A 70,570-nucleotide genomic window follows, 5' to 3' on the forward strand; every position below is an offset into this window, starting at 1 on the left:
AGTGAGTGTGGCTTCCATATTTAAGCTAGCTCTACTCCACTAGAGCTAGCAATATGGTGCTAATGATTCCACCTATCCTCTAGCCATCCTCTTGTATGGGCTTTTGAGATTTTTTGGGATTTATTTGAATTTCTTAATTGGGTCAAGCCCATAAATCCTAACAGTATTTGAGAACAAGTGATCAACATAGCTTAATTGGCTATTTTTGACAAATTAACTAAATTTAAATGATAACGTATCTGGTGCAACTAAGTTAAAGTATGTTTAGGATGACCTTGGCTCTGTCTTTTATTTGGAAAAAAAAGCCAAAGTTCTGCCAAACACTTTTTTTAAAAAAATGTCTTACCGCAAAAAGCGTGTAGCTAGCCAATTAAAACTAGATACTAAAACTACATTGTAGTGCCTTCAAGGTCGTGGTTTATAAACCTACGGTCATTATACGTAGCAGATGTTTCCTTTGTCATCAATGAATTGGCCATGGTAAAGCATCGAAAGTCGAAATAATAGAGACAAAGGTTTATTAAAAATAAGATTCTTCAGCACACACCACGCGACTTGCGATGGCCACAAAAGGCCATTTCTTTATTTGATTCGACCTAACTCTACGGCTCTACCTGTATCCATTCAAGATTCTCAGGAACCAGGGGTAGGGACTGCTTGTGCTGTTTTTTTTGTTTAAGCCAGAACAGTCGTTGCCGCTGCCAATCGGCTTCATCCGAATATAAAAGGCGGGTAGGGTTGTTGCCATAGTGCTGCAACATTGCAGTACGGCAGCAACAGTTCTGCAGTGCAGTGCAGTGCACACATCTCTAGTAGTAGCCACCATGACGTAGAAGAAACAGGGCAGCTCAAAACGGATCGGGATCCCCTGCAGTACTGCATGGGCCACTGCCGCGTGGGCTCCGCGTGCGACAGGGCCCACGCGCAGTGACCCAACTGCACGGTGCAGTACGTCAGAGGATCTGTGTCCGCTCAAAACTCCATTTGGCGTGTTCACTGGTAAAAGCTTGCCAGCCGGCATTGCAAACCCGGCCTGACCAGGCTAGATATATAAATCGTGTCATTGAAGATTGGTAAATAAAATTCGTTTTAAAGAATTAGTCGATTCATACAAAACTTAATATATATATATATATATATATATATATATATATATATATAGATATAGATATAGTATTTAGAGCCCTGGGCTCTATTTAACTACAGAAAGCCCTGACCAGGTACGCAGACCGCACCAGACCCTTTTTGGTTTATTGTACCTAACTGTGCTTACGCTAAATTATAATACGAGTTATGCTGATGTGTGTATCAGTTTATGCAAATATAGTCTGCGCATATTACGTGCATCAGGCCCACGATCCGGCCCACGCGTTCACAATTATTCAGTCCCACGCCGACACTATAAAAACACCCCCACGCCGCGAGGGATTAGGTTTTAGTGGCGGCGGCGGTTCCCTCGGACGTGCGAGCGGCGGTGATCCTGGGGGCCAGCAGCGGTGTCGCCTCGAGGCAGGCGACCGACGGTGGCGCTCCACCAGGAACGAGCGATGGTGGCGCTCCACAGGGAGCTCGCCCGCCTCGCCGCCAGGTCCGTCGCGCGCCTGCCTGCTGGGGCTGGGCTCGGCGGGAGCGGAACCGCCGAGGAGGCCGAGATGGCCGCCGCGCTCATGGACGTCGCGGCCGCCAGCGCCGCCGCCTCCGCCGCCGTTTTCTCGACCGTCGCGTCCGTGTCTGCCGCCGCGTCGTCGTGCTCGAACAAGAAGGCCCCGACGGCCTTCATGGCTGCTGCCTTCGCCAAGAAGCCGGAGACGCCGATGACGGCCGATGTCGCGCAGGAGAAGCACGAGGAGCTTGAGCGATGCATCGACGAGTGCGAGAGCGGCAGCGAGGTGGTGTTCAGGAGCATTGTTCGGAATAGGGTTTCGTTGCTCAACATCCATAGTCCGGCGATCTAGAGAATCGATCTCTCATATCAGTCGCCATCACAATTTAGTTAACGACTGTTGTATACTATGCTACATACGTATATATACAATGTAAATACACGTTGAAACAATAGAGAATAAAAATATATATGTGCAGTTGGAAATAACACAGAAATTCAGTCAGCATGTATAGCCCTAGGGTAAATTATTAAAACTGTACTATTGTAATCATCAGGAGGGCATTATTTTAAATGTTGTATGATTTACGCTAAAATTCACACTCATTTACGCTGTTTTAGCTCACGTTTTACGCTGGAATCTGCCCGAGCAGAACCCGCGAACTGCGGCTATAAATTAAAATTTATTTCCTTCTACTAATGCTCCTCAAACCGTAACTGTCCCTTTATTTACGCGATTATGCAGCACGTCTTTCCTTATATCAAACCGATCAAGATTTATATAATGCATGGTTTATGCTATCATGTTACACATCGTTATGCAGTCGTAAACGGTTTATTTACGCATCGTTATGCAGTTGTTAACCGCCGCCAATATCACAGATACGAACGTGGACGAGCGGCTGTAAATGAGAATTTGTTTCCTCCCGTAACTGTGCCTTTATTTACGCGAACGTGGGGCACGTCTTTCCTTATCTCAAACCGGTGGATATTTAAATGTTGCATGGTTTACGCTATCATGTTACACAATGTTATGCAGTCGTAAGCGGTGTACACATGGTAATATTCGTTCCCGTGATTCGTGGCCAAAAAGATTCCTTCTATGCATGATTTATGCACATTTCTACATATATTTATGCATGCGTATATTGCCTGTCATATGCATGGCTGACGCATGCTGGCGTACAGTGGGCCGACCGCGACCTGGTTGGCGTCCTGGCTGGGGCTTCCCCCACTAACGGAAGCCCAGGGCTTCCATTACCTCTTCCCTATATATATATATATATATATATATATATATATATATATATATATATATATATATATATATATATATATATATATATATATATATATATATATATATATATATACTAATACTAGGTACGTGCCCGTGCGTTGCGACGGGATTAACAAAAATTAGTATAAATCATACTTGTAGAGTAAAAAATTACGCATAGCAACAAAAATCCCATCTTAGAAATATTGATGACATCCTTGTGTAGATCAGAATAGCATATATTACCATGGTTGAATCATTGAGCATGTACAATAAAAGGCACTAAATATGGGCATAACCTTAAACAATGAGTAGCTAAATGTTGATACTAATAACAATGACTAAAAATGATAGCCACTATTAGATTAAAAATATTACCTCCGTCCATGGATTAAATGCCAAAGCATTAATTCTCCAAAATGTCCTTTAACATCGCCAATTTCCGCTTGCATGTTTTCATACATTATCATCGAAACTAAAATAGAAAGGCTCTTGATATAGTGGATAGCAATGTAAGGCAACATATCTTTACTTTCTTACAGGGCTAATTGAAATTTGAAAGTGGTTTAAAAAATTATCATCCCTGTCACATTTGAGCTCAATAAATAGCATATACTTATGGTGCCAGAGTCTGGTGCTTAAACTTTTCTTCTCAAGATTGCACTGGACTAAAGAGGCGTGCATCATTTTTCTTGCTTACTGCTCAGTGTTCATGCTCTAGAAAGTTGCAGAAAGAACTTTATGAAAGGTGTGGCTAGGGAACGTCGTGACGCAGATCGCGGTAGGACTGGGCTCTGGGATCTCCGATAGGGTAGGCAGCCTGGTCTGTCGACGAGGTAAACGGCCGGCCTGAAGCGTCCCGAATCCTCTGGGACTCAAATGTGATACAATTACTAGTCTCAGGAGGCTAGTAAACACATTTATACATCAGATGATACCAAATCTGCTTAAACGAGACAAACCTACAAAGGTGGCGAACAACTTTAAGAGTTGGTCCACAACTCGGGACATATCATCAGAGTGGGGCTGAAGCAGCCCGATATACGCAGCGAAGCAATTCAGCGGTCCAACAGCCACAGGCAAGGTTGGGAACAGTCGTAACTCTTACCCGATCTCCTTTTTCTGAAAAAAACAACAAATAAGCAAGGGTGAGTACAAACGTACTCAGCAGCCCACCTTCACCCGCGGAATGGGGAAATCAGATATAATGCATGGAATATGTAGAGCTCAGGATATTTGCAGAAACAGCAATATTTTATGCAGGGTTGTTTTGAAAAACATTTTGTATTTTGCAAAGTGCATCCTCTCCAAAAGGAGCAGGAAGTTTTTCAGTATTATAACAAAATCCCCTGGACTAAACCATCCAGGTATCTCAGCAGTTTCCCACTGGTTTTCATTTTCAAAAACAGCTATTGGACTTCCCGTCCACCATAGCTCACGGCTCAACCGCCGGTCCTTTTAAAAACCACTTTTCTCAAACACACCCTTTTTTTGGAAAAACCAAACACTAATTGCCATACCACACCAGACTCGTCCATTCCTGTGGACACAGACTATTCGAATAGGTTCTCAAACTCTGTGCAGAGGTGTACACTTTACCCACTAGTCCGGCTCTGCGATCTCATGGCCGATGAGATCCGAATCCGAATCTCTTTCTTTCCTCGCACGTCCTAACCTTAACAGTTATACCGGAAGGAGTCAGGCCACCGCCATGTCCAAACCGGACAAAACTTTCCCCCTCCTTATCCTCCCGGTGCTCCCCAGCCTTCATAACCCTGGGGTTGGACCGTACGAGTTCAGATTGAGTGACTGCCCACACAGTCTCGAGTGGTTGTACTTATCATGAGTACAGGTAGTGAAAGATGACAAACCGGTCCTTATAAGAGGGGACAATCCTTCTGCTCACGCCTAAACCAGCTGAGCCATCACCTTAGGCCCTCCCCTAAACCAGGGAGTCCTTGATCATCCCTACTCAAAGGTGATAAGGGTGAAAACCCTTCATCAAACACATTTTGAAAAGCATTTTCTTTTGAAAACTCACACCTTTCCTCAAATCATTTGTAACAATTATATCAGGGATTGATTGCGGCAAGCGGCTGGGTGGCCATAATAACTTGTCTCAAAATCATATTATGCATAAAATAACAGGCTGAGGGTTGTGGTTGTAAAACATAGGTAATTTATGCATCAAAGGGATCCAGTGAGCTTGCCGTGCTTATTCGGCGAAGGGGGAAGGGGAGCTCGCGGAACTGGCTTCTGGCTCCACCGCCTAGCGTAGACTTGCAGATCTGGCCTCCACGAGACGGCACGAACGCTCCGATAACTATGCAACATGAACAAGAAAACATACAAACCAGCAAGTATACCAACAAATATTTAGTATAGTGGTCAGAATAGCGATATATGGATGGGTAGAGTCTTGAGTAGAATCTGTGTCATGTGGTGTTGAGATACTAATAGTGGTGGAGCGGAGGTGCTTACCAGGAGGGTGGACTGGAGGCGAAGCGACACTATGCGTGTAGCCGGCAGAGCAGAGTAACTGAGTGGGTGGGGTGTTTGCCTTGGCTGAGGGTGTTGAGTGTGTGGAGAGGGAGAGGGTAGCTGGGTGTATTTATAGCTGAGTGTATGTGGTGTAGCACAGTGAAGTTCACTTTTGTTGAGAATAGTGACGAATGAATCGTCTGACTTAGTATGAACAGGAGAGTTATAGGCAGAATATGGGACAAGAGTACTTTGGGAGTTTTCTGGAATATGAACCATGCTTAAGGGATGACATGGTTGGATAGGGAATAATTTGATAAGAATTTAGAAACAAGAATTATTGGAATCTGAGTTTGGAAGCCTGGTTCGAAGGAATCTCAAAGTTAAGCGTGCTCAACTCAGAGAAATCTGGGATGGGTGACCAGATGGGAAGTTCCCTACTGGAAGGAAAATCACAGTCACCGGAGTTCGTATGACTGGAATATGGGTCTGGCTGGTCTTAGGTGGACTGGACAGCATGATGTATGAGTAGTTGAAATTTGGGGTGATCGGCTAATCGATGAATAGTAACGATGAATAGTGACGATGGAAAAGTAATTATAGATATCATCGATGAATAGTAACGATGATGAATAGTAATGATAAATAGTAACGATGATGAATAGTGTATGTGAATAGTAACGATGAATAGTAACGGTGAATAGTGACAGTGAATAGTCGTATGAACGAACGATAAACGATGAATAGGAACTATGAACGAACGGACGAACGATCGAATGATCGGACGAACGAACGATCGGAATTTCGGCAGCATAACGGCAGGAAAAGATTATTTGGACGAACGATCGAATGATCGTACGAACGAACGATCGGAATTTCGGCAGCATAACGACAGGACAAAGATTATCTAGAAGAACGATGAATAGGGACTATGAATGAACGATGAACGATGAATAGGGACTATGAACGAACGATGAACGATCGAAGGATCGAACGAACAAACGATCGGAATTTCGGCAGCATAACGGCAGGACAAAGATTATCTGGAAGAACAATGAATAGGGACTATGAACGAACGATGAACGATGAATAGGAACTATGAACGAACGATGAACGATCGAATGATCGAACGAACGAACGATCGGAATTTCGGCAGCATAACGGTAGGAAAAAGATTATTTGGACGAACGAACGGACGAACGATCGAACGATCGAACGAACGGACGAACGAACCATGAACGATCGGACGAACGATCGAACGATCGGACGAACGAACGAACAAACTAAGAACAGGGGGACGAACGATCGAAGAACGATCGAACGATCCTTGTGCTAGTGTGTGCTTGTGTGGAACATGGAGTGGGTGTGTGGGGGGGAGAGAGTTGCCATGAAATGGCTTGGGGTGGGATGAGAGGAGGCCCTTGCCCCTCTATTTATAGCCATGGTGGGGGGATTAGGGGGAGGGATGAGAGGATTAGTGGGAGGATGAGAGGATTAGTGGGAGATTAGCATGTATTTGTCTTGTATAAGTGAGATTTGCTTGTAGAGCTCACCGTATGACACTGGAGGCATACGTATACGTATGAGCATGAGGAAAGTTATGAAGAAAATATTTATAGGGACTTGAAAAATGATTCTGAAGGTATTTCTCAGGAGGAAAATATCTGGAGATATATCGGTGGAATATTTGGGCAGTATTTCTGGAAAGAACTTGAAGAGGATCACTAGGGAAATATCTGGGCAGTATTTCTGTAAACAATTTGAGGGGGATCACTGAGGAAATATTTGTAGGGTATTTTGAGGAGGATTTTAGAGAGAATATAGACCACTATACTTTATTTGTTGATATCAACTCGCAAACAAACATTTTGAAATGAAATTTGAAATTCATTTTGAATTTAGGGCGAGTTTGAGAAAATTTCAGAATTTGAATTTTTGGGATGCTACAAATCTACCCCACTTAAAAGGAATCTCGTCCTCGAGATTCGGTTTAGAAGGGTTATGGGTATAGCTTTACTTCAGCTACATATCTTCACTTTGCAACTCTTCGAGGAGATGAAACTTCAACAAAGTCTGGCCTTTGAGGAACATCTGGTTGCTGATTGAAAACACTGATTCTGGCTACTCAAAGATCATCTTCAGGCTTCTAGCTTTCGCTTGGCAGCTTGCTTATTGAAGGAGCATAGATGCCAACACACAAACCTTTCTCTTGCGAACTCCCACATGGATTCCTTCCTTGATTGTTCTTCTGGTGCTTCATCAACGGAACTTGGGTGACCACTTCTCATATAGAAACTTATAAGCTTTGGTGATCTGGTCCTCCACAAGCTTGCTACATGCCTTCTTATTTTTCTCCATGACAGGAACCTTATTGGAACACTACCCCACTTAAAATGAATGAGGGTAGATCTCTTGAATCTTGGGGATTTGAACTCCTTGAAGTACCTCATAACAAAGGTGTTACGGGGCCTTCTTCTCCTGTTGCTGCTTGAGCAGGCTGCGGAGAAATGACTGACACAGGGTTGATTCTGGGACAACCTTCTTCTCATCTTCTCTTCACTATCTTCTTTTCTCTTCTCACTTTTCACTTTTCACTGCCTCTTTCTTTCTCTTTGCTCTTCCCACTCGAGGATTCTATCAAAGAGTATTACCATCATACAGAGGAGGAAACCGAAGATGTTGAACCATATACAACAGTCTTCAACCCAAGAATCACCAAGCATTGTGATCTTAGGGGCGAGGGAGTGGAAAAATGGAGTTGCTTGCGATTTGGCAGAGGGGATTTATCTGGAGTGTGCTTTTGCTTTGAGCGAGATGGGAGTTGAGGGAGATGGTGGGGGGGTTTTATAGGCGAGCGGGGGTGTTCGGTTGCGGAGCAGTGGTGATGGAGTAGGTGCTACGCGGCAGCGGGTGCGATAAGGGGAGGGGGGCCTGGTGTTGCCGGCGATGATGGTGGCGGTGGGTGCGCTGCAAAGGTGGCGTGGGCGGCGGTAGTGCGCTGCAAAGGGGGCGTGGGGCGGTGGTAGTGCGCATGGAGGCGGGCACGCGTGGGGGGGCACGGGTGAGTGGTGGGGTCGATGACCCTGATGTTTGTGGTCTCTGGTTCCAAGAATCTTTGCCTCTGTGTATGGTAATAACTCCTTCTGTCCTCTTTTCCTGTTTACTTTGACTCAGGGGCAGTGCTTTGATTCTCACGGTCGGTCCTTTTGACTGAGCGGCTGGACTGACTTCTTCTGTAGCTTGTTCCAGGCTTCAAGGGTAAGCTTCCCGGTATCTTCTTGGGTAAGGCACTTTTCTCTTGAGATGGGTTAAGATGAGAATGGAAGCATAAGGTGAGGATTAGATCTAATTTGTGATCTATGTTTTTTTAGAGAAAACCTTTCTTAAAAAAAACACACAAGCTCAGCAATGATAAGCACAAACAAATCGAATGTTTTGAATAAGGGAAGAATAGAGTTTTTCCAAAGCACGGACTACTCAGATTCGGGGGCTAAGCATAACTACTATTGCTTGGCTCCTGAATTGAGAACTATGCTAAATGCAACTTATGAGCACTAACGTTAAAGCATCACATATGCACTCAAAAGGGAGGAAAACATCAAGCGAAATTCATTTTGAAATGCCCTAGGGGGCAACACAAATAGAGTTTTTCAAAGCACGGGACTACACGATTAACTCTCATACATGCAGGGCTCTAGCCAAAGTGAAGAAAAACTTCACTACCCAATGCATGCAGAGGACTGGGCATACTAACTTCAGACCAGACAACTTCTCTTCTGGCAGGGCTGGCACACAACTTCAATCTGAGACATCTCCTGGATGGGTCAAGAGGGAGCTGACGTTGATGACTTCTTCTGGCGGCGACTGAGATGGCAGGACAGGGTCGAACTCTTCTTCAAGCGGGACTGGCTCTTGTAGCTCCTCTGAGGGCGGCGGTGCTGGCGGGGTGCTTGCAGCTTCTTCCTTGACCTCAAGGGATGGTGCTGGAATCTTCTTCATGGTGAGGGGCTCAAACAACTCTGGCGGGGGATCTTGGGAGGATTCAGGGTGCTCTTGCTTATCCATAGCCTGAGGGGAGACTGGAATTCCTTCCAAGACTATGGCTCCTTCCGGGAGTTCCCAAGCCTTCTTTTCTCCTCTGATAGAGACCGGGTGACCTTCAAGAATTTGGGGGTCTTCAGCTCTCCTGGGTTGAACTGGGTTGGATGGAGCAGGCTCTTGGATCCGCAGGGCTCTACGTTGGTTATGGGTTACCAAGTAGGCCTCCATCAACTTCTGGATGTGCTCATCCTTGGCTTGCTTCAGGGCTTCAACAGCAATGACTTCACGACTTTCCAAGGCAGCTACACGGGCTTGAGCTGTGGTGAGATCCACATGGAGCTTACGGTTGAGCTTCTCTGCATCTTCTGCTCGAGCAATCATCTGACGGTGGTGCCGAGCCAAGAAATCATATTGTGCATCCAGGGTGAGCAGGTATGCAGTGAGGTACACGACTGTGGGGTCATCCTCAAGCAGCTGCTGCCCTTCCAATGCACGCATCCTGGCCATCCAAGCGGGACGGTTTCTCTGAAAGGGCGGAAAGAATCTGAGCGGAGTGTCAGCCACTTCTTCTTCATAGATCTGACACAGGGCCCTCAATGCCTTGCGAGCGACGACTTGGCAGGTGTCTTTGAATCTGTGCCCAGCAGCAGTGACACTCCATTCCACATGGTGTGGACTGGATCTAATGTATACAGTCACGACACACTTCTCTGTGCCATGCTCGACGAACTCACGACCATCATACTCTGGCTGGCTCCTGATTCCGAGGCGGACTGTGCATGCTCTCAGCAACTTGGGGAAACCATCTTCATTCTGGCAGAAGCTGGTTTGGCACTGAACCTCCATCTGACTTCTGAGAGAAGGAAAGGGGGAAAACATTTTTGAAATGAAGGGATGCGAGCAAGAATTTTTTTAAGAAAATAGTTTGGACTCAAAAACTTTTGGATCAGGCTAAGGGTTACGTCCTGCGGCCAACCTAACAGCTCTGATACCACCTGAAGCGTCCCGAATCCTCTGGGACTCAAATGTGATACAATTACTAGTCCCAGGAGGCTAGTAAACACATTTATACATCAGATGATACCAAATCTGCTTAAACGAGACAAACCTACAAAGGTGGCGAACAACTTTAAGAGTTGGTCCACAACTCGGGACATATCATCAGAGTGGGGCTGAAGCAGCCCGATATACGCAGCGAAGCAATTCAGCGGTCCAACAGCCACAGACAAGGTTGGGAACAGTCGTAACTCTTACCCGATCTCCTTTTTCTAAAAAAACAACAAATAAGCAAGGGTGAGTACAAACGTACTAAGCAGCCCACCTTCACCCGCGGAATGGGGAAATCAGATATAATGCATAGAATATGTAGAGCTCAGGATATTTGCAGAAACAGCAATATTTTATGGAGGGTTGTTTTGAAAAACATTTTGTATTTTGCAAAGTGCATCCTCTCCAAAAGGAGCAGGAAGTTTTTCAGTATTATAACAAAATCCCCTGGACTAAACCATCCAGGTATCTCAGCAGTTTCCCACTGGTTTTCATTTTCAAAAACAGCTATTGGACTTCCTGTCCACCATAGCTCACGGCTCAACCGCCGGTCCTTTTAAAAACCACTTTTCTCAAACACACCCTTTTTTGGAAAAACCAAACACTAATTGCCATACCACACCAGACTCGTCCATTCCTGTGGACAGACTATTCGAATAGGTTCTCAAACTCTGCGCAGAGGTGTACACTTTACCCACTAGTCCGGCTCTGCGATCTCATGGCCGATGAGATCCGAATCCGAATCTCTTTCTTTCCTCGCACGTCCTAACCTTAACAGTTATACCGGAAGGAGTCAGGCCACCGCCATGTCCAAACCGGACAAAACTTTCCCCCTCCTTATCCTCCCGGTGCTCCCCAGCCTTCATAACCCTGGGGTTGGACTGTACAAGTTCAGATTGAGTGACTGCCCACACAGTCTCGAGTGGTTGTACTTATCATGAGTACAGGTAGTGAAAGATGACAAACCGGTCCTTATAAGAGGGGACAATCCTTCTGCTCACGCCTAAACCAGCTGAGCCATCACCTTAGGCCCTCCCCTAAACCAGGGAGTCCTTGATCATCCCTACTCAAAGGTGATAAGGGTGAAAACCCTTCATCAAACACATTTTGAAAAGCATTTTCTTTTGAAAACTCACGCCTTTCCTTAAATCATTTGTAACAATTATATCAGGGATTGATTGCGGCAAGCGGCTGGGTGGCCATAATAACTTGTCTCAAAATCATATTATGCATAAAATAACAGGCTGAGGGTTGTGGTTGTAAAACATAGGTAATTTATGCATCAAAGGGATCCAGTGAGCTTGCCGTGCTTATTCGGCGAAGGGGGAAGGGGAGCTCGCGGAACTGGCTTCTGGCTCCACCGCCTAGCGTAGACTTGCAGATCTGGCCTCCACGAGACGGCACGAACGCTCCGATAACTATGCAACATGAACAAGCAAACATACAAACCAGCAAGTATACCAACAAATATTTAGTATAGTGGTCAGAATAGCGATATATGGATGGGTAGAGTCTTGAGTAGAATCTGTGTCATGTGGTGTTGAGATACTAATAGTGGTGGAGCGGAGGTGCTTACCAGGAGGGTGGACTGGAGGCGAAGCGACACTATGCGTGTAGCCGGCAGAGCAGAGTAACTGAGTGGGTGGGGTGTTTGCCTTGGCTGAGGGTGTTGAGTGTGTGGAGAGGGAGAGGGTAGCTGGGTGTATTTATAGCTGAGTGTATGTGGTGTAGCACAGTGAAGTTCACTGTTGTTGAGAATAGTGACGAATGAATCGTCTGACTTAGTATGAACAGGAGAGTTATAGGCAGAATATGGGACAAGAGTACTTTGGGAGTTTTCTGGAATATGAACCATGCTTAAGGGATGACATGGTTGGATAGGGAATAATTTGATAAGAATTTAGAAACAATAATTATTGGAATCTGAGTTTGGAAGCCTGGTTCGAAGGAATCTCAAAGTTAAGCGTGCTCAACTCGGAGAAATCTGGGATGGGTGACCAGATGGGAAGTTCCCTACTGGAAGGAAAATCACAGTCACCGGAGTTCGTATGACTGGAATATGGGTCTGGCTGGTCTTAGGTGGACTGGACAGCATGATGTATGAGTAGTTGAAATTTGGGGTGATCGGCTAATCGATGAATAGTAACGATGAATAGTGGCGATGGAAAAGTAATTATAGATATCATCGATGAATAGTAACGATGATGAATAGTAATGATAAATAGTAACGATAATGCATAGTGTATGTGAATAGTAACAATGAATAGTAACGGTGAATAGTAATGGTGAATAGTGACAGTGAATAGTCGTATGAACGAACGATAAACGATGAATAGGAACTATGAACGAACGGACGAACGATCGAATGATCGGACGAACGAACGATCGGAATTTCGGCAGCATAACGGCAGGAAAAGATTATTTGGACGAACGATCGAATGATCGTACGAACGAACGATCGGAATTTCGGCAGCATAACGACAGGACAAAGATTATCTAGAAGAACGATGAATAGGGACTATGAACGAACGATGAACGATGAATAGGGACTATGAACGAACGATGAACGATCGAATGATCGAACGAACGAACGATCGGAATTTCGGCAGCATAACGGCAGGACAAAGATTATCTGGAAGAACAATGAATAGGGACTATGAACGAACGATGAACGATGAATAGGAACTATGAACGAACGATGAACGATCGAATGATCGAACGAATGAACGATCGGAATTTCGGCAGCATAACGGTAGGAAAAAGATTATTTGGACGAACGAACGGACGAACGATCGAACGATCGAACGAACGGACGAACGAACCATGAACGATCGGACGAACGATCGAACGATCGGACGAACGAACGAACAAACTAAGAACAGGGGGACGAACGATCGAAGAACGATCGAACGATCCTTGTGCTAGTGTGTGCTTGTGTGGAACATGGAGTGGGTGTGTGGGGGGGAGAGAGTTGCCATGAAATGGCTTGGGGTGGGATGAGAGGAGGCCCTTGCCCCTCTATTTATAGCCATGGTGGGGGGATTAGGGGGAGGGATGAGAGGATTAGTGGGAGGATGAGAGGATTAGTGGGAGATTAGCATGTATTTGTCTTGTATAAGTGAGATTTGCTTGTAGAGCTCACCGTATGACACTGGAGGCATACGTATACGTATGAGCATGAGGAAAGTTATGAAGAAAATATTTATAGGGACTTGAAAAATGATTCTGAAGGTATTTCTCAGGAGGAAAATATCTGGAGATATATCGGTGGAATATTTGGGCAGTATTTCTGGAAAGAACTTGAAGAGGATCACTAGGGAAATATCTGGGCAGTATTTTCTGTAAACAATTTGAGGGGGATCACTGAGGAAATATTTGTAGGGTATTTTGAGGAGGATTTTAGAGAGAATATAGACCACTATACTTTATTTGTTGATATCAACTCGCAAACAAACATTTTGAAATGAAATTTGAAATTCATTTTGAATTTAGGGTGAGTTTGAGAAAATTTCAGAATTTGAATTTTTGGGATGCTACACGGCCCTAGTCGAAAGGTCCTTTCGACAGTCGTTTCCTAATCACCAGCTCCCTCCAATTATTATCGCTCCCTCTGAAATGTAAATCGCTAGTAGAAAGCAACGTGCAGGCCAGGCAGGTAGGGTGAGATTGGAGCCGGCGCCAGTTCGATTCCTGCGACCAAACACTCAACTCACCAGCGGTTGGGTCTGGCAGAAGTGACCTCAAATGAATGATTGGCGAGATTCAGACAAGACCCACACTCCGACAGGCGACAATAACGCGAGCGCTCCCAACACAGCACAGCACAACAGGCGGATGGAGCACGGTTGCAGAGAGGAGCATGATTTTAATTTTATTTCCGAAGATCTCTGTACACGTTCAGTTAACAATCGTACATAACACTTGTGTCAGCGTTTCGAGACCGGGGGGTCCCTAAGCCGACGAGTGAATGTCGCTGCGTGCCCCAGCCCAGATGGGTCGAGCGCGTGGGCGAGCTCAAAGGGGGGAAGTGAGGTGGCCGGAGATGGGCGTGAGAGAGGTGGAAATCCCGCGGCCTTCGTGTTCGTTCCGCGCCCAGGTCGGGTGCGCTTGCAGTAGGGGGTTACAAGCGTCCACGCGAGAGAGGGAAGCGAGCGGCCCCAAGAGAGCGCCTGTCCCGTCCTCGTCCCCGCGCGTCCAACCCCCTCTAAGAGGGCCCTGGTCCTTCCTTTTTAGGCGTAAGGAGAGGATCCAGGTGTACAATGGGGGTGTAGCAGAGTGCTACGTGTCTAGCGGGGGAGAGCTAGCGCCTTAAGTACATGCTGATGTGGCAGCCGGAGAGATCTTGGCACCCAGCTGGTGTGATGTCGTGGCCGTCGGAGGAGCAACGGAGCCTGGCGGAGGGACAGCTGTCGGAGCGGTTGAGTCCTTGCTGACGTCCTCCTGCTTCCGTAAGAGAGCTGAGAGCCGTTGTCGTCACAGAGCATGCGGGGCGCCATCATCGCCTATCTGGCGGAGCTAGCCAGATGGGACACCGGTCTTGTTCTCTGCGGCCCAAGTCAGCTCGGGTTAGGGTGATGATGGCGCTTCCTGTTGACGTGGCTGGCCTGTGCCCTAGGCTGGGCGACGTGGAGGCTCCTCCGAAGCCGAGGTCGAGTCTGTCTTCCATGGCAGAAGCCGAGCCCGAGCCCCTGGGTCGGGCGAGGCGGAGGTCGTTCGGCAGAGGCCAGGGTGGAGTCCGAGCCCTGGGGTCGGGCGAAGCGGAGTTCGTCGTCTTCTGGGGCTGAGCCCGAGTCCGAGCCCTGGGTCGGGCGGAGCGGAGTTCGCCGTCTTCCGGGACTTAGCCCGAGTCCGAGCCCTGGGTCGGGCGGAGCGGAGTTCGCCGTCTTCCAGGACTTAGCCCGAGTCCGAGCCCTGGGTCGGGCGGAGCGGAGTTCGCCGTCTTCCGGGACTTAGCCCGAGTCCGAGCCCTGGGTCGGGCGGAGCGGAGTTCGCCGTCTTCCGGGACTTAGCCCGAGTCCGAGCCCTGGGTCGGGCGGAGCGGAGTTTCCCATGGTGCCTTTGGCAGGGCCTGACTGCCTGCCAGTCTCACTCTGTTGAGTGGCACTGCAGTCGGAGTGGCGCAGGCGGCGCTGTCCTTCTGTCAGGCCGGTCAGTGGAGCGGCAAAGTGACGGCGGTCACTTCGGCTCTGCCGGGGGGCGTGTGTCAGGATAAAGGTGTCAGGCCACCTTTGCGTTAAATGCTCCTGCCATTCGGTCGGTCGGTGCGGCGATTTAGTCAGGGCTGCTTCTTAGCGAAGGCAGGGCCTCGGGCGAGCCGGAGATGTGTCCGCCGTTGGAGGGGGGCCTCGGGCGAGACGGAAATCCTCCGGGGTCGGCTGCCCTTGTCCGAGGCTAGGCTCAGGCGAGGCATGATCGAGTCGCTCGAATGGACTGATCCCTGACTTAATCGCACCCATCAGGCCTTTGCAGCTTTATGCTGATGGGGGTTACCAGCTGAGAATTAGGAGTCTTGAGGGTACCCCTAATTATGGTCCCCGACAGTAGCCCCCGAGCCTCGAAGGGAGTGTTATCACTCGCTTGGAGGCTTTCGTCGCACTTTTTTGCAAGGGGACCAGCCTTTCTCGGTTGCATTTTGTTCCGGTGGGTGCGCGCGAGCGCACCCGCCGGGTGTAGCCCCCAAGGCCTCGGAGGAGTGGTTTCACTCCTTCGAGGTCTTTATGCCTTGCGTAATGCTTTGGCTGGTCTGGTTGTTCCCTCATGCGAACTGGTTGTAGCCCGGGTGTACGGTCGGGGCCCAAGTTCTCGGGCTGGTATGTTGACGCTGTCAACGGTTCGGCCGGAGCCGGGTTTGCGAGAGCAGCCCCCGAGCCTCCGCACAGGGCGAGAGGACGATCAGGGACAGACTCGGCTTTTTTACATACGCCCCTGCGTCGCCTTTCCGCAAGGAGGAGGGGGGGAAAGCGCCATGTTACACTCGATGGGCGCCGAACATGGTGTCTCCGGTGAGCTGCAAGCGGGTAATCCGAGTGGACGTCCGTGCCCCATTCGTTAGGGGTCGGCTAGGGGCCCAGAGGCACGCCCAAAAGTACCTGCGGGTGATCTACCGGACCCGGTCCCCTGGCGACGGGGTCCGAGGGCTCGATGCCTCCCTCCGATGGGATTCCGTTACAAGATCGCTCCCGCTGGTCTCGGAAATGTCCTAGGGTACCTCGGGAGCGCAGCCCGAGCCTTGGTTATGTATCGAACGTACCCCTGGTCATCCCTCGCTCGGCGTCTGAGGCGGCTGTGAAACCTTCGGGGGCCAGCCTTCGAACCCCTGATCAGTAATGGGCGCGGAGCCCGAGTAGCCTGAGGCGGCCGTGGAACCCTTCGGGGGGCCGGCCTTCGAACCTCTGACCAGTAGTGGGTGTAGGGCCCACGCGATCTGAGGCGGCTGTTGAACCCCTCGGGGGGCCAGCCTTCGAACCTCTGATCAGTAGGGAGGCTCGGAGCCTGGTTCCTTCACGGGGAAGGATCCTTTTCGGGGTATCCCCCTTTCCCGGTCCCTGTTGCAAGAGATAGAGAAAGAGGAGGAAAGGAAAAGGATATGGAATTGAACGATGCGGCATACCTTTTTTGGCGCGGTTATTACGGTGAAGGCGAAGCGTCGCCCGCTCCTCCCGCCAGAAGCGCCGTCTGTCCCGCCGCGGAGTTAATGCGATGGGGCGAGCGATTGGCGGGGCGGCCGTCGCGCGTGCGCGAGCCGTTCGAGGAACGGATCACGGGCGTGTTGTCTTCACGCCGTGAGAGGAGGTTCTCTTGCTGCCCCCGGATGGGACGTGAGCTTGGCTGACGACGTGACCGCTGCTCCCGCCCGCCTGCCACCGTCATTACTGCCGGCCCACTTTCGGCCGCATTGACCGCCACGCCAGGCTGGCGCTGCTGGGTCGTGTGCCTGGTCGCCTCGAGTCACGGTATTGGTTCCGCAACCGAAGAGGCGCGGTGGTGGCGCAAGTGGCGGTGCAGTTGCTTGCATGCAGCATCCGACGCGCCGGTTGCGTGACGCGTGAGCCTGGGCCTCCAGGCTGGGCGCGTTGGGAGTCGGAGAAGCGCATCCACTTGGCGCGGTTGCATGCCGCCTGCATGGCTGCCCGCCTCTTTCGCCCGTTGGTCTGGGCAAAAGTGGAGAGTCACTTGCAACCGCTGGGCGGTTGTGTGCACCACGCGCGGCGGTTTGGCTTCTTCTGCTCTGAGCCGGTTTGCATGACATGCGGGACCCAGCCCCCGCGCCGCAGGGGAGGGCCTTGGAGCGTGTTGGAGAAGACTCAGCCCGTGACGGTTGGGGGCGCAAGTAGGGAGAGTTGCCTTTAAAAGGAGGGCGACCCCTTTCGGAAGGCGACCATGTCTTCTCGCTCCCTTATGCATCGCGTCTTTCCACCTTCCAAGCCCCCGGATGGGGGATACCCGCCGTCTTTTCGCCTCATCATTGGAGGAACGCAACTCCGTGGGAGTTGGTACCTTTCAGCCATCGTTCGGCTTCAAGGATTTTCATCCGCCAGCCCAGCTGCACCCCCGCCGGCGGTCACCCAAGATGGTGACCTCCAGCTTGATGGTGGGGGAAAGCGAGTCGGGCTGCGGCCTCTGCCCCTCCCTCAGCCTCAAGGATTTTCATCACCAGGGCTGGGGAGGGGAGTGTGCCGAGTTGGGGTCGGCCCCTGCGTGGGCGGCGGCCCGCTCCTTCACTCAGTGATCGGAGGGAAGGGCGGTCGTCGTCCGTGGCGCTGGCAGCTGCACCGTGCCTGGCTCTCGGACGCGAGTGGCTTCAGAGCCGCTCGCGGCGCCGGCGTCTGCCACGGCAGCTGGAAGAAGTTCTTCCGCCGGCGAGATAGCCAAGGCCGGCCACGGACCGACCTCCAACTCTACGGCCTTCTGCCTGTCCTTGCCTTACGAGTTTGGGCATGGGCGGGGGCCTCCTGGCAGCAGCATCCGCCCTGAGGTCAGTGCTGCCGCTGTTCGGCCCCTTCGGAGCAGAAGTCGTCGTCGTCGCTGCTGCTGGAGCAGGTGACGGCGCGCCGTTCGTCGGTCTTCTATTACTCCGCAGGCCCACCCCTATCGAGTGGGGTTGTTCGTACCTGCGGAGGGGGAACCGGAGTTCCGTTTGTAATGGCACTTTGAATGCCAGTGTTTTTGTTCATTATGGCTGTCGAGGCCTGAACATGTATGTAATTTTGGCATGGGGCCGTGTTTTTTCCTCATTTTCGAGCACTAAGACTCGCCTGTTGATTATCTGAACCGCTTCACCAAGCATGAGTCGCCTCATGTCAAGGTGACGAGTGAGGTATCCGTATCCCAGAGGCGTAGGAGTCCCTCGGCTCGGTCGGCCTTGTTGTCTGAGGTTCCTCTAGCTTAGTTAAAGGGACCCCTTGGCCGCTCTTCGACGAGCCGAGGCCAGGGGTAGCGATATCAGCATGAACAGAGGCGGAGTTGGCTCGAAAATGAAAACCTGGTTGGCCGGAGCCTAGCCGGGTTGTCCGTTAGCGGGACCGACGCCGGAGTTGACCAGCCGAGGCCTCGGGTCGGGCTGGCGCCCTTGGAAGATGGTTGGCAGAGGCCCCAGAGGTGACCGGCCGAGCCGCCTGCTCGGGCCGGATTCCTGGAGAAGACCCTGGCGGTGATGGCCCGGGCGTGGCGATGACGTCGTCCTTCGGAGTGGAGGTCTTCGGACCGCGTCGCCGTCCGAGGCTAGGTCGAACCTCGCCGAAGTTGTCGTCGATGCCGAGGGTGCTACTGCCCCCTTCCAGCGTCAAGACCCGAGCCTGCAGGATCAGATTGTCTTGTAGCGTGTGCCTTCTGTGGCCGCCGAGGCCAGAACACACACCCTCGCTGCGTTGTAAAGCTGCGTCTCTTTTCCTCTTGTTTCGAGTATCTGGACTTTTTTGTCGGTAACAGGGATGTTTGTGCGAGCGAGAGTTGCTTCTCGCGGAAGGTGATGAGTGAGGTATCCGTATCCCGGAGGCGTGGGAGTCCCTCGGCTCGGTCGGCCTTGCCGCTTACGCGTACTTTCACCCGTCCATGAGGCCCTGTCACCGACTCAGTCGAGAAGGCTCGAAGGATCGCTTCGGCAGAAGAGCTTCCGAACATGAAGACTTGTTCGGTCCGCAGAATCACTTTATCCGAACGCGAGTTACTTATCGCAGAAGGTGATGAGTGAGGTATCTGTATCCCGGAGGCGTAGGAGTCCCTCGGCTCGGTCAGCCTTGGCTGCTTACGTGTACTCCGTCGTTTTCAGGATCCACTTTTTGAAGTAGTCAGAAAGCACGAAAGATATTCTGGCAGAAGAGATCTTTTTCGAGGAAAATTTCAACGCAGAGGGGGTCCCCCCCCTTTTAGCCCCCGAGGGAGGGTCGGGCTTTGCCGAGGCGAGGCCGACCCTTCCTTGATGACTAAACTTTGCGTGGGTGCGAGGTATATGAACAACTTTGAAAACATCTTAAGGGTAGAAGCGACGTAGCTGTTGGATGTTCCAAGCGTTGCCGTAGACCTCGCCTTGACTGTTGGCCAGCTTGTACGTTCTGGGCTTCAGAACTTTGGCGATGACGAATGGCCCCTCCCAGGGGGGCGTGAGCTTGTGCCTCCCTCGGGCGTCTTGCCGCAGCCGAAGCACCAAGTCGCCCACCTGGAGGTCTCGGGGCCGGACCCCTCGGGCGTGGTAGCGTCGCAGGGACTGCTGGTACCGCGCCGAGTGTAGTAAGGCCTTGTCCCGAGCTTCTTCCAGCTGGTCCAGCGAGTCTTCTCGGCTAACTTGGTTGCTTTGATCGCTGTAGGCCCTCATCCTCGGGGAGCCGTATTCCAGGTCAGTGGGCAAGACGGCCTCGGCCTCGTAGACCAGGAAGAATGGCATGAAACCCGTGGCTCGGCTCGGCGTTGTCCTCAGGCTCCAGACCACCGAGGGGAGTTCCTTCATCCATCGCTTGCCAAACTTGTTGAGGTCGTTGTAAATCCGAGGCTTGAGCCCTTGTAGAATCATGTCGTTGGCACGCTCTACTTGCCCATTCGACATGGGATGAGCCACGGCGGCCCAGTCCACCCAGATGTGGTGATCTTCGCAGAAGTCTAAGAACTTTCTGCCGGTGAACTGGGTGCCGTTGTCGGTGATGATGGAGTTCGGGACCCCGAAGCGATGGATGATGTTGGTGAAGAACGCCACCGCCTGCTCGGACCTGATGCTGTTCAGAGGTCGGACCTCGATCCACTTGGAGAATTTGTCAATGGCGACCAGCAGGTGCGTGTAGCCCCCGGGCGCCTTCTGCAAGGGGCCGACGAGGTCCAGACCCCACATAGCAAAGGGCCAGGTGATGGGTATCGTCTGCAGAGCCTGAGCGGGTAGGTGGGTCTGCTTCGCATAGAATTGACACCCTTCGCAGGTGCAGACAATTCTAGTGGCGTCAGCCACCGCCGTTGGCCAGTAGAAGCCTTGCCGGAAAGCATTCCCGACAAGGGCTCGAGGCACTGCGTGATGGCCGCAAGCCCCCGAGTGTTTCTCTTGCAGGAGTTCCTGACCTTCGGCGATGGAGATGCATCGCTAGAGGATGCCTGAGGGGCTGCGGTGGTAGAGCTTCTTCTCATCGCCCAGCAAGACGAACGACTTGGCGCGTCGCGCTACCCGCCGAGCCTCGGCTCGGTCGAGTGGTAGCTCTCCTTGGCGGAGATATTGCAGGTACGGGGTCTGCCAATTTCGATCAGGCGTGGCCCCGCTCCGCTCCTCCTCGATGCGCAGCGCCTCGCCCTCGGAGGCCGAGGGTACCTCGGGCTGAACCGAGGGCGCCTCGGGCCGAGCTGAGGGTGCCTCGGGCTGTGCCGAGGGTACCTCGGGCTGGACCGAGGCGCCGCAGGCTCGGGCGAGTCGTCGATCTTGGCGGAGGGTTGATGCAGATCCCGGGAGAAGACGTCCGGGGGAACCGTTGTTCGCCCCGAGGCTATTTTTGCCAGCTCGTCCGCAGTCTCGTTGTAGCGCCGAGCGATGTGGTTAAGCTCGAGCCCGTAGAACTTGTCTTCCAGGCGCCGAACCTCATCGCAGTAGGCCTCCATCTTTGGGTCGCGACAGTGGGAGTTCTTCATGACTTGGTCGATGACGAGCTGCGAGTCACAGCGGGCGTCGAGGCGCCTGACCCCTAGCTCGATGGCGATCCGCAACCCGTTGACCAGAGCCTCGTACTCAGCCACATTGTTGGACGCCGGGAAATGGAGGCGTAGCACATAGCGTAGGTGTTTCCCGAGGGGCGAGATGAAGAGTAGGCCCGCGCCGGCTCCCGTCTTCATCAGCGACCCGTCAAAAAACATGGTCCAGAGCTCCGGTTGTATCGGAGCCGTCGGTAGCTGGGTGTCGACCCATTTGGCTACGAAGTCCGCCAATACCTGGGACTTGATGGCCTTCCGAGGGGCAAACGAGATTGTCTCGCCCATGATTTCCACCGCCCACTTTGCAATCCTGCCCGAGGCCTCTCGGCACTGGATGATCTCCCCCAGGGGGAAGGATGACACCACAGTTACCGGATGAGACTCGATGTAGTGTCGCAACTTCCGCCTCGTCAGGATCACTGCATACAACAGCTTCTGAACTTGTGGGTAGCGGATCTTGGTCTCGAACAGTACCTCGCTGACGAAGTAAACTGGCCTCTGAACGGGCAATGCATGCCCCTCTTCTTGCCTCTCGACCACAATTGCGGCGCTAACCACCTGAGTGGTCGCGGCGACGTAGACCAAGAGGGCTTCTCCGTCAGCTGGAGGCACCAAGATAGGCGCCTTTGTGAGGAGCGCCTTCAGGTTCCCGAGAGCTTCCTCAGCCTCAGGGGTCCAAGCGAAACACTCGGCCTTCCTTAAGAGGCGGTACAGAGGCAGACCTCTTTCGCCGAGGCGTGAGATGAAGCGGCTCAGGGCCGCGAGACATCCCATGACCCTCTGTACGCCTTTTAAGTCCTTGATGGGCCCCATGCTGGTGATGGCTGCGATCTTCTCCGGGTTGGCTTCGATGCCTCGCTCGGAGACGATGAACCCCAAGAGCATGCCCCGGGGCACCCCGAAGACACACTTCTCGGGATTGAGCTTGACGCCTTTCGCTTTGAGACATCGGAATGTCACTTCAAGGTCGGAGAGGAGGTCGGAGGCTTTCCTTGTCTTGACTACGATGTCATCGACGTAGGCCTCGACCGTGCGACCGATGTGTTCGCCGAACACATGGTTCATGCACCGCTGATACGTCGCGCCCGCATTCCTCAAACCGAACGGCATGGTGACATAGCAGTACATGCCGAAGGGCGTGATGAAAGAAGTCGTGAGCTGGTCGGACTCTTTCATCCTGATTTGGTGATACCCTGAGTAGGCGTCGAGGAAGGACAGGGTTTCGCACCCAGCAGTGGAATCCACGATTTGATCGATGCGAGGCAGAGGGTAGGGAACCTTCGGACATGCTTTGTTGAGACCAGTGTAGTCTACACACATCCGCCATTTCCCCCCTTTCTTTCTCACAAGCACAGGGTTGGCAAGCCATTCGGGATGGAATACCTCTTTGATGAACCCTGCTGCCATTAGCTTGTGGATCTCCTCGCCTATCACTCTGCGCTTCTCCTCGTCGAATCGGCGCAGAGGCTGCTTGACGGGTCGGGCTCCGGCCCGAATATCCAGCGAGTGCTCGGCGACATCCCTCGGTATGTCGGGCATGTCCGAGGGACTCCACGCAAAGACGTCGGCGTTTGCGGAGAAAGTTGACGAGCACTGCTTCCTATTTGGGGTCGAGCCCGGAACCGATCCGGATCTGCTTGGAGGTGTCGCCACTGGGGTCGAGAGGGACGACCTTGACCGTCTCCACTGGCTCGAAGTTGCCGGCATGGCACTTCACGTCTGGCACCTCTTTGGAGAGGCTTTCCAGGTCGGCGATGAGGGCCTCGGACTCGGCGAGGGCCTCGACGTACTCCACGCACTCCACGTCGCATTCGAACGCGTGTTTGTACGTGGGGCCGATGGTGATGACCCCGTTGGGGCCTGGCATCTTGAGCTTCAGGTAGGTGTAGTTGGGGACGGCCATAAACTTCGTGTAGCATGGCTTCTCCAGTACCGCGTGGTAGGTTCCTCAGAACCCGACCACCTCGAACGTCAGAGTCTCCCTTCGGAAGTTGGAGGGCGTTCCGAAGCAGACGGGAAGGTCGAGTCGTCCGAGGGGCTGGACGCGCTTCCCGGGAATGATCCTGTGGAAGGGCGCAACGCCTGCTCGGACGGAGGACCGAGGACAGATCGACGCGCAGGAGCCTGAGGGTCTCGGCGTAGATGATGTTGAGGCAGCTGCCCCCGTCCATAAGGACCTTGGTGAGCCTGACGTCGCCAACGACGGGGTCGATGACGAGCGGGTATTTCCCCGGGCTTGGCACGTGGTCGGGGTGGTCAGCTTGGTCGAAGGTGATGGGCTTGTCGGACCAGTCTAGGTAGACTGGCGCCGCCACCTTCATCGAGCAGACCTCCCGGCGCTCTTGCTTGCGATGCTGAGCCGAGGCATTCGCCGCATGCTCACCGTAGATCATGAAGCAATCGCGGACCTCGGGGAACTCTCCTGCTTGGTGATCTTCCTTCTTGTCGTTGTCGTGGGCCCTGCCACCCTCCGTGGGTGGCCCGGCCCTGTGGAAGTGGCGCCGAAGCATGACGCACTCCTCGAGGGTGTGCTTGACGGGCCCCTGATGATAGGGGCACGGCTCCTTGAGCATCTTGTCGAAGAGGTTAGCACCTCCGGGGGGCTTCCGAGGGTTCTTGTACTCGGCGGCGGCGACAAGGTTCGCGTCGGCGGCGTCGCGTTTCGCTTGCGACTTCTTCTTGCCTTTCTTCTTGGCGTCGCGCGGAGTAGACGCCTCGGGAGCATCTTCCGATGGGCGGCCCTGGGGCTGCTTGTCCTTTCGGAAGATAGCCTCGACCGCCTCCTGGCCAGAGGCGAACTTGGTGGCGATGTCCATCAGCTCGCTCGCCCTGGTGGAGGTCTTGCGACCCAACTTACTCACCAGGTCGCGGCAGGTGGTGCCGGCAAGGAACGCGCCGATGACATCCGAGTCGGTGATGTTGAGCAGCTCGGTGCGCTGCTTCGAGAATCACCGGATGTAGTCCCGGAGAGACTCTCCCGGCTGCTGCCGGCAGCTTCGGAGGTCCCAGGAATTCCCAGGGCGCACGTACGTGCCCTGGAAATTGCCGGCGAAGGCTTGGACCAGGTCATCCCAGTTGGAGATCTGCCCCGGAGGCAGGTGCTCCAACCAGGCGCGAGCGGTGTCGGAGAGGAACAGGGGGAGGTTGCGGATGATGAGGTTGTCGTCGTCCGTTCCACCTAGTTGGCAGGCCAGGCGGTAGTCCGCGAGCCACAGTTCCGGTCTCGTTTCCCCCGAGTTCTTTGTGATAGTAGTCGGGTGTAGGAAACGGGTGACGCCTAAGAGGGGGGGGTGAATTAGGACTTCTAAAACTTTTACTAAACTTGGCCACAATTAAATCCCTAGAGCAAAACCTATGCAAGAATCAAAACTAGAATGTGCAAACTAGGTTTAGTCTAAGTGTTGCTATCTCTACCGCAAAGGCTAAGTTTCAATCTACACTAAATAAGTATGACAACAAGATTGAAACTTAAATGCTTAATATAAATGCGGAATGTAAAGAGCTAAGTAGAGAAGCAAACTCTCGTGGATGACGCCGGTATTTTTACCGAGGTATCCGGAACCGCGCAAGGTCCCGACTAATCCTCGTTGGTGCCCCTACGCAAAGGGAAGCCCACGCGAGGGCCAAGCACCTCGGTCGAGTAACTCCGTAGAGAGCCGCGGGCCTTCTCCACGCGCAAGTGGTGCTCCGCTTCCAGCTCCTCTCGGACGCTCCCCGCCGTCTCCACTATCGAGCTTCCGGCCGAAACGCCGCGGGCCTCGTTCCCTCCGGTACACGGTGGCGGCCGTGACACAAACGCGGTTGTCACGGTCTCGCAAGACTCTCGCCCCACTCGGTACAATTACAACGACTCACGCAAGAGCCGAGGGGTTGTGAGGTTTATCTAAACTCACTCAACTAACTAGGATTTACCTAGAGCAAGCGCTAAAGCGGTCTAACTAACCTAAGCACTTCGCAAAGCACCTATGCTAATCACCGAGTGATTCTATTAAGCACTTGGGTGTTTGAGCACTTGGAAATATGCACTATGTGTATTGGTATGTTGCTTGGGCTCTCACCCTTGAGAATGGCCGGTTGGGGTGGTATTTATAGCCTTCACACCCCCAACTAGCCGTTGGACAGAAAGCAGCAGCTTTCTGTCGTCGGGTGCACCGGACAGTCCGGTGCACCACCGGACACTGAACAGTAGATGTCCGGTGCCGCCACGTCAGCCGACCGTTGGCGCCTGTAGCAGTCGACCGTTGGATCCGACCATTGCCTTTCTGCCCGTTGGCACACCGGACAGTCCGGTGCACACCGGACAGTCCGGTGCTACAGCCAGAGAGTGCCTTTCTGCGGCCTCTCTGCGCAGACTGTCCGGTGTCTCACCGGACAGTCCGGTGCACACCGGACACCGATGTCCGGTGCACCACCTGGCGCTGGCTGACAGCCCTTTCTTGGATTTCTTCGCTGATTTCTTCGGGCTTCTTTGTTCTTGAGTCTTGGACTTCTATGCATCTTTTTATGTCTTCTTTTGAGGTGTTGCATCCTCATTGCCTTGGTCCAATTCTCTTCGCATCCTGTGAACTACAAACACAAACACTAGAAAACTTATTAGTTCACGGATTGTGTTGTTCATCAAACACCAAAACTCAATTAGCCAAATGGCCCGGGGTCCATTTTCCTTACAATCTCCCCCTTTTTGGTGATTGATGACAACACAACCAAAGCAAGTAAATAATACAAGTATTTGAATTAAAATGTGCAATCTACTTGCTAGGATGCATGATTGTCCCCACAATGTGACATTATGGACTTAAGCCTCCCCCTAACTCCATAATTCACTTACTTCCTATTTTTGGACCAAATAACCACAACCACTTGAAAAGCCATTTGTAGATATAAAATTTTAAATTTGTGGTGTTTGGTGTTTGATATAGTTTTCATTGCTTTGGCCCCTAAACTTCTCCCCCTTTGGCATCAACCACCGAAAAGGAAGACATTAAAAGCATGTAGGAAGTAAATAAAAGCTTGCCCTCAACAAATGATATCACTAGAAGTATATTAAATTAAGCCATGAATGATACCACTTGTAGATCATGAAAGATACCATGAGTAGGAGATCCTCAAAAGATTACTCCCCCTAAATGAGTATTCTCCCTTAGAAAGAGTTTTTCTCCCCCTTTAGAGATGAAGAAATACTCCCCCTGACAGAGATCCTCTACTTAGGAAAAGAGCATGTGAAAATTTAGAGGTGCAAGACATGATTTGAAAAGACTGACTTCCCTTATGCATAGGTAACAGAATATGAGTTAACCACTTATGCATTTTTAGCAACAAGGAAGTATATGATATGAAATATAGTCTAATCAAATATTGGAGAAGACATGTAAATGATACTGAATGTAGTCTTAAAAGATACCAATTGAAGACCAATTGTAGGTCAATGGCGAACTTGAGAGACATGAGAGTTCTTGGAGATTTTGCAGTGGAAGATTGTTGTCTTTCTCCGGGGACCTTATTTTCCTTACAATGAGACTATCACATAAAATAGACTTGAAAAGGTGTTAGTCTCAAAGTATTAGATTATAGAGTAACCTCCCCCTAAAGGTGTGCATACAAGTTTTGAATACTTGTAGGAGACATGTACTTTGATTTGATATCAAGAGGGGCAAATTATCCATAATCCAAACTTTGGCACATATAAGTTAAATGATACACTTTGTAGAAATCAAAATTTTTAATTGATGCATCATTTACTATGGAGTGATATAAAAGCCATGTGCCGTGCTTAAATAATCATTTTAAGCCATGTAGGTTTGCTTAAGTATATGAATTAAAAACAAGCAATCCTACCATATGATTTACCTAGTATGCATGAAAATAAAAGTACATAACAAATGTAATACTAGGCAAGAAAGGTAAACTAGATAATAGATAAATAGATATCAATTGTAAAAACAAAGAATACAATAAAACTAGTTACCTTAGTCATGGGTGGGAAATTTGGGTCCAAAATTTTCACTAACACACTTGGCAGTAAACTTGATCCAATATGATGTATCCCATGATATACATCCCAACTTTGCCAAGTCTCCAAATTTCCCGAAGACCTTTGGTCCACTCACTTCCCTTTCGGGATCCAAACCTTCTTGGTGCTTTTCATGGTTGAAATTATTTCCTTTGGCACCCAGATGCGTTTGGCCCCCTTTCCTTTGTTGGCTTGCTTGTTGGCCTTGATTGCTATCACCTTTCCGTTCTTTTTCTTCTTGATCAAATATGGTGTAGCATCCTTTTTGTTCACCTTTTTGATGTAGGTGTTGGAGATTTTGCTTGATGGCTTTTGCTTGAGCTTTTGCTTTTGTTTATCCCCGGTCATCACCTTGCATTGGAAAGATTTGTGGCCTTCCTTGTGGCATAGCCTACAAATCACAGTTTCTCCCTCCATAGGCTTGTTCACTCCCGCAGTGGTGTTATCCCGTGGAGGTTGGATTTGTTTGGCTTTGCCTTTCTTGTCATACAAAGCCTTGCCAAGGCGAGCCACTTCTTGCTTCAATTGTTCATTTTCCTTTGCAACCTTATCCGTACATGTCTCTACAACAATATTCTCAACAACGACTTGGTTGCAGGGGTTAGAATCATCAATTAAATCAAAGCAGGAAGTAGAAGCATCTTTCTTAATTATTTCAGGTATTTCAACTAAAGATGCTGCAGGGGTGCTACCAATGTTTTCTAGCTTAGTAGTTAGCTCATTATTGTGTATGCTAAGAATTTCCATTTTCTCTAGCAAATTTTCAATAGCTTCTTGGGAGCTAGCTAACTTAGCCTTAAGTTTTTCATTCTTTTTAATAAGGCTATCATCGGTAGCAGTGGATGGAGCACTAGATTCTAACAGCTCAATTTTAGTTGATAGCTCACTATTTAAGTTTGCAAAAGTTTCAAATTTTTCTAGCAAACCTTTGTAATCATTTTGAGAGCTAACCAACTTATTTTTCAAATTTTTAAGTTGAGCTTTTTGCTTAGTGCAAACATCCTGAAAAAATTCTACTGCTTCTGCAAGCTCATCTAGAGAGGCCTTTCCCTCACCTTCATCATCACTACTACTTTCATCACTAGAGGATGGAATGCTTTTGTTACCTCTTGCCATAAGGCATTTGTGTGATGTCTGTGATGATCGTGACGAGGACCGGTGGCTGCGCGTCCTTGGAGATTCATCTTCACTTGAAGAGTCATCCCAAGTTCTAACACTTGTGAGCGCCTTGCCTTTGCTCCTCTCCTTTTTGGGTTTGGCCATATTTGGACAGTTGTCCCTGAAGTGGCCCTTCTCCCCACATGCGAAGCATCCTCTCTTCCTTTGCTTTTTCCTGTCAATGTTAAAGAGAAGATCCTCGACCTGCAGGGGCACACCCATTAGATTAATCTTGCGGATCATCCTCATTACCTTTCCGACGCGTCGGATTGTTTCTTCGTCCTCGGAGGATGATGTGCATGGTTGATTATCTTCATCATCATCACTTTCTTCTTCTTCTTCCTCTTCTTCGTTTGAGGAACTTGGAGTGGGAGCCTTCTTTTTGCCCTTCCTTTCATCACATGCAAAAGCATATGGCTTTGAGGAAGTTGGCTCCTCTCCCCGACTCATTTTTCGCGACATCTCAAAGGCCGCGATTTTCCCAATCACAATGGTCGGGGTCATGTTGCTCAAGTCCTCCATGTTGTGAAGGATGGTGATGATGCTCCCATATTTTTGTTGTGGTAGCAGGGAGATAATCTTCCTCACAATGTCCGCATCACCTAGCTTATTAATGCCAATAGAGTTGAGCTCATTGATTATTAGATTCAAACGAGAATACATGTCTCTAACAAGCTCATCATCTTTCATAGCAAAAGAATTATACTCATTTAAGACTAGGCAATGTTTTTGCTCACGGACATTGGATGTGCCGTCATGGAGCTCATGCAATTTTAGCCAAATCTCATTACCAGTTTTCAGAGTAAATACTTGATTGAAAATATCCATGCTAAGAGATTCATACAAGCAATTTTGGCTCTAGCATTTAAATGGATTTCTTTTTCCTCACTCGTGGTGGGTTTCTCGGGATTCTTGAGGGGTTTCATCCCGTCACGAGTGACTCTCCAAACACCTAGATCAACGGCCTCTAGGTAGCAAGCCATTCTAGCACTATAATATGGGAAGTTAGTGCCGTCGAAGTGTGGTGGCCTATGGGTATCCATCCCTTCCTCTAAAAGGCGTCGGCTCTTTTAGCGGTGAAGCTAAAATGTTTCAAATGAGCCAAACCAGGCTCTGATACCAATTGTAGGAAACGGGTGACGCCTAAGAGGGGGGGGGGTGAATTAGGACTTCTAAAACTTTTACTAAACTTGGCCACAATTAAATCCCTAGAGCAAAACCTATGCAAGAATCAAAACTAGAATGTGCAAACTAGGTTTAGTCTAAGTGTTGCTATCTCTACCGCAAAGGCTAAGTTTCAATCTACACTAAATAAGTATGACAACAAGATTGAAACTTAAATGCTTAATATAAATGCGGAATGTAAAGAGCTAAGTAGAGAAGCAAACTCTCGTGGATGACGCCGGTATTTTTACCGAGGTATCCGGAACCGCGCAAGGTCCCGACTAATCCTCGTTGGTGCCCCTACGCAAAGGGAAGCCCACGCGAGGGCCAAGCACCTCGGTCGAGTAACTCCGTAGAGAGCCGCGGGCCTTCTCCACGCGCAAGTGGTGCTCCGCTTCCGGCTCCTCTCGGACGCTCCCCGCCGTCTCCACTATCGAGCTTCCGGCCGAAACGCCGCGGGCCTCGTTCCCTCCGGTACACGGTGGCGGCCGTGACACAAACGCGGTTGTCACGGTCTCGCAAGACTCTCGCCCCACTCGGTACAATTACAACGACTCACGCAAGAGCCGAGGGGTTGTGAGGTTTATCTAAACTCACTCAACTAACTAGGATTTACCTAGAGCAAGCGCTAAAGCGGTCTAACTAACCTAAGCACTTCGCAAAGCACCTATGCTAATCACCGAGTGATTCTATTAAGCACTTGGGTGTTTGAGCACTTGGAAATATGCACTATGTGTATTGGTATGTTGCTTGGGCTCTCACCCTTGAGAATGGCCGGTTGGGGTGGTATTTATAGCCTTCACACCCCCAACTAGCCGTTGGACAGAAAGCAGCAGCTTTCTGTCGTCGGGTGCACCGGACAGTCCGGTGCACCACCGGACACTGAACAGTAGATGTCCGGTGCCGCCACGTCAGCCGACCGTTGGCGCCTGTAGCAGTCGACCGTTGGATCCGACCGTTGCCTTTCTGCCCGTTGGCACACCGGACAGTCCGGTGCACACCGGACAGTCCGGTGCTACAGCCAGAGAGTGCCTTTCTGCGGCCTCTCTGCGCAGACTGTCCGGTGTCTCACCGGACAGTCCGGTGCACACCGGACACCGATGTCCGGTGCACCACCTGGCGCTGGCTGACAACCCTTTCTTGGATTTCTTCGCTGATTTCTTCGGGCTTCTTTGTTCTTGAGTCTTGGACTTCTATGCATCTTTTTATGTCTTCTTTTGAGGTGTTGCATCCTCATTGCCTTGGTCCAATTCTCTTCGCATCCTGTGAACTACAAACACAAACACTAGAAAACTTATTAGTTCACGGATTGTGTTGTTCATCAAACACCAAAACTCAATTAGCCAAATGGCCCGGGGTCCATTTTCCTTACATCGGGGGTCGGAACCGGGTCGGGAACGGTGCCCGTCGGATGGCCCGGCTGAAGGCCTGCGGACCGGGTGGTTCGGGCGAGGGACTCCGATCCTCCCTGCTGTCGTAGCGTCCCCCACGCCTGGGGTGGTAACCTCGGCGCACCCTCTCGTCGAGGTGGGCCCGACGGTCGTGATGATGGTGCTCGTTGCCGAGGCGGCCCGGGGCCGCAGGCGCGGTATTGCGCGTGCGCCCGGTGTAGACCGAGGCTTCCCGCATGAATCGGGAAGTCACGGCATGAGGCTCCGAGGGGTATCCCTGCCTTCGGGAGGCAGAGATCTCGGCCCGTCGGACCGCAGCGCCTTCCAGGAGATTCTTGAGCTCTCCCTGGATTCGCCGACCCTCAGTGGTTGATGGCTCCGGCATCGCGCGGAGAAGCATCGCTGCTGCAGCCAGGTTCTGACCGACCCCACTGGTTGCGGGTGGTGGCCTGAGCCTGACGCCGTCGGCGACGCGGTGCTGGAGACCCTGGGGCAGGTGACGTATTTCTCCGGCCGGGGGTTGGCCCGCCCACGCCTGCCTGACGTCCCGGCGGATCGGCTCAAGCTCTCCTGCTCCCTCGTCGAGCCTGGCCTGCGCCCCGCGGACTTGCTCGAGCTGTGGGTCGTGACCCCCCGCCGGAACGGGGACCACAACTAGCTCCCGCGGGATGTCAGCGCGAGGCACCGGCCTAGGGAGATCACCGTCCTCCGGCATGCCGAGATGATTGCCTTCGGAGGGATCCCCTAGCTCGACGTGGAAACATTCGCGGCTTGGGCCGCAGTCCTCGTCGTCGAGGCTGCGGCTACCGTCGGAACAGTCGGAGAGGCAGTAGTCACATGCGGTCATGAAGTCCCGCATGGCACTGGGGTTGCCAAATCCAGAGAAATCCCAACAGATGTTGGGGTCGTCATCTTCCTCGGACCCAGAGGGCCCGTAGGTCGAGACGTCCGTCAACCGGTCCCAAGGCGACCGCAGGCGAAACCCCAGAGGGTTTGAACTCGCCTCTACGAGAGCGCCCGCCAAAGCAAGGTCGCTAGGCGGGTTGTGGCTGAGTCCAAATGACGTGGGATGGGAATCGGTCGGTACCTTTCGGTCGACGAGCAGCGACATAATCACGTCGGGGACTGGTTGCACCGTCGTCTCAGGTACGAGGGCGACGTCCTGCAAGCTCTCCGCGAGCGCGCTGGCGTCGTCCACTTGCTCAGGATTGGCGTGTCGCGGGGAGACGGCGCTCGCCTTCGTCTCAAACGCGAGCTCGACGCCCGACGTGCCCCCCGTTGGGGCGCTGGGGACGTCGACTCGCTCGACAGCCGACGAGGCGCGGCCTCCCGCTTGGTCTTGGTTGCCCCGCCTCCTCCTCCGTTGGCGGGGGAGAGGACGGGGCGAGCCCGAATGTTGTTCTTCCGCCACGCGGGGAAGACGCCGTCGATTCCGCCGCCGGCGGGCGGGCTGTCGGCCGCCATTGTCGTTGTCGCGCGGCGGTGGAAGGAGTATCATGTCGTAGCTGCCGTCGAAGGACATGAACTCAAGACTCCCGAAATGGAGCACCGTCCCGGGTCGGAGAGGTTGCTGGAGACTGCCCATCTGGAGCTTGACGGGAAGCTGTTCGTCAACACGCAGCAGGGCCCTGCCTGGCGCGCCAACTGTCGGCGTTTCGAGACCGGGGGGTCCCTAAGCCGACGAGTGAATGTCGCCGCGTGCCCCAGCACAGATGGGTCGACGCGAGGCCGAGCGCGAAGGGGGGAAGTGAGGTGGCCGGAGATGGGCGTGAGAGAGGTGGAAATCCCGCGACCTTCGTGTTCGTCCCGCGCCCAGGTCGGGTGCGCTTGCAGTAGGGGGTTACAAGCGTCCACGCGGGAGAGGGAAGCGAGCGGCCCCAAGAGAGCGCCTGTCCCGTCCTCGTTCCCGCGCGGCCAACCCCCTCTAAGAGGGCCCTGGTCCTTCCTTTTATAGGCGTAAGGAGAGGATCCAGGTGTACAATGGGGGTGTAGCAGAGTGCTACGTGTCTAGCGGGGGAGAGCTAGCGCCCTAAGTACATGCCGATGTGGTAGCCGGAGAGATCTTGGCACCCAGCTGGTGTGATGTCGTGGCCGTCGGAGGAGCAATGGAGCCTGGCGGAGGGACAGCTGTCGGAGCGGTTGAGTCCTTGCTGACGTCCTCCTACTTCCGTAAGAGAGCTGAGAGTCGCCGTCGTCACAGAGCATGCGGGGCGCCATCATCGCCTATCTGGCGGAGCTAGCCAGATGGGACACCGGTCTTGTTCTCTGCGGCCCAAGTCAGCTCGGGGTAGGGTGATGATGGCGCTTCCTGTTGACGTGGCTGGCCTGCGCCCTAGGCTGGGCGACGTGGAGGCTCCTCCGAAGCCGAGGTCGAGTCTGTCTTCCATGGCCGAAGCCGAGCCCGAGCCCCTGGGTCGGGCAAGGCGGAGGTCGTTCGGCAGAGGCCAGGGCGGAGTCCGAGCCCTGGGGTCGGGCGAAGCGGAGTTCGTCGTCTTCTGGGGCTGAGCCCGAGTCCGAGCCCTGGGTCGGGCGGAGCGGAGTTCGCCGTCTTCCGGGACTTAGCCCGAGTCCGAGCCCTGGGTCGGGCGGAGCGGAGTTCGCCGTCTTCCGGGACTTAGCCCGAGTCCGAGCCCTGGGTCGGGCGGAGCGGAGTTCGCCGTCTTCCGGGACTTAGCCCGAGTCCGAGCCCTAGGTCGGGCGGAGCGGAGTTCGCCGTCTTCCGGGACTTAGCCCGAGTCCGAGCCCTGGGTCGGGTGGAGCGGAGTTCGCCGTCTTCCGGGACTTAGCCCGAGTCCGAGCCCTGGGTCGGGCGGAGCGGAGTTTCCCATGGTGCCTTTGGCAGGGCCTGACTGCCTGCCAGTCTCACTCTGTCGAGTGGCACTGCAGTCGGAGTGGCGCAGGCGGCGCTGTCCTTCTGTCAGGCCGGTCAGTGGAGCGGCGAAGTGACGGCGGTCACTTCGGCTCTGCCGGGGGGCGTGTGTCAGGATAAAGGTGTCAGGCCACCTTTGTGTTAAATGCTCCTGCGATTCGGTCGGTCGGTGCGGCGATTTAGTCAGGGCTGCTTCTTAGCGAAGGCAGGGCCTCGGGCGAGACGGAAATCCTCCGGGGTCGGCTGCCCTTGTCCGAGGCTAGGCTCGGGCGAGGCATGATCGAGTCGCTCGAATGGACTGATCCCTGACTTAATCGCACCCATCAGGCCTTTGCAGCTTTATGCTGATGGGGGTTACCAGCTGAGAATTAGGAGTCTTGAGGGTACCCCTAATTATAGTCCCCAACAACTTGCTTGTTTACAAGGTCAGCAGAGCCTTTTGCTGCCGCTGAACCCCTTTGCACGGCCATGGTTTGGCGAACGGCATGGGCCAACATACAAGATGCTTACTAAGCTCACTACCACACTGCTGCTATCAGTTGTAACTGCGAGAATGTTCTCAGCTACATACAGGGCTGGCACTCGACAGTCATAACTACTACAGGGACATGTACAACGTATTCACAAGGTTGCTAGTGACCTATTTATTTATCTACATGGAGCAGGCAAGTAGCTTACGCGACAGCTTCATCCCACTCTTTCCTGTTAGAGAGACCTGCAAGAGAAGATTTATATGAAACGCCAGTGCACCACCACTGGTTTGGACAGCGCTACAAGTATTAAAACCACAGAGCATGATGCGGCTAAAATGCAAGCAGCAAATCATAGCGCAAATCCTACCAAGAGGATGTCCTCGTCTGTCCCAAAGGATTTCTGGGCCTCGTCCAAGCTCTTCATTGTCACCCGTTCGCGTTTCCTGGTATAGTAAAAACAATCTAATGCCAGCAATTGACTCATGTTATAGTATGTAAAATTCTTTAGTAAATCACAATCTGAATCGAACTTAGCTGACCCTGGCAATATCTAATGCTTGCTTCGTCACTGATAAAAATATTTGCAATCTTCATAAATTAAAATAGATAACTATGCTATATGTATTATATTGTTATGAGAGAGCAACCTGGACTGGGTGATGACAGAGGTGGCCCAGCATCCGTACAACCTGAAGAAGGTTGAATGTTGTCATCTTCACCATAAGCCTGAGCAGTAGTTTCAAGGACAGGGCTAAAGATGTTCTCTAGAGATTCATGTTGTTCAATCTGGCCATGAAATACAAAAATGTGAGATAACTCAATAACTACAGTACAAGACCTAACAAAAAAATATACACGAAGAGTTAAAGAAGAATACAATAATTTTCTTAAAAGCACCCTACAGAATTCAGATGTAATAAGGAGCTAAGCAAACCATATAATTAAATAATAATGATAAAGGACCATTCGACAAGGCAGACATGGTCGGCAATCAGAGCTGGATGTCTTGAATTCCTAATTAAGCTTACTGAGTCGAGAAGAATGTTTGATGCCTTGAATTCACGATATATGACTTGGTTTTCAGCATCATGTAAAAATGACAAGCCCCTAGCAGCTCCAATGGCAACTTTGAGCCTTTGCCCATGACAAAGGATCAGCACCTCCTAAACAGGAGAAATATTGCATGGTTAAATGGAATGAACAAGAAAGTTATAAGAAACTGGGTCTTAACAAAGCAGAGCCATAGAGATGAAACACACACTTCTAAACAGATGGTTCTCCAAACTTCCCTTGGGCATAAATTCATACACCAGAAGCCGGTTGTCACCATCTGAGCAATAACCAATGAGCTTAACAAGATTCTTGTGGTGAAGTTGACCAAGGTAATCAACCTCTGTCTGCAGCAGAAAAAAGGAAGAACAGTCACGATTCATGAACAATGACAGATGTCCTAGGAGCAGGGAAAATCTAGAAGAGCTCCAAGCCTACCAGCCATTCCTTGTGTCCTTGAAAACCTTTCGGTTTAAGCTTCTTCACAGCAACAACCATACCACTCCCAGGTCTTGAAGGAGCAAGCGTGTGCTCATCAATCCAACCTTTGTAGACATGCCCAAACCCTCCTTCCCCAAGAAGGCTGTCCGGTCGGAAGTTCTTGGTTGCATTTTTTAGATCATTGAACGTTAATGCCTTCAAATTAGAAGATGACAAGATTTCACCTTCTGTCCAAGGAGTAGGAAGCTCATTTCGATCTCTCATTGATGGAAGAGTCAGTGTTGAACGACTTGAGTTGCTCTTAATTGTGGAAGGGACTGACGACAAACTTGTCTTGCTGGTCACTTTTGATGGGTCTGATCTCTCAACAAGAAGCAAAGGAAAAATACGCATGAGAAGAACTTGATATGGTATCAACAGTGTTAACGATTATGAAGGTGTCATATATATACTCATGAAGTCTGGTACCAACATTACGACAATTAAGTAATTGTCTGGTATTGTAAACTCATTAAGCTGTCAATTTGAGAGCAAACAATGCTCCAGCCTTCGAGGCTGATCATATGTGGAAGTACTTCCGTAACTTGGTCTCTACCAAATTTGTGAACCTACTGCGTGCCATTCGAAGGAGTAAAACTATGTCACAGAATTCCTACTGGATCCATAATAACCTCTTCCGTTTGTTAACATGAAAACAAAGTAATATCAAGCCTAGTGTTCAGATTTGCAAATGATGCTTGTGAAAGTGTCGTGACTATATTTAGGCACAAAAAGTTCCGACTGTTGCCTTTCCCTATCTCTGTCTTATCCGACAGAAGTAACAAAGAGGAACTAAAGTTGGCCAAGGTAATCAACCTCCGTCTGCAGTAGCAAAAAACAAGATAGAGGAATATATTCAAGTGAAAATAACAACTACGTGAGAGAAGCAACCATCAATCAATTGAACAGAAAGGGGGGGGTGACAGGTCGCACGCAAGCGGCAAACCTTCCTTTCATTAGTTCATCACGAAATTCTACCAGCGACGCCCAATCAGTGGAACGCTACAACACGTAGAGAGAAAGGAAGCAGCTACCTGGTGTGGTAGTAGAGCTGGTAGTAAGGCAAAATACCTTTTCTGTCTTGTAAGGAAAAATACCATAATAAAGTCCAAAAAAATACAAAATTCTTTTTGTCTACTTATGAAAGTGTCCAATGTAATAGAGCTAGAGATTACCAGTTTTCCTCCTTGTAATTCAATATCTTTGCAGAAGCGAACATGCAAGGGTTGAGGAGCAGTTGGAGGAAAATCTTCAGCTAGTATTGCAATGGGCGAGCCGTTTTATCAAATTTGTCTAAGGTGATATATTTCCCAACTTCCTGCAATCTCTAGTCCATAATCGACATTGTGTGGTCTTCAGGCAACAAAAAATCTTTGCCACTACTCCGCATGGAAACATCAAAATAGCGTGATCATACAAAAAATCTATTCATGCGAGTCATCAAAAATATTGAAACGACACCTTCTAAGAATTTAAAACGGATAAATATTACCTCCAAGGAACTTATTATCTGCACCATGGCTAAATGTCATCCCTATATAGAATCTTTTTGGGTGCTCCAAAGGTACCTGGGATGGATGTTCCATTGACAAAAGAACGCAAATTAAGTCGACAAAAATCAAAGAACACGAGTAGGAAAAGACAAATCACCCTCATCAATCCTGGTCCAACCATCATACCTACTGAGCTCAACGCCCAGGATCACACATACACGTGTACCCCTTCTTTCCTGTCGCAACGACCTCAAGCAAGGTGGAGGTGGCCGGCTAGCGCAGAAGCAGCGTACCGAAAAAGGATTCAGTCGATTGGTATAATTCAAGAATAATAAATTAACAAATAGGGGAAACAACTCACTCATACCAGAGGATTAAATATGTGGGACAAATTCTTCACCACTTCATCACTTTTTCATGTGTACTGATGACATTGCTCATAACAAAATAGAATAGGCATAATAGGAGAGTAATTAAAAATCTAAACAGAAACGACCATAGTAAAAACACACAACACACTCACTATCTAGATTATATATACGCAGCACACTCACTATCTAGAATAAGCAGCTAATGTTGGGGCTTCAGGAGTAAATTAAATAAGGAGTCACTAAAAGCCAAAAAAGTGCTGGCACGCTAGCAACCTCGAACCAAGTAATCCATGGGTTTCCGATATTAACACCAATATCCTCTCCTAACTTCAAACACAATAGGTTCTGTACACCCGCTGTCAAGAAGAGAGCATTGGAGTTGGCAGATGCCTGCACAAGAAGAGCAGTTGGCACATAAACTGAGCTGAGAAACAAGTTCCAACCCAATGCAAAAATTGCAGGACTGTACCTTCCAAACAACACTTGCCATGGTACAGACATACGCCTTGTCCGTACAAATTGCCTAACCTCCTAGTCATCACCGTGAAATAGGAAACACACCTGGTTGACTGACCATGGATCGACGCGTCGACGAACAAGTCTTTTCAAATTGTTCTTTCAGATAAAAATGTCTTTTTTACACATATATGTATGGAAACAAAGTTAGGTTGTATTGCAATGGCGAGGGTAAAATTAATTGAATAAATGTCGCTATTGGTCCCATGTTTTACTTAAGCTTCATTTCGATCCTTATACTTTTAAACATTCTAATTGAGTCTTCAACCTTCAACATATGATTAAACAGATACATTCACAGTGGCAAGTGAAGGGCGAGCATCCTTACCATCACAGCAGAATAGCCCAAACCCGGGCAGATTTGTTGGTTCCCTAAAATCTCCGCTTACTAATACCAACTGAAATCATGAGAATTCCACGACGTTTCTCCACAGAAATTAGTCAACTACTGAAGTCCACCCGACCAACTCCACAGAAATTCAGCTACACAGCTAGTGCTAGAGGCAGGAATCCAAACCTGGGCCAGCAGCCACTCCAGGGTTGGGCGCGTCCATCGTCGCGGTCGTATCCTCCAAGTCAGACGCCCGAAAATTGGCTAGCGACACAAGCAGCAGCAGCAACAACAGGTGGGCAGTCCTGGCAATCCGCTGGTGCACAAGTGCAGTACTATCCGTGCTGCGGGCGTATGAGCTCCATGGATCTACGCAAACGACGCCCGCGGGAACGCGCACAACCAGGCCTCACTGGACCACCTGCGTGCGTTGTTGAAGAAAGTTTTGACTAAACTCACCTTGAGAAACTGAAGGTCGATCAGCAAAAGCGTGGGGAGGTGGAAGAGGCGGTCTTGTCCCTATTGTCGTAGCGCCTGGCGGTCTCAAGGTCGCCGTCGGCGATGACGCGCACTTGGTACGGGAGGTCGTCCTCCGAGGCTCCGACACGACGAGGAGGCGGTTGTTGTGGTACACCAGGCCGGCGTTGCGACCCCGATCTCTTGCGATGCGTCGAGTACGCCGCAGAGGGAGCAGGCCCCGAAGAGGAGCAGGCGCTGCAACCGAGCTGACGGCACGCGATGGCTTACTGGGGGCGCAGGGGTGAGCTCTGACACATCGAGAGGAGAGACGGGGTGGGGCGAGGGGTTTCGCCATGGGCGATTAGTGAGGGCGTGCACAGGGAGCGTGCGGAAGTGGCAGAGCTGGCAGAGCGGTTGAGGTCGTGGGGGAGGAGGTCACGGGAGTGGAGCTCGTGTGTGCGGCGTCGTCGCGGAGGCGGAGGTTGCCGAAGAGGATGACAGGCGTCGTGCGTCTGGAAGCTGGGCTGCATGAGGTAAACCACAAATCGTTGTGCGAGGGACGCTGGGCCGCACTCATCGTTGGGCCACACGAAACCGTTGGGCCTCACAAATCGCTAGCACACATGCATTGTTATGAGGTTTGTTTGATTAGTGCCATACCGTCTATTGAGAGAGTTGGAACGTGTCCTATAAGCGTTTCTGTGGATAGTCTGTTGCTCAGTCCGACTTCTCCTGCTCTGGTGCGACACTAAGATAAGCTTTTTGCGCGACGCGGGGCCGGTGGAGGCAGAACAGCAGTTGGCAGAACACGCCGGAGGCAGAACACGTCAGAGGCAGACTACTATTGCTTACTTAATAAGTAGTAGAGATTTTGTATATATGCCTACATTCATTCATTCATCAACATCCATTCAAATACATACATAAGAATTAAGAGCTAAAACGACTACTATTTTAAAACGGCCGGGTTGGCTCTTCCAGAATAGAAATATCGTCCTCTATCTACGAGTCTGGTGACCTCCATATACAAGGTCCACTTCAGCCTCGTTGCCCTCTCCTAGTCCCTCACCTCATTCGCCTCTCCCTTCATGCCATGCTCCACATGTCGGCCTTGCCCCCGCTCGGCTCCTCCTCGGCGTCCGGAGCGGGCATTGATTACGACGTGGGTGAGGAGACTCTTGCCTTCCACATCCGCGCCATGGCTCCTCTGGTGGGTCTAGACGGTTCCGCGATGTATGGCGACCGCGTCATCGACCTAGCGTGGGACCTCTCTCGCGCGCTTCCTGGCCTCGAGGTCCCCCAAGCCCTCCTTGGGCTTCTTCGTCGCCATCGTTGTCTACAGCGAGATGGTCCTTGCGGCGGGGACTTGACGATGCATCAGACCTTCTCGCACCGCATGCAGTTCTCATATGAGCTCAAGGCCACTGCCAACCGCGCCAAAGTAATTCTTGCAGGACCCGCACCTCCGCGTCGACAACGGCACGAGCGCCAGCCGGAGCTCGCGCGAGGGCACACACTGCCCGATGTGTTCACCGCGCAGTTCCTCGTGGGGAGCCCGCTGCTCGCGCGCCTAACAACACCATGATCGCTATGCTCGAGGTGATCCACCTCCACTCCATTGTCCTCCCCGACGTCGCGCTGCACTGGATGATCGCCGCATGCCCCTGCCTCCGAGAGCTCGACCTCCGTTACTGTCGTCGTTTGCGCCGCGTTGACTCAGCAACGTGGAGTGCCTAGAGGCGGCGCCACCGCAAATAGATATTGTGGAAGAGGAGAAAGAGAGGGGAGGTCACGACATTCTACCCTTGTCGTCGGCACATATGAGTCCAGGTGTTAATGGTGTGGGGATTTCCATTCTATATGTTTGTTCCGTTGTTTTGTTTTTATTATGGCAGATTGTTCCTCTCAGCTTTTATTAGTCTAGTATGTTGTTCGTAATAGCAAAAATCTCAGAGATTAAGGAGCACAATTGCATAGTCTAATTGGAGGCCTCCAATTAGACAATTGCACTCTAATATAATAGAAACTAAGGCTATTTCTATCGGTCTCTCTATCATATTTATTATCTCACTCTTTATTTTAAATTCTACTGTATGAAGTGCAATATATAGCGCAAAACCGTATTTTACCGTCTATAGACACGCCTTACCGAATCGAAGTGCAATAAAAAAAAGGAACAATTGGATATATACCATTAAAAGATCCAAACTTTAGATATATACCATGGACCCCACATGTCATTGACTCATGTGGACCCACATGTAAGTGAGGTAGTAATGGTATGGATCCAAAGTGGTCATCTTTTAATGGTATGATCCAAATTTCCCTAAAAAAAATCGAGTTTATTTCGTCAAGAGTCTCTTCCTGGTCCAAAGCCTCCGCCCGTTCAATCCCTCTTCTGACTTCCCCTCCGGTGCCCGCCGACTGCGAACCCGATCTCGATTCGACCCCCCAAGCCGATCATGGCGGTCGCCTTCGCCTCCTCGCGGCGCGCCCTGCACACCCTCCACCGCCGCCTCCTCCTCCACCCCTCCCCCACACCCGCCGCCGCGCGCCGCGCGCTACCCACTTCCACTCGTACTCCCATCCCCGCCCACTCCCCCACCTTCATCTCCTCCTCCTCCTCCTCCTCCTCCTCCCGCTTCTTCACCACCGCGCGCACCGATGCGACGAGGCTGCGGCACGGGGTGCTGCCGCAGCGGCTGGCGGGCGGGGTCAGGTCGGTGGCGAGCGGCGGGTCGAAGCTGGCGCCGCTGGGCCAGGGGGTCAAGGGGCTGGGGCGGCCCATGGAGGCGGCGAGGAGCGCGGCCGCGCGGTACCGCGCGGCCGTCGGCCTGCAGGTCGAGGCCTTCTGGCGGCGCAACTACATGATCCTCGTCGGCGCGGGGGCAGTCGTCGTCTGCGTCGCGCTGTGGAGGATCATGTTCGGCATCGCCAGCACCTTCGTCGGCCTCTCCGAGGGCATGGCCAAGTACGGCTTCCTCGCCCTAGCCACCGCCCTTGTCGCCTTTGCCGTGAGTAGCATTCCTTTCTCGTTTTCCCTCTGGGCTAGGTATTATGTTTCTGGTTGGCTATAGTCAGAACACCTGGTAGTTTGTGTGCCACTACTGCGGTACTGCTCTTCTGATGCTTCAGCATACTGCACATGAGCATACCACGACTGTTAAGACTAAACTGATAGCTGGCTATCCCAATGGGCTATATCCATGATAAGACTTAGGCCTTGTTTGGTTCTGTGTTCCCAGGAATTGAGAGGAATTGAAAAGTAATCTAACAATAAAATGAGAAGCACTTTCTAGATATTGGTTTCAATTCATGGGATCCAAACATGCAGTTAGTGAACTGCACTTTGTGCCCATTCTGTTGATCAAACGGATTGGCTTTGGCATCTTTCATTGAAGCAATACAGCAACACGGCCAGAAGTTACATACCATATTAGGATGGACTGTAAATTTGTTCGTCACTCTTGCTGTTATTTTCGTTCAGCTGCATGCACATGAGCTCATTGCAACTGTTAACACTACATTTTCTATATTGGTGAAAAGACCTGTGACTGTGAACTGCTCTAGGTGACCATTCTGTTCATTACACGGATGACGGCCAACATCCTTGATAAAGCAATACATTGTACCGACCGTTTGACCGAGTAACATCCCTGAATGTTGCATATCATGCAAAACTGTCGTCTTCAATTCTGACCTTGATCCTTGGTTTGTTTAACAACCAACTGCCCTAGTCATATCTCTTGTTGCAACCACTGTGTGCCATTCAAATTTTTTATTTGCCAAATAATCCTTACTTAGCTATGGTCTATGGGTATTAGGTCAGTTCACCATGTGGACATTAATAGAGTTCTTATGCAGACAACAGCTTACCATGTTGGGAAACAAATAGAGAGCCTATACCCTGCAAGATGGTCATATTAATAGCAGATAACCATGCATCAGGTGCGCTTATATTAGCATCTTTGCCATTGTGTTATGTCATTTTGGGTGTCTGTGGTCTAGGCCATATTAATCTGTGAAATATATTACAATCTGTTCAGATACAAGAACAGAATATGAAAAGTATGGGTAGTGCGAACTTGACTGCAGAGTACCGAATCCATTTTAACTGAAAATTATCAGTGAATGTGCTTTCCACACAATATATCTTCTTGCCAGTTTTCTTGTGCCTATTCTTTTGGTTTACTCTCAATTTTATTACGTTGAGCAATTGACTATCTTCGTTTTATAGGGCATGTATGCCCGGGCAAGGTTAACCATAAACCCTGACAAGGTTTACCGGCTGGCTATGACAAAACTCAATACATCTGCTGCAATCCTTGAAGTTATGGGTGCGCCCCTAACTGGTACTGATGTCAGAGCATATGTTATGTCTGGAGGAGGCCCGAAACTGAAGGACTTCAAATTTAAGCTTGGCAGCAAACGGTGCTTCCTCATTTTCCCCATCAAAGGATCAGAAAGAAGGGGTCTTGTAAGTGTTGAGTTCAAGAAGAAAAAGGGACAGGTACTTGGATTTCTTTGTATATTTGTAGTAACATTATGCTAGTACTCAGTAACCTAGATTTACTAATAGACACATGATGTTTGTGTAATCACATTATGATTAAGGTTGTAGTCATTCAGTGAATAAACAGAAGTTTAGACACACACTGCAAAAGCGGAGTTAAATGAAGCATCCTCTCTTGCTTGTTCCTTGGTGATATATAAATATTGTTTTTCCTTCAAATTTAATGGTACTGTTATATTTGGATGACAGCTCTTCTGTTGAAATGATTTACAATTATAGTATTCTGGACGAAAAAAAATAAAAAGACGCAGTTAGCCATTTTGAAAACACTCTTTATAGTATTATTTGAAGAAATCAAACATACAGTTTAAAGCTTCCATAAAGTAATTGGTATTACCATGGATTTTACTCTTTTCACCATGACACCCTGTTTTCTGACCTTTGCAGTATGACATGAAACTACTAGCTGTTGACATACCAATGGCATCAGGTCCTGACCAGCGGCTGTTCGTCGTCGGTGATGAACAAGAGTACAAGGTGGGCGGGGGCTTGATATCTGAGCTGCGAGACCCGATCGTAAAAGCTATGGCTGCAGAAAAGGAGTTTGATTATCTTGATGAAAGAGAGGACGAGGAAGATGAGCGGAGGGAGCGTGAGGAGGCGGAGCAAGAGGAAGCGGAAGCATTGAGGCGCGAGGAGGAAAGGTTGCGTCAGCAGGCTGAAGAACGGAGGCGGCGGGAGGAGGCTGAGAGCCTGGAGAAAGCTTCGTGACATGATTTAACTGCATCGATTTTCCACCTTGTGCATTGTTTTATACTTCTCTCCCCCTCCCGGAGTGTAGCAGTCCGCGTTTCCACAGCAAGAGAAGATTGCTTCTGAGTTCGGTTGAGTTCCAGACTTCCAGGTGGTCGATTCGGCGTCACCAGTCTCAAGTTGTTGAGGAGAAAGGAATAATTTTGCATGTTCCGCAACAGAACACTTCGGCGAAACAATGTAATTTAGTGGTTGGTCAGTTGTTAAAGCCTTTTTTTTTTTTGCTGAATGTCTGCGGTCATGGAATTGAGATGAGTAAAGTTGAGTTTGTAGTTAGGTTTTGATTAACCCAAAAAGATTTATAAAAGTTTAATTCATCATCTCTCTCCTTAGTTATAGCCACGCATTGTAATCTTTTCAATTGATATCAAAGCCTCATGTTCGTTGGTTTATCTTAAATGCTTGAATTAGGATGTTCGATGAGGATCCCCCCTCGGTTTTATAGGGTGACGATTTTCTATAATAAAAAATTCATATGAAAGCTCAACTTAAGGTTATAAATACTATAGTTTTTAGAGCCACCGTTCAAAGGCTTCCAAAAATCAAAGGATTTCACCAGTCTAATAGGTGTTGAGATATATTATGGGAAATAGAATGTTTATGCCCGGAATGTATTTAATATAGTACCCAATTACAAGGACGCTCTAATATTTATGCACTGCGCGAGGGAAACAAGAGCGCGTATTTACCGTATAGTTATAAAGAAATTAAATTCTTATTAACAGACACCGACCAGGGGCAGGCGTTGGATGACTGCGCGCTAATGCATCCACGTGAGCTGCACTGTAGTGCGCATCACATGGAATGGAACGGAACGGAACGGAACCTTTGCCTGTCTGTACTGTACTGTACTGGCTGGCTGGCACTGGCATCATCCATCCGTCCACCGTTACTGTTCTATAGCACTAGAACCTGCTGATTCCTCGTCGCCAGCTTCTCTTTCCCCCACCACAACCCCCCGCCGGCGCGGCTCCCGGTGTCCCTTCCACTCTCCACCCTCTCCTTCCCTTCGGCGCCAAGTCCATCCGCCCCTCCGAATCTCCGATTGCCGCCGTCCAGGTAACGACTCCAATCCCCCCAGAGTCCGGACTACAGTCTGATCAGATCCACCAGTCTGCGCTTCCATTCCACGCCCAGCTCGCGCCTCCTTGGGCCCTGTTCCCTTTTTCTTCGCGCAAAAAACTTCACGGATTTGCCCATGTTCTTCGCTCCTAGATAAGACTGCTCCGCGATCCCGCGGACCGGTGGTTCCGGTTCGTCGGAGTTCCGGATCCCGTGGAATACGCAGGCTGGACTAGATACCGCGCCTGTCAGAGTCAGACTGTAGTTGCCGTACCGGCGGAAACGCTGAAATTTTGGCCATGGGGGCGATGACAGAGCTCAAAGTGTCCGGTTCTTGCTTGTGATGGTGGAGGGCTGGAGGCGATCACCGTAGCACCCGACTCAAAGCGCTGGTATCATCTGACGTTGGAGCTATCCGGGTCCTACCACCGCACCAACTCGGACCGGGGTTTTTTTTTTCCTGTTTTTGGTGTGTCAAAATAGTTGGTCAGTCCGGTGATCCCCTCATCACCAGCAGATGTTGGGAGGTCAGGTGGCCATGGGTGTAAAGGGTTGGATATATTATTGAACTGCAGTACTGGGCCGTGGCTTCAGCACGCTGTAGCCGAGGGAAGTTCCCTGCACATTAAATTTTAGTCTGGTCACATCGGATATTTGAATAAATACAGTCTGAACTATAAAACTAATTACACAGGTTGGAACTAAACGGCGAAAAAAAAACTTATTAAGCCTAATTACTCTATAATTTGCCTACGTGATGTTATAGTAGACATTTGCTAATTATTTTTTGTCTTGCAATTTAGTCTTCGTCTATGACCGTATCTTGAGCAGCCTTTTGCCGCTGCTGACCAGCGCCCCACATAGGCTGTGTCCATTTATCCTTTTTTTTTCACTCACAGACTCGGTGTCTGAAAGAGTCTGATAGAGTTTGCAGTTTTGGCAGGTGCCGGCCGACAGTTGAGAATGGGACTGAGGCGCCTGATGAGATGCTGCTGCTGCATTGCAAAGGTCAGCTTCCTTCTCGCCACGCACACGCACACGCACACGCACTGACGCACACGCACAGCCCTACCTAATCAATCAGTACTACTATCACACATTTTATTCTCTCTGTCCTAAACTGCCGAGTGTTTTTTTTTTCTTTCCTGCTTGCTTCTCTGGTCTCTGCCCGGAGAGCTAGCAGCACGCGGACGACGGCGACAAGATCGATTTCGGAGGTGGCAATGTTCATGTTGTCACAAGCAAAGAGGACTGGGACCAAAGAATTGCCGAGGCAAACAAGGATGGGAAAACCGTGAGTACAACCTGCCCATGGCCATGGCCATTCTAGCAACCGATAGCCACCATCTGTTCAGTATAGCGTAGCATGGCACTTGAGGCTAGCGTGTGCATTACTGGACTTTTTTGTTTGTTTGTTTGTTTGTTTGATTGTACTAGGTGGTTGCAAACTTCAGCGCTTCCTGGTGTGGGCCGTGCCGTGTCATCGCACCTGTCTACGCCGAAATGTCGCAGACGTACCCTCAGCTCATGTTCCTGACGATCGATGTTGATGACTTGATGGTAATTAAGCGGATGTTTCTCTCGGGACCTTTTATCCTTACGCGTTATTACGACTACTACATAAGGCCCACAGAAAACGAATAATGTTTTGCACATCACCAGGGAGCTAGCTGCGTTCTAGAGTCATCATAGACCGACTGACGATCCTCCCTCGATTTTTCCTCATGCCACACAGGAGTTCAGCTCGTCGTGGGACATCCGCGCGACCCCGACCTTCTTCTTCCTCAAGAACGAGCAGCAGGTGGACAAGCTGGTCGGCGCCAACAAGCCTGAGCTGGAGAAGAAAGTGGCCGCCGTCGCCGACGCGGCCGGCAGCAAGACAGTGTAGTGTAGGCAAAGACCCGCCTAGCTTGTTGACCTGGCCCTGTACATCGTTATATCCTATTGTTGCTGTGTGTTTCTTTCTTGGCACCGTGCGCATGCGTCGATCTGTCGGCGGTAATGTCTTCCGCCATGTGCTGATTGTAAGAGTTGCCCGGTAATGGTAATGGTAATGGTAATGGTGTCTTACGGTTTCTGTGGTGGCAACTGTTCAAGTTCGTCGTGAAGGAGTGCCGTTTCCGCTTGTGATCGTGATGAGAAAAAAAGGGTTACCTACCTCACGGAGGGAGGGAGACGCATGAGCGTGGCGATGGCGTGTGTGTCTTGGCCTCCTGGCTGGCTCTTGGGAGGCGGCCGTACATTCGGACATCCCTCCGGATGGTGCAGTTGTGTAGGCACTCGTGGAGTCGTGGTAGCGCTGTCGCCCACCTTGTGCTTAGTCCATGCCTTTCCCCTTCCCTTGGACGCTTCTGACAGTTTCCAACTGGTACTGCTGGTAGGGCGCATGATCGCAGTTGTGTCCGGTGACGAGGCCTACTAGAACCGACTGAAGGCCTCTCTCTCTCTCTCTCTCTCTCTCTCTCTCTCTCCGTCCGTCTCCCGCCATGGATTTCGAAATACTACACACACCCTCGTACGAATGACCGCACGTCGTCATCCATCCAACAGAGTAAACGCGCTATGTTCGCGTGTGGCAAAGCAAATAAACATGGCACCGATCGAACCAATGATTGTCCCCAAAACGACAAGCTGGGCGCCGTGTTACGACACAAGATAATTATATATGAGGTAAACAAAATAATAGCTAGATAGCTACATACATATCTTGCAAACTTTGAAAAGCACCCGCCCCCGGTCCGAACCACGCATCCACATTTGGGTTTCCGAGAACCAGATTATTGTATGAGATGAGCTAGCTGTTGGTTACGCGTGCAGGGTCAATGGCTCGATATGTAAGTCCTACGCGCAGTAGTGTATGCCTGTGGACAGGTCACCAACAACCTAGCTAGCCACGGCAAGCATATTTGTTTTTTAATAAAAAAACACAACCGAGCTGCATGTCATCATCCAGAGATTGTCACAGATTTGGTTTCACGAGGCAAACTGTTTTATTAACGAAGGCGGTCGTAGAATGCAGACGTCTCTTAAAACATAGGGGATTTTTAGAGACTGTCACAATATTCTACTGAGGTTGTTCTCAATATTTTAGGGTGTGTCTCCCCTCCTTTTATAGTCCAATAAAGGAGGGGGCAATTACCAGAGTAGATGGATCTGATGAGATCCGTGCGGTGACTGGTCTTACTGTGGATGTCAGACCATATGCCCAAGACAACGTTGAAAAGACTAATTTTGAAAGGGCTAATTTCGACACAGTAATCTAATGATTGTCGTTATGTCTCGTCAGACCTTGTAAGATGGTCCGACGGTAACCATCGGGGCAATACGACGGTCACGACGAACTCAGCTTGATTTTGCCTATACCGACTAGTTGGCCAGTTGGGGATAACAAATACCCTACCGAGTATCTATCACACTTGCTCTTTCCCCGTTTAATAGCCAAAGCAAGTCATACATAATGTGATAAGAGACCATGACACAGTGAGGGATTTCATGAGATTTCACAGTCTCATTAGCGCAAACAGTAGTGATTAGTGTGCCACCCATTGATTTTATCGGTATTGCTAGAGTCAAGTGAGACTTTGTGCTTATCACTCTTGGTGTTCGACATAAAGAATGAACTCAGGACGGTTTGGTGGAGATCAGAGTGTGGTGATCACCCGGAGAGGTTGTGAGTGACCTAGCTCAGGACGTATACACGGTTGCGAGCGAATTACCATGATGAACTTGGTCCTTGCATACACAAGGGGAGGGGGGCAACACCTTTGCGTGGATGCTCTAACGAGGATTAGTGGGAAGTGCCGACTCTGAGAACTTATGAAAACTTGATGAGTCATTTAAACCCTTGCATTACTTTCTATATTTTTTTGGGTAATTTACTTTAATTTTTTATAAGAATCGTCATGTTGTTTTATGAAGTGTTTAGGCTAGTTTGACCTCAATTTATATGTTTGCTCTTGGTTTAGGCCTACCGTTTACTTTACCAGGGCGTTTGGATCCCTTCGTTTTAGAGGAATTGAAATTCACTCAATAAAGTAACTTATTTAGTTTGGAATTTGACATTCCACTACTTTCCAAAGTTCAGATATAAGCCTATCTCAAATTCATGGGGTGGAGGATGGAAAAATGATTTTATGCATTAGTAGAATTTGTTTCTACTCTGTAACTTACATGACACTATTCATTTCACTTCTCTATAGTAAAAAAATATAGCACATAAATATCTTCGACATGTTGCTAATAACAGTATACTAAATTAGTATTATTAGAATGAAATTTAATTCCAATAACCCAATGAGGCGTAAGATATTTTTTTCTTGTGATTTATTTTTTTCTATGACTAGGGTCACCACCAGCGAGACCATGCATCAAAGACGAGAAAATCAGACAAGAAAGGTGTTAAACAGTGAGGGTATGAAAAACACATTGATGGGTCCTGTTAAGTGCAGTTAATTTTCTCATTTTTTCCTTCAAAAGTGATAGCTAAACACATTTTTTATCAAAAAATAATTTTACCGTCGTTTATTTCCATTAAAAATAACGCTAGTCAAGAATACAACAATGCATATCGTTTGCGATCAGAATTCAAAACCCGCGGCAGTCCGGTGAATTATAGCGGAGCGGCCCCTAGAATTCCCGAAGGTGAGCAATTTGGAGTTGAGTTCTCTGGTGCACCGGACAGTCCGGTGTGCCAGACCAGGGCACACTTCGGTTGTCTTTTGCTCTATTTGTTTGAACCCTTTCTTGGTCTTTTTATTGGTTTATTGTGAACCTTTGGCACCTGTAAAACTTATAATCTAGAGCAAACTAGTTAGTCCAATTATTTGTGTTGGATAATTCAACCACCAAAATCAATTAGGAAAATGTGTAAGCCTATTTCCCTTTCACGAGCGAATTACCGTGATGAACTGATAAAGAACGAGCTCGTAGATAGCACTAGGTCCTTGCATACACAAGGGGAGGGGGGCAACACCTTTGCATGGATGCTCTAACGAGGATTAGTGGGAAGTGCCGACTCTGAGAATTTATGAAAACTTGATGAGTCATTTAAACCCTTGCATTACTTTCTATATTTTTTTGGGTAATTTACTTTAATTTTTTATAAGAATTGTCATGTTGTTTTATGAAGTGTTTAGGCTAGTTTGACCTCCATTTATATGTTTGCTCTTGGTTTAGGCCTACCGTTTACTTTACCAGGGCGTTTGGATCCCTTCGTTTTAGAGGAATTGAAATTCACTCAATAAAGTAACTTATTTAGTTTGGAATTTGACATTCCACTACTTTCCAAAGTTCAGATATAAGCTTATCTCAAATTCATGGGGTGGAGGATGGAAAAATGATTTTATGCATTAGTAGAATTTGTTTCTACTCTGTAACTTACATGACACTATTCATTTCACTTCTCTATAGTAAAAAATGTAGCACATAAATATCTTCGACATGTTGCTAATAACAGTATACTAAATTAGTATTATTAGAATGAAATTTAATTCCAATAACCCAATGAGGCGTAAGATATTTTTTTCTTGTGATTTATTTTTTTCTATGACTAGGGTCACCACCAGCGAGACCATGCATCAAAGACGAGAAAATCGGACAAGAAAGGTGTTAAACAGTGAGGGTATGAAAAACACATTGATGGGTCCTGTTAAGTGCAGTTAATTTTCTCATTTTTTCCTTCAAAAGTGATAGCTAAACACATTTTTTATCAAAAAATAATTTTACCGTCGTTTATTTCCATTAAAAATAACGCTAGTCAAGAATACAACAATGCATATCGTTTGCGATCAGAATTCAAAACCCGCGGCAGTCCGGTGAATTATAGCGGAGCGGCCCCTAGAATTCCCGAAGGTGAGCAATTTGGAGTTGAGTTCTCTGGTGCACCGGACAGTCCGGTGTGCCAGACCAGGGCACACTTCGGTTGTCTTTTGCTCTATTTGTTTGAACCCTTTCTTGGTCTTTTTATTGGTTTATTGTGAACCTTTGGCACCTGTAAAACTTATAATCTAGAGCAAACTAGTTAGTCCAATTATTTGTGTTGGGTAATTCAACCACCAAAATCAATTAGGAAAATGTGTAAGCCTATTTCCCTTTCACGAGCGAATTACCGTGATGAACTGATAAAGAACGAGCTCGTAGATAGCACTAGGTCCTTGCATACACAAGGGGAGGGGGGCAACACCTTTGCATGGATGCTCTAACGAGGATTAGTGGGAAGTGCCGACTCTGAGAATTTATGAAAACTTGATGAGTCATTTAAACCCTTGCATTACTTTCTATAATTTTTTTGGGTAATTTACTTTAACTTTTTATAAGAATTGTCATGATGTGGTTTACGAAGTGTTTAGGCTAGTTTGACCTCCATTTATATGTTTGCTCTTGGTTTAGGCCTACCGTTTACTTTAGCAGGGCGTTTGGATCCCTTTGTTTTAGAGGAATTGAAATTCACTAAATAAAGTAACTTATTTAGTTTGGAATTTGATATTCCACCACTTTCCAAAATTCAGATATAAGCTCATCTCAAATTCATGGGGTGAAGGATGGAAAATGATTTTATGCATTAGTAAAATTTGTTTTTACTATGTAACCTACATGACACTATTCGTCACACTCCTCTATAGTAAAAATGTAGCACATAAATATCCTCGACATCTTGTTCCAATGAACCAAATGGGACGTAAGATTTTTTTCATGTGGTTTATTTTTTTCTATGACTAGGGTCACCACCAGCGAGACCATGCATCAAAGACGATAAAATCGGACAAGAAAGGTGTTAGACAACAAGCGCATGAAAAAACACATTGATGGGTCTTATTAGGTGCAGTTAATTTTCTCATTTTTCCCCTCCAAAAGTGATAGCTAAACACAATTTTTTTTATCAAAAATGATTTTACCGTCGTTTTTTCCCTTAAAAATAACGCTAGTCAAGCATACAACAATGCATATCGTTTGCGATCAGAATTCAAAACCCGCGGCAGCGCCGCGTGGGTCCCGCCTCCCAGCCCAGGTGTCTTCGACACGGATTAATCAATAGCAGCGTTTAGCAGTAACCACCCTGGCAGTGTGTTTACCTGCCACTGCCACCGGGGCCGGGGGCCTAAACTCGTCATTCCGTCCTCCCCGGGGCCCGTAGTCGCCGCGGTTTAAAGCGCCATCCGCTCTCGAGCACCACCGGGGGCTCATTTCAGGCCTAATCGCTCTAGCCTGCGCTTGCCGCTTCGTCTCCGGGCAGCCGGGCGGGGGAAGAAGACCACCTGGATCCATCTCCTCCTCGGTAAGCTCTCCCAGCCCTCTTGCGCCGCACGCCTTCCTCCAGATAGGTCATAGGTGCGCTCTCCTCTGCTCCGTCGCTATTTGAGTTTTCTGGAGGCTCGATCAGGATGTTTCGGGTTCCCCTGGAAGTCCGGAACCAGCAGGGCAGGGAGATGAATTTCGAACCCCCCCCCCCCACCCCCACCCCGGGCCTGGAAGTCCGCACGCCTTGTAGTGGAGCACGTTCGCTTAGTGTTCACGCGACGTTCATGGCGCCCTGGAGACAGGGCACGCTGATTTCAGGCGTTTTGGAGAGATGCTGTGGTTGGTTTGTCCACTGACTTTTCCTCGGTTCAGATTGACCTTTAAATCCCCGTCCCTTTCAGCTCGCCATCGGTCACCAGAGTCATCGGCTCGTTGATTATACTGGCCTTTCGTAATCCGTTCTATGTGGAAAACTCGCTTCGAGCTACATGTCACCATTACAAATCCTCTGCTGCTCTGCAGTCTGCTGTCTCTCCTTGAAGCTAGCTGCCAGACTCAAGGGCGCATAGCGGTTTGTGGTACATGCAGCCCATTCTGAACTTGTTTCCTGCGGTGCGACGGGCAGATGGGGGACTTGCTGTCTACACCGGCTTACTCATCTTATCCCCTATATCTTATTCTATTATATTCTCTATTTCAAGCTACAATGAATTGTTTTACACGACCATATATATGATATGCTGATGGAGCGCAGAATCTTTTTTTCCAAAATTTGTTTAGACGTGCTTCGGACTTCGGTATATATTTTCTCTCTCTCTAGTGCACGCGTAAGGTGACCATCTTAGCTGGTGCATGTGCCTATTCTCATCTGTTTGGGTCAGGAGACCTGCAAATTGTTTTCGATTTACTGAGGCTAGATCAGATCCTTTTATGACAATTATTAATTCTGGTAAATCTGGCTGTATGAATGCGTTCTTCCATATTTTGTAACGTACTTTGGGCTTATATGTGCAAGGCCCTCGTCCTTGTATATTAATAATTTCCGCAGATAATTTTACTTATGCTAAATGCCTAGCTGTGTTGTTCAATTATTACCATCTCCACATGCATGACAAAATTACATTCAAGGAATGAATAAATAATGTACAATTTGCAGAGATAGAAGGTAGGTTTATCATTTCTAGCCTTTCTTCGAAACCGCAGTTGACATCAGAATGTACTCGATTATTCCTACTGTGGTGGCCCCTCTGCCCTCAATCGATGCCTGCATGTGTCCATCTAGGTGTAAGCCATGTTACGTGGATCACAAACAATATCTTTTTACTAAATTGACTAGGCTCAGTCCTCACCCAATTGTTGGGTGGATATGGGTTGACAATAATTGACATTATAGTAGCTTACTAGCTTGTGTATAGTTTCTGCCTTGGAATAGCAGTTATGTCTGTGCTCTTGGGATTATTCTTGTTATGTTTGTGCTGTTGAGAGTACCTTTGTTAAGCGTTGTATGTTGGACAACTTCATACATATTTACATGCAGCGGCTGCAATTATATATTCCCTTTTCTAAAAAGTTTCAGCTTGACTCCTGAACTTCTGATGCCTGTGGGGACAGAACAATTCTGTCATCTTGGCCGTGAATTAGGCTCTCACCTAACAAGGAACTGAAGGGATAAGTAGGAAGTAGCTGCAACATCTTTTGTGCTGTGGTGTGTGATAGCCAAGTCATAGCCATACCCGGCCTGCTCCATGAATGAGTTTCCCAACTAATATTCGAGCCAAAGTGATCAGGGTACTTCATCTCCATTAGACATCAGTCCACCTCAAACCTGTTTAGGTTTACCTTGAGAAGGCATAGTAGTTAACGCAACAACCTTACTTATCATTATCTAAAAACACCTTACTTATATGTCTGTGAGATAGGCGATCTGTGTCAAACTAGATGTCTATTTCATCATTTTTTTTTCATGGCAGCTAATTGTGTACAATAAGCACTAAATGGCCTGTACTCATTAGTCGAAAGCTGTTACATTACTCATAAAAGAATGTACTTCTGTTCTTTCGCACATCAATGACTCAAAACGAGGTACAATTGTATCGTGGTAGTGAATTTTTACCCTCCCCCCCCCCCCCCCCCCCCCCCCAAAAAAAAAACCATGTTGGGTTCCTGACGTTGATCAATTTTCTGGTCCTGAGCTTTCTGGAAACCCATCGCTGTTTGGTTAGCTGATAAAGACATAAAGTCATAGTTGATAAAGATATGATCGTTCCCATCTATTTGTTAACCAATCAATGTTTTGGTCCCTGCATTTTGGAGGCTGATATGCTGAACCCTTTTCATCCTCCGCTAATATATGCATGCAGTACAGCTCAGCTCTACAGGTAGGCAGCACAAGATCTGCTTCCTACCTATATGATTGCAAGTTGATCCATCATACTTAACCTCATGCCATGCACAGCTTTTGAAAATGTTTCCTGTGGATGTAACTGGTTGCTGTTTCCTGTTACTGTCTCCATCATTCTAACAGTTCTTTAGTGGTGACATCGAACACTTGTTCTTATGCTCACTGTCAATCATGACCAGGTCAACTACAAGGAGATCTTATTTTGGTTACAATGAAGCGCATGCATAGAATGCAAACGAGAAAGTCCCATTCATGGTGGTGGGACAGCCATATTAGCCCAAAGAACTCCAAATGGCTAGCTGAGAATTTGGAAGGTAACGACTCTGTTTTTTATTGAATGACAGTATGCACCGACACTTGTTCAATCTGCAGTGACTTGTTCAATGTTCATGTATCCCGCAGTATAATAATACCATAGCACAAACTTTCCTGACCTTTTCTTTTCTGACGAGTAGAGATGGACAAGCAAGTCAAAGAGATGCTGAAGCTCATAGAGGATGAAGGTGATTCTTTTGCCAAGAAGGCTGAGATGTATTTTCAAAGAAGGCCTTTGCTTGTAAATCATGTTGAGAACTTCTATCGCATGTACCGTGCTCTTGCTGAGCGCTATGATAACGTGACTGGGGAATTGCGCAAGGGTCTTGCGCTGCAGTCTCAGGGCTCTGGTATATCCGAAACTGATTCCGAGACACAATCAACTTCATCGTGTCCAGAGCCTAACATGGAACAGAACACAGCAAAACCGAAGCGTGATGTGCTCCTTGGTTCTGGTGGGAGCTCAGACATTTCCAAGAAGGAGAGTGATGGATCATCTTCTTCTTCTTCAGATTCTGATTCAGAGGTTGACGAGGCAAGTGAAGAAAATGGCAATGGGATTTCTTATATAAGTGATGAACGGATTGCTGAGCTGGAAGATGAGCTTCAGGAAGCAAGGCAACAAATTGAGGCGCTTGAGGTAAAGAACATGCACTGCCAGTGTGAGAAACTTGAAGAGAGTCTCAAACAAGTTAGCAATGAAAAGGAAGATCTGGTAGCTGCAATTCTGGCAAGCAAGAATGAGGTCGAGGATCTAAAAGGAGACATGGTCTCGGCAGCTAAACATTTTGAAGCCCAACTAGTGCACCGTGACCATGAGATTGAGAAGTGCAAGCAGGAGGCTGAGCAAGTTTCTGAAAAGTATTTCCATGAGAAATCCACTCTCGAATCTGAAATCCAAAGGCTCCAGGAAGTTGTTAAGAGTTTTGAAGAGAACCTAACAAAAGTTGCTGATGAGAAATTGCAGCTTGAGGCCCAGCTAAAGGAACTTGAACAGACTTCTAATGATTTAGATGACTCTTCTGCTGAGATTATAAAGCTACAAGAAATAATCAAGGATCTGCAAGAAAGATTGGAAAATGACTCAAACGAGAAGAGTGTACTTGAGGAACGTGCTATGGAGCTGGAGCAAGTTCGTAGGCAGTTAGAGGATTCAAGAGCTGAGGCTAGTATGGAGCTACAAACTACAATTAAGAACCTGAATCAAGTTCTTCAAGAGAAAGCAGAACTTGAGAATCGTATGAAGGATGCGGAGCAGGCAACCAGCGACCTAAACTCCCTGGTCGCTTCCCTCGACGGCAAGCTGAAAGCCACAGAGGCGCAGCTCGAACAGCTTCACGCGGAGAGAGCAGAAGCAATCCTCGAGAGCGAGAAACAGGTATCCGAGCTGAACCAAGCCATCGCCCGTCTCAAGACGCAGCTGGAGCTGCTGTCTTCGGAGAAGGCCGCAGTCGAGAACAAGGCGTCCGCTCTGCTGACCGATGTCGCCGTTCGCGACGAGAAGCTGAAGGAGACGGACCGCCACCTGCACCAGCTGCACCTGGAGCACGTCGAGCTGATCGGAGCGGCGGACGCCGCGCGGGAAGACGCGTCGGGCCTGCGCTCACGCGTGCGCGAGCTCGAGGTGGAGGTCGAGAGGCAGAGGCTCATGGTGGCAGACAGCGCGGAGGGGAAGCGCGAGGCGATCAGGCAGCTGTGCTTCTCGCTCGACCACTACCGCCACGGGTACCAGCAGCTCCGGCTGCTCCTGCAGGGCCACAGGCGGCCCCGGCCCATGGTGATGACAGCGTGATGAGTTGAAGTGGTTGTTGTCCTGGATGTTGGGACTTGGGAAGTATGTCGAAACTCTTGACTTGAAGCTGCTGCTTCTCGGTGTGTTGTCCTGACGACATGAGTGAGTTTCTATCTGGATGAGCGGATGGTAGGAGGAAGTCGAAACTCTACATAGTTCGAGGAGAGCTTGTGCTCTGTAGTTACTTTGCACTGCGGAGTTACTCGTCAATTTGTGCTGTGTGATGTAAGGAGCTAGCTATCACGGTGTTCCCTTCTTTATTCTCTCAGTTCGTGCTCATTGTTGGTTTGCTGAAGTGAAGTGGGAAGTGGGAACGACGAATTCTTCGAGTGCTGAACTGACTCGCAAAACCCTTTCTCTGTTTTGCCCTTTGTTTAGGTTTGGCAGAGCTGTAGAGCGGTATTCTGGGAGGCGGTCCGATCTAGGGAGGGAGCCTTTTGGCTGTCAGCTACCAGCAGCGGAACAGAGAGATGATAGGCGAATATTCTTTCTTGCATGATGGTTCACAGCCTCCAGCGTTTCCTTTAATAACTGCTTACAAGGTTACGGCCCAGCTAATTGACCCATACTCCACCATTACACGGCCATTCGGCCTGCGGACACGACGGCCCATAGTTCCTTGCTCTTGGCTGCTTGCACGTGATAGCTCATCCGACGCGACGAAGTCCCTGGGCACTTCCTTGCTGGCTTGAGGGCTGACATTCTCCTCTCCATGAGATGCCGGTTGTCCCCAAACGGCTGAAGAAGGGAAGCGTTGTCGAAGAGCCACTTCGTCCTCCCAGGTGTCCAGAGCATCATCATAGCCGGACCACCGGACCTTGACTTGATCAACAACCATGCCACCTCGAGATATAGAACGGCGACCAAGCACTTGAGAAGGCACCTGAAGATCGGCATGCAAACCAGGTAAGGATGAACTGACAGGAGTAGCTGTTTTAACACTGGGTTTCAACTGGGAGACGTGGAACACTGGGTGGATGGATGCTGTAGGGGGCAACTCCAGTTCGTAGGCTACACTGCCAATGCGCTGCACAATGCGATAGGGTCCGAAAAATTTGTAAGATAATTTGTGATTAGCACGAACAGACACAGAACTTTGCACATATGGCTGCAACTTCAAGTAGACCATGTCTCCCACTGAGAACTGTCGGTCACAGCGGCGCTTATCTGCTTGGTGTTTCATCCTTTGCTGGGCACGAAGAAGGTGACTACGAACAGCTTGTGTCATAAGCTCCCGCTGCGAAAGCCACTGCTGGAGATCTGTGCTAGAAATGGCAGCATCAGTAGAGAGCCCAAGTGTCCGAGGCAAACGCCCGTATAAGACCTCAAACGGCGACTTGCCCAACGACGAGTGGAAAGATGTATTAAACCAGAATTCAGCCAGGGGCAGCCAACGGGTCCAGTGACACGGGTGGGAACTTACAAAGCATCGCAGGAATGTTTCGAGGCACTGGTTGACGCGTTTTGTTTGACCGTCAGTTTGTGGATGGTACGAGGTGCTCATGCGCAGAGAAGTACCAGTAAGCTTGAAGAGACCTTGCCAAAAGGTGCTGGTAAATATTCTATCACGATCTGATATAATGGCTTCCGACAACCCATGTAGACGGTAAACTGAATCAAGGAAAACCTGGGCCACCTTTGATGCTGTGAAGGGGTGAGACAAGGCCATGAAATGGGAAAATTTAGAAAATTTGTCCACCACTACGAGGATGCAATTGAATTTACCAGAGCGAGGCAACCCTTCAATAAAATCAAGGGAGACCACCTGCCACGCATGAGAGGGAACCAGTAGGGGTTGTAGAAGTCCAGGATAGCGAACCCGATCCGGCTTAGACTGAGCACAAACTGTACAGGAACGTACATAATCATGGACTGCTGACTTCATGGCAGGCCATGCAAAGAGTTGTTTCACACGGCGATAGGTAACTGGGAAACCCGAATGACCGCCCATTGCGCTATCATGCAGAGAAGAGATAACCTGATTGTGCAAGGCAGTATTGGAACCGAGCCAAATGTGACCCTTGTATTTTATAAGCCCATCCTGTAACTGGTAAGGTCCATCAGGAGTAGCAGTAGCTGCCAGTTCAGTGAGTAGTTTCATAGCTTTAGGGTCCTGGGTATAACCGGTCACAACATCAGACAACCATTGGGGTGTGCTCATTGATATCGCCGCAAGAGTAAGATGATGGGGACGTCTGGACAGAGCGTCTGCCGCACCATTGTCTACGCCTTTCTTGTATACAATCTGGTATTGTAGCCCCAAAAGTTTAGTAAAAACTTTTTGTTGCCACGGGGTCTTCAGACGTTGTTCAGTGAGGTGGGACAAGCTCCGTTGGTCTGAGTAAATTACAAAAGGTCGATGCTGAAGATAGGGGCGCCAATGATCGACGGCCAACAGTATCGCTAGGTACTCCTTTTCATAAGCGGATAATCCCATGTTCTTAATGCTGAGAGGTTTGCTTATATAGGCCAATGGGTGGTGATCCTGAATGAGCACAGCTCCAATGCCACCACCAGAGGCATCCGTCTCAATGGCGAAAGGCTTGGAGAAGTTGGGTATTGCCAAGACAGGAGCCGTGGATAACGCTGTCTTCAGCAGAGCAAATGCTATTTGTTGCTCATCTGTCCAAACAAACACTGCACCTTTCTTAAGCAACTGAGTGAGTGGCCTGGCGATAACCCCAAAATTCTTAACAAATTTTCGATAATAGCCCGCCAATCCGAGGAACCCACGCAGATCTTTGATGTTGTGGGGCGGGGGCCAGGAAGAGATAGCTGCAATTTTTGCGGGGTCAGTAGCGACCCCCGCCTTGCTGATGACGTGACCCAGGTAAGCGATCTCTTGCTGAGCAAAGGAACATTTAGTTAGCTTCACTTGCCATTGGTCCTTACGAAGCAACTGTAGAACCTGCTCCAAATGCAGTAAGTGATTGTCCCATGTATCACTGTAAACCAAGATGTCATCAAAAAAGACTAACACACATTTACGCAATAATGGTTGCAAGGTCCGATTCATTGCGCCTTGAAAGGTGGCCAGGGCCCCCGTGAGACCAAAGGCCATCACTCGAAACTCGAAGTGCCCATGGTGGGTCTGGAATGCTGTTTTATGCTGATCCGAGGGATCCATACGAATCTGATGAAATCCGGCACGAAGATCCAAGGTAGAGAACCATGCTGCCCCAGAAAGTTCATCTAAAAGCTCATCAATGATAGGAACAGGAAACTTGGACTTTGTTGTCAATGCGTTTAAATGTCGGTAATCCACACAAAAGCGATAATTGTTATCCTTCTTCTTGACCAGGATCACGGAGGATGCAAAAGGACTCTTACTGTGTTGGATCAATCCTGAAGCCAACATCTCAGCCACTTGAGCCTCTATCTCTGTCTTAAGAGCAGGAGCGTACCGATATGGTCGCATTTGCACCGGTCGAGCACCGGGAAGCAACGGAATCTGGTGGTCGCAATCACGAACAGGAGGTAAACCCTTAGGAATGTCAAAGACCGATGAATACTGATCAATGATATGCTGTAATTCAGCTGGCAGATCCTTAATGACCAATTGATCTTTGTCTGACAAATCCACCAGTCGACAGAGTTGGATAAAAGCTCCTTGTGTGGAAGAGGTCTGGACTCCATAGAGCTTGACAAAAGTTCGACCATGTGGAATAGATAACCACCTATCTGCCCAGTGTACTGTCATAGGACTATAAGCCGATAGCCAGTCCATCCCAACAATCATGTCATAGTGTTGCAGCTCTAACACTTTAAAGGTAGACATAAATTGATGATCCTGGATAGACCACGTGACATTGACCAACTCATGGTCACAACGCATCCGAGCCCCATTAGCTACTTGCACCAGGACTGGAGGACATGGAGAGGTACAGCTTGGAAGCTGATCAGCGACCACTGAACTGACAAAGGACACAGAGCTGCCCGAATCCAGTAAAATGAGGACAGAGAATCCGGCAATATCTCCAACAAACTGCATAGACTTATACATTGGAACTCCCTCCAGAACGGACTGAGACAACAACAAACAACAAAGGCCCTCTGAAATTGATGCCACAATTCCTCAATGAAGGTTCAAGGACTGATTCAGAGTCATCCGAAGGTAACTGAAATTGATGCCACAATTCCTCAACAAGATGCAACTGGACCGAGTCAGGACATTGGTGGCCACGCTGAAATGGCTGCCCACATTTATAGCACAACCCCTGAGCTTTACGGAATGCATACACTGATGATAAACGGTCGCTTGTTGCAGTCCCCTTGTTGGCCTCTGATGTTCTGAATTCGGTAGTCTTCGTAGAAGTTGTCGCCGCCTTGGGTGGAGGAGGTAGAGGCATAGGGCCACGAGCATAAGATTTGCTCGCGACAGTAGAATCCAGCTTCTTATAGTCCTTGGTCCGGGAACCATCGACGATCTCCTCCTGCAACTGAGCAAGAACGTAGGCAGTATCCAAATCTTTTGGCCGTTGAATCATAACAGTGGATTTAATATCAAAACGAAGGCCATCTAGAAATCGCATGGTGTAATACAGTGGGTCTGACATTTCCTGGTAACTATTGAGCTGATCGACCAAATGAGCAAAACGTTCCACATATTCCCCCACCGACCCTTGCTGCCGGATATGAAATAATTGACGCACTAGGCTAGCATGCTGATCTTTCCCAAATCTCTCACGGATCAAGTTCCCAAACTCTAGCCAAGACAAACTAGCAAGCTTATGCTCAACTGAATTTAACCAACGTGCAGCCGCCCCAGCGAAGTGCATGGTTGCAACTTTAACCCACACACAAGGGTGCACAGCGTACATGTCAAAGTAGTCTTCACAATGTTTTTGCCAGAGTTTGGGGTTTTGACCATCGAACCCAGGAAAATTGACTTTAGGTAAATGGCCCAAGTAGGGAGAGAACTGGGATCCATGTGCATGACTACCGAATGCATCAGGAGGAGGGCCATTGAAAGGGAATTAGGCTTACACCTAGTTCCTAAATAATTTTGGTGGTTGAATTGTCCAACACAAATATTGGACTGACTAGTTTGCTCTAGTGTATAAGTTATACAGGTGCAAAAGGTTCACATCTAGCCAATAAAAAGACCAAGTGTTGGATTCAACAAAGGAGCAATAAGTCAACCGAGGGCACCTCTGGCTGGAGGCACCGGACTGTCCGGTGTGCACCGGACAGTGTCCGGTGCGCCCGTAGACTTCGTTTGCTACCCTTCGCCAGAGGACTTCGACTTCAACCCTTTGCCCTCGGGAATTCGCGGAGGCCGGCGCGCTATAATTCACCGGACTGTCCGGTGTGCACCGGACATGTCCGGTGCGCCAACGAACCGCGGCCTCCGGAACTCGTCATCCTCGGGTTTTCACGATAGCCGCTCCGCTATAATTCACCGGACTGTCCGGTGTGCACCGGACTGTCCGGTGTGCCAGCGGAGCAACGGCTCTCTGCGGCGCCAACGGCTCTCTGCGCAGCATTAAATGCGCGCGCAGCGCGCGCAGACGTCAGGGCTGCCCATACCGGTGCACCGGACATCAAACAGTGCATGTCCGGTGTGCACCGGACACCCAGGCGGGTCCACATGTCAGAGCTCCAACGGTCAGAATCCAACGGCAACGATGACGTGGCAGGGGGCACCGGACTGTCCGGTGTGCACCGGACTGTCCGGTGCGCCATCGAACAGAGAGCTCCCAGCAACGGCCACATTTGGTGGTTGGGGCTATAAATGCCCCAACCACCCCACATTCATTGCGATCCAAGTTTTCCACTTCTCAACTACTACAAGAGCTCTAGGCATTCAATTCTAGACACATTCAAAGAGATCAAATCCTCTCCAATTCCACACAAAACCCTAGTGACTAGAGAGAGTGATTTGCCGTGTTCATTTGAGCTCTTGCGCTTGGATTGCTTCTTTTCTTTCTCACTTGTTCTTGAGATCACAACTCCATTGTAATCAAGGCAAGAGGCACCAATTGTGTGGTGGCCCTTGCGGGGAAGTTTTGTTCCCGGCTTTGATTTGAGAAGAGAAGCTCACTCGGTCCGAGGGACCGTTTGAGAGAGGGAAGGGTTGAAAGAGACCCGGCCTTTGTGGCCTCCTCAACGGGGAGTAGGTTTGAGAGAACCGAACCTCGGTAAAACAAATCCGTGTGTCACACTTCATTATTTGCTTGCGATTTGTTTTGCGCCCTCTCTCGCGGACTCGTTTATATTTCTAACGCTAACCCGGCTTGTAGTTGTGTTTATATTTGTAAATTTCAGTTTCGCCCTATTCACCCCCCCTCTAGGCGACTATCAATTGGTATCAGAGCTCGGTGCTTCATTAGAGCCTAACCGCTCGAAGTGATGTCGGGAGATCACGCCAAGAAGGAGATGGAGACCGGCGAAAAGCCCACTACAAGCTACGGGAGCACTTCATCAGAAGAGTCCCGCACCAAAAGGAGGGAGAAGAAGAAGAGCTCCTCCAACAAAGGGAAGGAGAAGAAATCTTCTTCTCACCACAAAGAGAAGAAGGAAAAATCTTCTTCCCACAAGCCACATCGGAAAGGCGACAAGCACAAGAGGATGAGGAAGGTGGTCTACTACGAGACCGACACTTCATCAACTTCTACCTCCGACTCCGATGCGCCCTCCGTCACTTCTAAGCGCCAAGAGCGCAAGAAGTATAGTAAGATCCCCCTACGCTACCCTCGCATTTCCAAACATACACCTTTACTTTCCGTCCCATTAGGCAAACCACCAACTTTTGATGGTGAAGATTACGCTAGGTGGAGCGATTTAATGCGATTTCATCTAATCTCGCTCCACAAAAGTATATGGGATGTTGTTGAGTTTGGTGCACAGGTACCGTCGGTAGGGGATGAAAACTATGATGAGGATGAGGTGGCCCAAATCGAGCACTTCAACTCTCAAGCCACAACCATACTCCTTGCCTCTCTAAGCAAGGAAGAATACAACAAAGTGCAAGGGTTGAAAAATGCAAAGGAGATTTGGGATGTGCTCAAAACTGCACACGAGGGAGATGAGCTCACCAAGATCACCAAGCGGGAAACGATCGAGGGGGAGCTCGGTCGGTTCCGGCTTCAAAAAGGGGAGGAGCCACAACACATGTACAACCGGCTCAAGACTTTGGTGAACCAAGTGCGCAACCTCGGGAGCAAGAAGTGGGATGACCACGAAGTGGTAAATGTTATTTTAAGATCTCTCATTTTTCTTAATCCCACTCAAGTTCAATTGATTCGTGGTAATCCTAGATATACTAAAATGACCCCCGAGGAAGTTATCGGGCATTTTGTAAGTTTTGAGTGCATGATAGAAGGCTCGAGGAAAATCAACGAGCTTGGCGACCCATCCGAAGCCCAACCCGTTGCATTCAAGGCAACGGAGGAGAAGAAGGAGGAGTCTACACCAAGTAGACAACCAATAGACGCCTCCAAGCTCGACAATGAGGAAATGGCGCTCGTCATCAAGAGCTTCCGCCAAATCCTCAAGCAAAGGAGGGGGAAGGACTACAAGTCCCGCTCCAAGAAGGTTTGCTACAAGTGTGGTAAGCCCGGTCATTTTATTGCTAAATGTCCTATATCTAGTGACAGTGACCGAGGCGACGACAAGAAGGGGAGAAGAAAGGAGAAGAAAAGGTACTACAAGAAGAAGGGTGGCGATGCCCATGTTTGTCGGGAATGGGATTCCGACGAAAGCTCAAGCGACTCCTCCGACGACGAGGACGCCGCCAACATCGCCGTCACCAAGGGACTCCTCTTCCCCAACGTCGGCCACAAGTGCCTCATGGCAAAGGACGGCAAAAAGAAGGTTAAATCTAAATCCTCCACTAAATATGAATCCTCTAGTGATGACAATGCTAGTGATGAGGAAGATAATTTGCGTTCCCTTTTTGCCAACCTTAACATAGCTCAAAAAGAAAAGTTAAATGAATTAGTTAGTGCTATTCATGAAAAGGACGACCTTTTGGATTCCCAAGAGGATTGTCTAATTAAAGAAAACAAAAAACATGTTAAGGTTAAAAAGGCTTATGCTCTAGAAGTAGAAAAATGTGAAAAATTATCTAGTGAGCTAAGCACTTGCCGTGAAATAATTGACAACCTTAGGAATGAAAATGCTATTTTAAATGCTAAGGTTGATTCTCATGTTTGTGATGTTTCATTTTCCACTCCTAGAGATAATAATGATGATTTGCTTGCTAGGATTGAAGAATTGAACATTTCTCTTGCTAGCCTTAGAGTAGAAAATGAAAAGTTGATTACTAAGGCTAAAGAACTAGATGCTTGCAATGTTACAATTTCTGACCTTAGAACTAAAAATGAGATGCTGCATGCTAAGGTTGTAGAATTAAAATCTTGCAAACCCTCTACATCTATCGTTGAGCATGTATCTATTTGTACTAGATGTAGAAATGTTGATATTGATGCTATTCATGATCACATGATTTTAATTAAGCAACAAAATGATCATATAGCTAAACTAGATGCTAAAATTGCCGAGCACAACTTAGAAAATGAGAAATTTAAATTTGCTCGTAGCATGCTTTATAATGGGAGACACCCTGGCATCAAGGATGGCATTGGCTTCCAAAGGGGAGACAATGTCAAACTTAATGCTCCTCCAAAGAACTTATCTAACTTTGTTAAGGGCAAGGCTCCCATGCCTCAGGATAACGAGGGTTACATTTTGTACCCTGCCGGCTATCCTGAGAGCAAAATTAGAAAGATTCATTCTAGGAAGTCTCACTCTGGCCCTAATCATGCTTATATGTATAAGGGTGAGACATCTAGCTCTAGGCAACCAACCCATGCTAAGTTGCCTAAGAAGAAAATCCCTAATGCATCAAATGATCATGCCATTTCATTTAAAACTTTTGATGCATCTTATGTGCTTACTAGCAAATCCGGCAAGGTAGTTGCCAAATTTGTTGGGGGCAAACACAAGGGTTCCAAGACTTGTGTTTGGGTACCCAAAGTTCTTGTTTCTAATGCCAAAGGACCCAAAACCGTTTGGGTACCTAAAGTCAAGAACTAAATTTGTTTTGTAGGTTTATGCATCCGGGGGCTCAAGTTGGATACTCGACAGCGGGTGCACAAACCACATGACCGGGGAGAAAAGGATGTTCTCCTCATATGAGAAAAACAAAGATCCTCAACGAGCTATCACATTCGGGGATGGAAATCAAGGGTTGGTCAAAGGTTTGGGTAAAATTGCTATTTCACCTGACCATTCCATTTCCAATGTTTTTCTTGTTGATTCATTAGATTACAACTTGCTTTCTGTTTCCCAATTATGTCAAATGGGCTACAACTGTCTTTTTACTGATATAGGTGTCACTGTCTTTAGAAGAAGTGATGATTCAATAGCATTTAAGGGAGTGTTGGAGGGTCAGCTATACCTGGTAGATTTTGATAGAGCTGAACTCGACACTTGCTTAATTGCTAAGACTAACATGGGTTGGCTCTGGCACCGCCGACTAGCCCATGTTGGGATGAAGAATCTTCATAAGCTTCTAAAGGGAGAACACATTTTAGGATTAACAAATGTTCATTTTGAGAAAGACAGGATTTGTAGTGCATGTCAGGCGGGGAAGCAAGTTGGAGTCCATCATCCACACAAGAACATCATGACGACCGACAGGCCGCTTGAGCTACTCCACATGGATCTATTCGGCCCGATTGCTTACATAAGCATCGGCGGGAGTAAGTATTGTCTTGTAATAGTGGATGATTATTCTCGCTTCACTTGGGTATTCTTTTTGCAGGAAAAATCTCAAACCCAAGAGACCTTAAAGGGATTCTTGAGACGGGCTCAAAATGAGTTCGGCTTGAGGATCAAGAAAATTAGAAGCGACAACGGGACGGAGTTCAAGAACTCTCAAATTGAAGGCTTCCTTGAGGAGGAGGGCATCAAGCATGAGTTCTCCTCTCCCTACACGCCCCAACAAAATGGTGTAGTGGAGAGGAAGAATCGAACTCTATTGGACATGGCAAGAACCATGCTTGATGAGTACAAGACACCGGACCGGTTTTGGGCCGAAGCGGTCAACACCGCCTGCTACGCCATCAACCGGTTATATCTTCACCGAATCCTCAAGAAGACATCATATGAACTCCTAACCGGTAAAAAGCCCAACATTTCATATTTTAGAGTTTTTGGTAGCAAATGCTTCATTCTTATTAAAAGAGGTAGAAAATCTAAATTTGCTCCTAAAACTGTAGAAGGCTTTTTACTTGGTTATGACTCAAACACAAGGGCATATAGGGTCTTTAACAAGTCCACTGGACTAGTTGAAGTCTCTTGTGACGTTGTGTTTGATGAAACTAACGGCTCTCAAGTAGAGCAAGTTGATCTTGATGAGATAGGTGAAGAACAGGCTCCATGCATCGCGCTAAGGAACATGTCCATCGGGGATGTGTGTCCTAAGGAATCCGAAGAGCCTCCAAGTACACAAGATCAACCATCCTCCTCCATGCAAGCATCTCCACCAACTCAAAATGAGGATGAGGCTCAAAATGATGAAGAGCAAAAGCAAGAAGACGAACCACCTCAGGATGATAGCAATGATCAAGGGGGAGATACAAATGATCAAGAAAAGGAGGATGAGGAAGAACCAAGACCGCCACACCCAAGAGTCCACCAAGCAATCCAACGAGATCACCCCGTCGACACCATCCTCGGCGACATTCATAAGGGAGTAACTACTCGATCTCGGGTTGCTCATTTTTGTGAACATTACTCGTTTGTTTCCTCTATTGAGCCACACAGGGTAGAGGAAGCACTTCAAGATTCGGATTGGGTGATGGCGATGCAAGAGGAGCTCAACAATTTCACAAGGAATGAGGTATGACATTTAGTTCCACGTCCTAACCAAAATGTTGTAGGAACCAAATGGGTCTTCCGCAACAAGCAAGATGAGCATGGTGTGGTGACAAGGAACAAAGCTCGTCTCGTAGCCAAAGGGTATTCACAAGTCGAAGGTTTGGATTTCGGTGAAACCTATGCACCCGTAGCTAGGCTTGAGTCAATTCGCATATTATTGGCCTATGCTACTTACCATGGCTTTAAGCTCTATCAAATGGACGTGAAAAGTGCCTTCCTCAATGGACCAATCAAGGAAGAGGTCTATGTTGAGCAACCTCCCGGCTTTGAAGACAATGAGTATCCTAATCATGTCTATAGGCTCTCTAAGGCGCTTTATGGGCTCAAACAAGCCCCAAGAGCATGGTATGAATGCCTTAGAGATTTCCTTATTGCTAATGGCTTCAAAGTCGGCAAGGCCGATCCTACACTCTTTACTAAAACTCTTGAAAATGACTTGTTTGTATGCCAAATTTATGTTGATGATATTATATTTGGGTCTACTAACGAGTCTACATGTGAAGAGTTTAGTAGGATCATGACACAGAAATTCGAGATGTCAATGATGGGGGAGTTGAAGTATTTTCTAGGATTCCAAGTCAAGCAACTCCAAGAGGGCACCTTCATTAGCCAAACGAAGTACACTCAAGACATTCTTGCTAAGTTTGGGATGAAGGATGCCAAACCCATCAAGACACCCATGGGAACTAATGGGCATCTCGACCTCGACACGGGAGGTAAGTCCGTGGATCAAAAGGTATATCGGTCGATGATTGGTTCATTGCTTTATTTATGTGCATCTCGACCGGACATTATGCTTTCCGTTTGCATGTGTGCAAGATTCCAATCCGACCCTAAGGAATCACACCTTACGGCCGTAAAACGAATCTTGAGATATTTGGCTTATACACCTAAGTTTGGGCTTTGGTACCCTCGGGGATCCACATTTGATTTACTTGGTTATTCGGATGCCGATTGGGCGGGGTGCAAAATCAATAGGAAGAGCACATCGGGGACTTGCCAGTTCTTGGGAAGATCCTTGGTGTCTTGGGCTTCAAAGAAGCAAAATTCGGTCGCTCTTTCCACCGCCGAAGCCGAGTACATTGCCGCAGGACATTGTTGCGCGCAATTGCTTTGGATGAGGCAAACCCTGCGGGACTACGGTTACAAATTAACCAAAGTCCCTTTGCTATGTGATAATGAGAGTGCAATCAAAATGGCCGACAATCCCGTCGAGCATAGCCGCACTAAGCACATAGCCATTCGGTATCATTTTCTTAGGGATCACCAACAAAAGGGGGATATCGAGATTTCTTACATTAATACTAAAGATCAATTAGCCGATATTTTTACCAAGCCACTTGATGAACAATCTTTTACCAGACTTAGGCATGAGCTCAATATTCTTGATTCTAGAAATTTCTTTTGCTAGCTTGCACACATAGCTCATTTAAATACCTTTGATCATATCTCTTTTATATGCTATGACTAATGTGTTTTCAAGTCGATTTCAAACCAAGTCATAGGTATATTGAAAGGGAATTGGAGTCTTCGGCGAAGACAAAGGCTTCCACTCCGTAACTCATGCTTCGCCATCACTCCGAGCAACTCTCTCTTCTTTGGGGGAGAAATGAGCATCAAGGAAAAGGACTTCATCCTTGGGGGAGAGAGTAAAAGCTCAAACGCAAAAGGACTTCGTCTTTGGTATAATCTTAACTCATTTATTTATGACCAAAGGGGAAGATTGCACTTAGAGGGCTCTAATGATTCCGTTTTTGGCGATTCATGCCAAAAAGGGGGAGAAATGAGCCCAAAGCAAAAGGACCGCACCACCACCACCAAATTCAAAAACTTAGTGCTTTCTAAAAGTCTTTATCATTTGGTATCCTATTGTGTTCAAAAGGGGAGAAAGTAGTATTTCAAAAATGGTATATCAAAACCCTCTTGAACACTAAGAGGTGGATCTCTTTTAGGGGGAGTTTTGTTTAGTCAAAGGAAAAGCATTTGAAATAGGGGGAGACAATTTCAAATCTTGAAAATGCTTTGCAAACTCTTATTCATGTACCTTTGACTATTTGCAAAAGATCTTTGAAATGGATTTACAAAAAGAATTTGCAAAAACAAAACATGTGGTGCAAACGTGGTCCAAAATGTTATATAAGAAAGAAACATTCCTTGCATATCTTGTAAGTAGTTATA

General features: G+C 48.8%; 4 protein-coding genes across 7 annotated transcripts; 3 read left to right on the plus strand and 1 right to left on the minus strand.

Annotated features, from left to right (window-relative positions):
- Positions 1-35,884: 35,884 nt before the first annotated feature.
- Positions 35,885-36,534, minus strand: LOC103651762 (probable serine/threonine-protein kinase PBL3). The gene is made up of 2 exons (XM_020550665.2): positions 36,162-36,534; positions 35,885-36,070 (listed from the first exon to the last, which is right to left on the minus strand). Exons 1-2 carry the CDS (start codon positions 36,426-36,428, stop codon positions 35,900-35,902), a joined length of 438 nt encoding a protein of 145 aa, XP_020406254.2. The 5' UTR covers positions 36,429-36,534; the 3' UTR covers positions 35,885-35,899.
- Positions 36,535-41,742: 5,208 nt separating this feature from the next.
- LOC103649707 (uncharacterized) lies at positions 41,743-45,091 on the plus strand. The gene is made up of 3 exons (XM_008675442.4): positions 41,743-42,387; positions 43,611-43,883; positions 44,334-45,091. The coding sequence occupies exons 1-3, from the start codon at positions 41,836-41,838 to the stop codon at positions 44,655-44,657; spliced, it is 1,149 nt and encodes a 382-aa protein (XP_008673664.1). The 5' UTR covers positions 41,743-41,835; the 3' UTR covers positions 44,658-45,091.
- Positions 45,092-45,470: 379 nt separating this feature from the next.
- LOC100280833 (thioredoxin H-type) lies at positions 45,471-47,838 on the plus strand. Of its 4 annotated transcripts, none has more exons than XM_008674589.4 (5): positions 45,471-45,758; positions 46,705-46,769; positions 46,945-47,055; positions 47,199-47,321; positions 47,497-47,838. In XM_008674589.4, exons 2-5 carry the CDS (start codon positions 46,725-46,727, stop codon positions 47,647-47,649), a joined length of 432 nt encoding a protein of 143 aa, XP_008672811.1. In that variant the 5' UTR covers positions 45,471-45,758; positions 46,705-46,724; the 3' UTR covers positions 47,650-47,838. The 4 variants fall into 4 exon arrangements, with proteins under 4 accessions (XP_008672811.1, XP_008672809.1, NP_001147225.1 ...); XM_008674587.4 differs by having other exon boundaries at positions 45,543-45,758; positions 46,696-46,769; positions 46,942-47,055; NM_001153753.2 differs by having other exon boundaries at positions 45,632-45,758; positions 46,696-46,769; positions 47,497-47,836.
- Positions 47,839-55,986: 8,148 nt separating this feature from the next.
- Positions 55,987-57,840, plus strand: LOC100502230 (uncharacterized). The gene has a single exon (NM_001196707.2). The coding sequence runs from the start codon at positions 56,120-56,122 to the stop codon at positions 57,503-57,505; it is 1,386 nt and encodes a 461-aa protein (NP_001183636.2). The 5' UTR covers positions 55,987-56,119; the 3' UTR covers positions 57,506-57,840.
- The last annotated feature ends 12,730 nt before the right edge of the window (positions 57,841-70,570 follow it).

The sequence above is a fragment of the Zea mays genome, chromosome 3 (genome assembly GCF_902167145.1).
Source record: "Zea mays cultivar B73 chromosome 3, Zm-B73-REFERENCE-NAM-5.0, whole genome shotgun sequence".
NCBI lineage: Eukaryota > Viridiplantae > Streptophyta > Magnoliopsida > Poales > Poaceae > Zea > Zea mays.

What these genes read in the sequence shown, in the direction of transcription:
- LOC100502230 (NM_001196707.2), top strand. Translation starts at nt 56,120, where the DNA reads ATGGAACAGAACACAGCAAAACCGAAGCGTGATGTGCTCCTTGGTTCT.
- LOC103651762 (XM_020550665.2), bottom strand. Translation starts at nt 36,428, where the DNA reads ATGAGAGATCGAAATGAGCTTCCTACTCCTTGGACAGAAGGTGAAATC. An exon ending in AAGGACACAAGGAATGGCTG is followed by an intron (nt 36,071 to 36,161) that starts GTAGGCTTGGAG and finishes TTTCTGCTGCAG; the next exon opens with ACAGAGGTTGATTACCTTGG.
- LOC103649707 (XM_008675442.4), top strand. Translation starts at nt 41,836, where the DNA reads ATGGCGGTCGCCTTCGCCTCCTCGCGGCGCGCCCTGCACACCCTCCAC. An exon ending in CCGCCCTTGTCGCCTTTGCC is followed by an intron (nt 42,388 to 43,610) that starts GTGAGTAGCATT and finishes TTCGTTTTATAG; the next exon opens with GGCATGTATGCCCGGGCAAG. An exon ending in TCAAGAAGAAAAAGGGACAG is followed by an intron (nt 43,884 to 44,333) that starts GTACTTGGATTT and finishes TGACCTTTGCAG; the next exon opens with TATGACATGAAACTACTAGC.
- LOC100280833 (XM_008674587.4), top strand. Translation starts at nt 46,725, where the DNA reads ATGGGACTGAGGCGCCTGATGAGATGCTGCTGCTGCATTGCAAAG. An exon ending in CAAACAAGGATGGGAAAACC is followed by an intron (nt 47,056 to 47,198) that starts GTGAGTACAACC and finishes TGATTGTACTAG; the next exon opens with GTGGTTGCAAACTTCAGCGC. An exon ending in TCGATGTTGATGACTTGATG is followed by an intron (nt 47,322 to 47,496) that starts GTAATTAAGCGG and finishes CATGCCACACAG; the next exon opens with GAGTTCAGCTCGTCGTGGGA.